Raw genomic sequence first — 72,089 nt, forward strand, 5'->3', positions numbered from 1 at the left:
CTGCTTGTGCGCTGACAGTGCTGCTAGCGTGCAGTTAGATGCGTGGTGCGCTGCTTCAGTTGCTATTGTTGTTGTTAAAATTAAAGCAGTGCGTCTATGATTTTGCCGCATTGAATGTAGGTAGTTGTTGTGCCTGCTCACAACCACTGTGTTGTTTTTTATTGCTTTGCGGTTTTTGATCGCTTTGTTTCCCAACATTAAGTTGAAAGCTGTTTTTGGAAACAGCGTTGAAGATAGTATCTTGCGAAGTGGGAGTTTAGTTTTATGGAAAACTTTTGTACGCTTCTACACCTGCGGTTGGAAAAAACACAAGATTTGGATTTTCTGAAACATTGAATGTCTAAGCATAGATGACATAAACAGAGATGCCAATAGGTTAACGGAGACCGTAGCAAAGTCATTCGAGAGAGGAAATCTGCCTACGAAAAATACATGACAAGGGAAATTCGTAACAAAGAAAAGGAGGTCCGAACGCTTTATAATAGATCTCGACGCAAAAAACTAGCAGTATTCTGAGACAGCTACCGTAACAAACTAACAGAATACAACAATGTATTAAGATCAGCAAAACGCAACTCCTGGAAGCTTTTCTGCGAACAGGTTGACAGCGTAAATGATATATCAAAAACAAAATAGTTTCTTTCAATACCCATGCACAAGCCGAGACAATGTTGGATGATATGGCTAACAAGATGGAAACAATAGAAGAGACCTTAGGGCTTTTGATGAATACACACTTCACTCCGAACATCACGACACACTTAGATGTATCGGAAAATAGAGGGAATGTGACTGTGAATCGATGATAAAAGATGCCATCAAAAGCTTCAAATCGTTGAAGGCAGAGGGACCAGATATGGTTTTCCCGGCTCTGCTTCAAAAGGAAGCGGACTATATTTCGTCCAAGAAGTCCAGAAGCGGGGCAGGAAGCGAGGGTAGTTTTTATAGTCAAACCTGGGAAGGCAAGATACGCAATACCTAAGTCTTATCGACTGATAAGTCTAACATCGTTCTTACTCAAAACCATGGAGCGCATAATCGACACCATGATTAAGAGCAAGATTGCAAACGATTATGTATAGGTCCACGTTTTGTTATAGCCCTTATACAACGGTACCTCCCGATATTCGGTATCATGACGGGTTCTTGCTCCGCTGGCGAAAGATTTTATGTATTGGTCCTCGTCTTGGTATAACCGACATATAAAGGTAGCTCCAGATATTCGGAGTTTTGATAATTTTTTGTCACATTTTTCGTGGATTCGTCTAAAAATTGGAATTTATTGGTCATGATGGGTTCTTGCTCCGGTGGTGAAAAATTGTAAGTACAGGTCCACGTTTTGATATAGCCCCTATATAAGGGTACTTGCCAATATTCGGTATTTTGATGATTTTTACCACTTTTTTCACGGATTTGTCTAAAAATTGGCCTTTGCAGTAATAATGGGCTCGTGTGGCGAAACATTTTATGTATAGGTCCAAGTTTTGGTATAGCCCCATATAATGGTACCTCCCGATATTTGGCATTTTTATGATTTATGCAAAATTTTAATACGAATTTTTCTAAAATTTGTTATTTGCTCGTATGGCGAAACATTCTATAACGGTACCTCCCAATATTCGATATTTTCATAAAATTGGTATTTGCAGTTCATAATGGGATTTTGTTCGGTGGCAGAACATTGAATATTTAGTTCCACGTTTTCCTAAACCGCACATGTAACTATACCCTCCGATATTCGGTACTTTGATAATACTCGTAACATTTACCTACATAATTGTTTCAAATTTTGTATTTTGGAGATATGATAGATGACAAACCTTGAAGTATAAAATTAAAGAGGTTCCCGTTTTCGTATGGCCCCATATAATGACCTCACACACTTTACGGTTTTTTTACTGCATTGTGCAAACGGTCTTTTTGGTATATGAAGTTTAAGGTGAAACACACTTGAATTCAGATACTTTTATATAAAAATGTTTCTCCATGGCTCAATAAGAAAGTTTGCTCAATTTCAAAGAAACCAGAAAAATGCAACTCTGTGCTGGAGTCTTATGGTGTCAATTAGACTTTTAAATATACAGCAGTTGGGTTTGTTTATTTTTAACTTTTTTTTAACAAAATTCTTATATTGGGAAAACTTACGAAAGAAGAATAGAATTTTGGGGTTATTCCACAAGATTGTATCTTAAATTGTAGGAAAATGCAGTTTTATCCCAATTTCCCAAATTGTACAATGTGTTGCTCATTAACGTTGAAAATATGCATTTATTTTGCAACCGAATTTGAAATAATTTCAAATTATTGTATTTTTTTTATTCATAACAATACTCACACATACACATAATTTTGCTATGCTGTACCCTAAGGTGGATGGTATTGAAAGTTCGGCCCGACCGAATATAATGTTTTTTTATTTGTTTTAATCTATTGATATGGCGAATTACGCTACGAATGCTACAGGAATCGAGGAATGTATTAGCCAACAGACAAATACATTCACATGTTTTGGTCATTTTCACATTCACAAATCAACGTCAAGTTTTCAAGTAAGCGAACTGGTTCAGCCAACTGTCAGTCAACATAACTAAATTGATCATGCTACGAGTGATATTTGGTAACCACTCTTTCTAATCATGCCATAACTAAAAGAAGATATTATTCTGGGATTGGAATTCCATATGCGTGAGTTTAATTGGTCAAACCAACGCATCAAGTAGAGCATTGTGCCATGGCTGTTGAAGATCAGGCTAAGGTAAGAAAATCAGTTGTATGTGTACCGGACACATTACCAACTTACAAAGAGAGTGATGAGCTTAGTACAGCTTAAGAAGGAATCGTTATTAGTGTCATATCACGAGAGTTTCCTATTTTCAAAAGAATTCAGAATCTCTCCAAAATAACGGTAAGGTGACCGTAAAATTAAATTAGGGTATGCACCAAGACATCCAGCAATGCAAGCTATCATAGATGCAGAGGTGAATAAACTTGTAAAGCGAGGATGTATAGTCCCTATAGCTTCTCAATAACGCTTGTCGCAGTCGCAGGTAAAGGACTCTACCAGTGGAAAGCCATGTGCTTTGACTTACAGTCGGCACCTGATGCCTTCCAAAGGGCACTGGATAGAGTTTGTTTATGCAAGAAACGCCAAGAAACGGGGAGTGAAAAACGCATTTGCAAGTGTTGCATTTTGCAAATGCGTTTTCCACTCCCCTATAATTACGACGATGGATTATGTTGACTTTGTTTTGTTGTCTCTGACTCTCCCTCCCTCTTTGTGGCTTCTGTGCGGTTATGCAAATCATAAGAAAATATTCTAGGCTTAGTTCAGTCTACAGCCGCATTGGCATCTTCACTGTTATACAACCACCAGGAAGAGGAAGAGCTCAGTGTAATTTTATTTTCTTTTGTTGACCCACTAAGTGAAATAGGCATGTGTCAAAAATATTTTATAATCTAGTTGAAATAATAAAACATTAAAAATGGATTTAAATTGAACTTTTGTGTCAAGTTATTGTTGTTCAAAGGTGGTTCGTGCTCAGTGACAAGGAAAACACACACTTCGGTTGCCTCAAAACGTGAAAGCCAGCGCAGACAAACAAGATAATTATTACAGAGGAGATGAGTGTGGGCAGACCGAGCTGACCAGGGAAGTGTCTTTTGTGGTGGTCAGCTTTTGTAAGTTGGGTGAGTGACCCGAACATTGGTCCTTCAAAAGCCATCGCTGAAGTAACAGTGAATATACAAATTATCTTTGAAAAACTGTTTCGTATAAATTGGCTCGGCTGGTTGAATTTTTTGAAGAAACTTTTGTAATCAATTTACGACAATTTTGTGTGACAACACAAAGTATCACCATCCGATTTACCGTTGATACATTGTTTTTTTTTGCTGAATGTTGGTTCACCGCTTGTACGCTGACAATGCTGCTAGAGTGCAGTTAGATGCGTGATGCGCTGCTTCAGTTGTTATTGTTTTTTTTTTAACATTAAAGCAGTGCGTTTATGATTTTGCCGCATTGAATGTAGGTAGTTGTTGTGCCTGCTCACAACCACTGTGTTTTTTTTTGTTATTGCTTTGCGGTTTTCTATTCCTCGTGCGAGGTTGACAGTTCTCTTGTTCGAATAGAAAGACAAGTAAAGGCAAAGTTAACATTTTTGAATTTGGTTTTTGGACATAACCGCTATTGAAGATAGGGGTTGATGTAGACAAATTCTAATTGTACCGTTGGCTCTATGTCTCCTTGGAATCTGCTACGAAAAACCAATGACAGGGGAAATTCGTAACAAAGGTAAAAAGGTCCGAACGCTTTATAATAGATCCCGACGCAAAAAACTAGCAGTATTCTGGGACAGCTAACAGAATATACTAACAGAATACAACAATGTAGTAGGATCAGCAAAACGCAACTCCTGGAAGCTTTTCTGCGAAAAGGATGACAGCGTAAATGATATATCAAAAACAAAATAGTTTCTTTCAATACCCACGCACAAGGCGAGATAATGTGGCTAACAAGATGGAGACAATAGAAGAGACATTAGGGCTTTTTATGAATACACTCTTCACTCCGAACATCACGACACACTTAGATGTATCGGAAAATAGAGGGAATGTGACTGTGATTCGATGATAAAAGATGCCATCAAAAGTTTCCAATCGTTGAAGGCAGAGGGACCAGATATGGTATTCCCAGCTCTGCTCCAAAAGGAAGCGGACTATATTTCGTCCATCTTACCCGGAACTTTCAACGGGTGCCTAACGTTTGCGTATTTCCCAGAAGCCTGGCAGGAAGCGAGGTAGTTTTTATAGCCAAAGCTGGGTAAGCAAGATACGCAATACCTAAGTCTTATTGACTGATAAGTCTAACATCGTTCTTACTCAAAACCATGGAGCGCACAATCGACACCATGATTAAGAGCAAGATTGCAAACGATTATGTATAGGTCCACGTTTTGGTATAGCCCTTATACAACGGTACCTCCCGATATTCGGTATTTTGACGATTTTGACACATTTTTTCGCGGATTTGTCAAAAAATTGGAATTTGTTGGTCATAACGGGTTCTTGCTCCGCTGGCGAAAGATTTTATGTATTGGTCCTCGTCTTGGTATAACCGACATATAACGGTACCTCCAGATATTCGGAGTTTTGATAATTTTTTGTCACATTTTTCGTGGATTCGTCTAAAAATTGGAATTTATTGGTCATGATGGGTTCTTGCTCCGGTGGTGAAAAATTGTAAGTACAGGTCTACGTTTTGATATAGCCCCCATATAAGGGTACTTGCCGATATTCGGTATTTTGATGATTTTTACCACTATTTTCACGGATTTGTCTAAAAATTGGCCTTTGTAGCCATAATGGGTTTTAGCTCGTGTGGCGAAACATTTTATGTATAGGTCCAAGTTTTGGTATAGCCCCATATAATGGTGCCTCCCGATATTTGGCATTTTGATGATTTATGCAAAATTTTAATACGAATTTTTCTAAACATTGTTATTTGCACGTAATGCGAAACATTGTATAACGGTACCTCCCGATATTCGATATTTTCATAAAATTGGTTTTTGCAGTTCATAATGGGATTTTGCTCGGTGGCAGAACATTGAATATTTATTTCCACGTTTTCCTAAACCGCACATATAACTATACCCACCGATATTCGGTATTTTGATAATCCCCGTCACATTTACATACATAATTGTTTCAAATTTGGTATTTTAGAAGATATGATAGATAACAATCCTTGAAGTATAAAATTGCTTAAAGAGGTTCCCGTTTTGGTATGGCCCCATATAATGACCTCACACACTTTACGGTTTTTGATAAAATTTACTGCATTGTGCAAAAGGTCTTATTGGTATATGAAGTTTAAGGTGAATTCAGATACTTTTATATAAAAATGTTTCCTTCACCCCATGGCTCAATAAGAAAGGTTGTTCAATTTCAAAGAAACCAGAAAAATGCAACTCTGTGCTGGAGTCTTATGGTGTCAATTAGACTTTTAAATATACAGCAGTTGGGTGTGTTTATTTTTAACTTTTTTTTTAACAAAATTCTTATGTTGGGAAAACCCACGAAAGAAGAATAGTATTTTGGGGTTATTCCACAAGATTGGATCTTAAATTGTAGGAAAATGCAGTTTTATCCAAATTTCCCAAATTGTACAATGTGTTGCTCATTAACGTCGAAAAAATGCACTTACTTTGCAACCGAATTTGAAATAATTTAAAATTATTGTATTTTTTTATTCGAAACAATTCTCACACATACACAAAATCTATATATGTGTTGACAGAATAAGGGCACCAAAGGAAAAAAATTGTATTTAGGTGGTAGCTTTGTTCTACCTTCTGTAATTTTGCTATGCTTTACATTACCCTAAAGTGGATGGTATTGAAAGTTCGGCCCGACCGAATATAATGTTTTTTTATTTGTTTTAATCTATTGATATGGCGAATTACGCTACGAATGCTACAGGAATCGAGGAATGTATTAGCCAACAGACAAATACATTCACATGTTTTGGTCATTTTCACATTCACAAATCAACGTCAAGATTTCAAGTAAGCGAACTGGTTCAGCATAACCAAATTGATCATGCTACGAGTGATATTTGGAAACCACTCTTTCTAATCATGTCATAACTAAAAGAAGAGATTATTCTGGGATTGGAATTCCATATGCGTGAGTTTAATTGGTCAAACCAACGCATCAGGTAGAGCATTGTGCCATGGCTGTTGAAGATCAGGTTGTATGTGTACCGGACACATTACCAACTTACAAAGTGAGTGATGAGCTTAGTACAGCTTAAAAGGGACTCGTTGTTAATGTCATATCACGAGAGTTTCCTATTTTCAAAAGAATTCAGGATCTCTCCACAATAACGGTAAGGTGACCGTTAAATTAAATTGGGGTATGCACCAAGACATCCAGCAATGCAAGCTATCATAGATGCAGAGGTGAATAAACTTGTAAAGCGAGTATGTATAGTCCCTATAGCTTCCCAATCACGCTTGTCGCAGTCGCAGGTAAAGAACTCTACCAGTGGAAAGCGATGCGCTTTGATTTACAGTCGGCACCTGATGCCTTCCAAAGGGCACTGGATAGAGTTTATTTATGCAAGAAACGCCACAATGCTACACTTGCAAATGCGTTTTCCACTCCCCAATAATTATGACGATGGATTATCTTGATTTTGTTTTGTTGCCTCTGACTCTCCCTCCCTCTTTGTTGCTTCTTTGCGGGTATGCAAATCATAAGAAAATATTCCAGGCTTAGTTCAGTCTACAGCCACATTGACAGATTCATTGTTATAGCAACCACCAGAGAGAGGAGAGCTCAGTGTAACTTTATTTTCTTTTGTTGACCCACTAAGTGAAATAGGCATGTGTCAAAAATATTTTATAATCTAGTTGAAATAATAAAACATTAAATGTGGATTTAAATTGAACTTTTGTGTCAAGTTATTGTTGGGCAAAGGTGGTTCGTGCTCAGTGAAAAGGAAAACACACACTTCGGTTGCCTCAAAACGTGAACGCCAGCGCAGACAAACAAGATAATTATTACAGAGGAGATGAGTGTGGGCAGACCGAGCTGACCAGGGAAGTGTCTTTTGTGGTGGTCAGCTTTTGTAAGTTGGGTGAGTGGTCATTCAAAAGCCATCGTTGAAGTAACAGTGAGTACACAAATTGTCTTTGAAATACTGTTTGGTATAAATTGGCTAGGCTGGATGTATTTTTTGTAAATTGATTACTACAAATTTGTGTGACAACACAGATTATCTCCATCCGATATACCGGTTAACTGCTTGTGCGCTGACAGTGCTGCTAGCGTGCAGTTAGATGCGTGGTGCGCTGCTTCAGTTGCTATTGTTGTTGTTAACATTAAAGCAGTGCGTTTATGATTTTGCCGCATTGAATGTAGGTAGTTGTTGTGCCTGCTCACAACCAGTGTGTTGTTTTTTTTTTTATTGCTTTGCGGTTTTGGATCGCTTTGTTTCCCAACATTAAGTTGAAAGCTGTTTTTGGAAACAGTGTTGAAGATAGTATCTTGCGAAGTGGGAGTTTAGTTTTATGGAAAACTTTTGTACGCTTCTACACCTGCGTTTGGAAAACACACAAGGTTTGGATTTTCTGAAACATTGAATGTCTAAGCATAGATGAAATAAACAGAGATGCCAATAGGTTAACGGGGACCGTAGCAAAGTCATTCGAGAGAGGAAATCTGCAACGAAAAACCCATGACAAGGGAAATTCGTAACAAAGGAAAGGAGGTCCGAAGGCTTTATAATAGATCTCGACGCAAAGAACTAGCAGTATTCTGAGACAGCTACCGTAACAAACTAAAAGAATACAACAATGTATTAAGATCAGCAAAATGCAACTCTTGGAAGCTTTTCTGCGAACAGGTTGACAGCGTAAATGATATATCAAAAACAAAATAGTTTCTTTCAATACCCATGCACAAGCCGAGACAATGGTGGATGAAATGGCTAACAAGATGGAAACAATAGAAGAGACCTTAGGCTTTTGATGCATACACACTTCCCACCGAATAGAACAAGATTGCAAACGATTATGTATAAGTCCACGTTTTGGTATAGCCCTTATAAAACGGTACCTCCCGATATTCGGTATTTTGACGATTTTGACACATTTTTTCGTGGATTTGTCTAAAAATTGGAATTTATTGATCATGATGGGTTCTTGCTCCGGTGGTGAAAAATTGTAAGTACAGGTCTACGTTTTGATATAGCCCCCGTATAAGGGTACTTGCCGATATTCGGTATTTTGATGATTTTTACCACTATTTTCACGGATTTGTCTAAAAATTGGCCTTGTAGCCATAATGGGTTTTAGCTCGTGGGTGAAACATTTTATGTATAGGTCCAAGTTGTATAACGGTACCTCCCGATATTCGATATTTTCATAAAATTGGTATTTGCAGTTCATAATGGGATTTTGCTCGGTGGCAGAACATTGAATATTTAGTTCCACGTTTTCCTAAACCGCACATGTAACTATACCCTCCAATATTCGGTACTTTGATAATACTCGTATCATTTACCTACATAATTGTTTCAAATTTGGTATTTTGGAAGATATGATGAAGTATAAAATTAAAGAGGTTCCCGTTTTCGTATGGCCCCATATAATGACCTCACACACTTTACGGTTTTTTTACTGCATTGTGCAAACGGTCTTTTTGGTATATGAAGTTTAAGGTGAAACACACTTGAATTCAGATACTTTTATATAAAAATGTTTCCTTCACCCCATGGCTCAATAAGAAAGGTTGCTCAATTTCAAAGAAACCAGAAAAATGCAACTCTGTGCTGGAGTCTTATGGTGTCAATTAGACCTTTAAATATACAGCAGTTGGGTTTGTTTATTTTTAACTTTTTTTAACAAAATTCTTATATTGGGAAAACTTACGAAAGAAGAATAGAATTTTGGGGTTATTCCACAAGATTGAATCTTAAATTGTAGGAAAATGCAGTTTTGTCCCAATTTCCCAATTGTACAATGTGTTGCTCATTAACGTTGAAAATATGCATTTATTTTGCAACCGAATTTGAAATAATTTCAAATTATTGTATTTTTGTATTCAAAACAATACTCACACATACACATAATTTTTCTATGCTTTACCCTAAGGTGGATGGCCCGACCGAACATAATGTTTTTTTATTTGTTTTTAATCTATATGGCGAATTACGAGGAATGTATTAGCCAACAGACAAATACATTCACATGTTTTGGTCATTTTCACATTCACAAATCAACGTCAAGTTTTTAAGTAACGAACTGGTTCAGTCAACTGTCAGTCAACATAACTAAATTGATCATGCTACGAGTGATATTTGGAAACCACTCTTTCTAATTATGCCATAACTAAAAAAAGAGATTATTCTGGGATTGGAATTCCATATGCGTGAGTTTAATTGGTCAAACCAACGCATCAAGTAGAGCATTGTGCCATGGCTGTTGAAGATCAGGCTAAGGTAAGAAAATCGGTTGTATGTGTACCGGACACATTACCAACTTACAAAGAGAGTGATGTGCTTAGTACACCTTAAGAAGGACTCGTTATTGATGTCATATCACGAGAGTTTCCTATTTTCAAAAGAATTCAGAATCTCTCCACAATAACAGTAAGGTGACCGTAAAATTAAATTAGGTTATGCACCAAGACATCCAGCAATGCAAGCTATCATAGATGCAGAGGTGAATGAACTTGTATAGCGAGTATGTATAGTCCCTATAGCTTGCCAATCACGCTTGTCGCAGTCACAGGTAAAGGACTCAACCAGTGGAAAGCCATGCGCTTTGACTTACATTCGGAACCTAATGCCTTCCAAAGGGCACTGGATAGAGTTTGTTTATGCAAGAAACGCCGCAATGCAACACTTGCAATAGCGTTTTCCACTCCCCAATAATTATGACGATGGATTATGTTGACTTTGTTTTGTTGCCTCTGACTCTCCCTCCCTCTTTGTGGCTTCTTTGCGGGTATGCAAATCATAAGAAAATATTCTAGGCTTAGTTCAGTCTACAGCCGCATTGGAATCTTCATTGTTATAGCAACCACCAGAAAGAGGAAGAGCTCAGTATAATTTTATTTTCTTTTGTTGACCCACTAAATGAAATAGGCATGTGTCAAAAATATTTTATAATCTAGTTGAAATAATAAAACAAACAAGATAATTATTACAGAGGAGATGAGTGTGGGCAGACCGAGCTGACCAGGGAAGTGTCTTTTGTGGTGGTCAGCTTTTGTAAGTTGGGTGAGTGACCGGAACATTTGTCCTTCAAAAGCCATCGTTGAAGTAACAGTGAGTACACAAATTGTCTTTGAAATACTGTTTGGTATAAATTGGCTAGGCTGATTGAATTTTTTGAAGAAACTTTTGTAAATTGATTACTACAAATTTGTGTGACAACACAGATTATCACCATCCGATATACCGTTATTACATTGTTGTTTTTGCTGAATATTGGTTCACTGTTTGGGCGCTGCTTCAGTTGCTATTGTTGTTGTTTAACATTAAAGCAGTGCGTTTATGATTTTGCCACATTGAATGTAGGTAGTTGTTGCGCCTGCTCACAACCACTGTGTTGTTTTTGTTATTGCTTTGCGGTTTTCTATTCGTCGTACGAGGTTGACAGTTCTCTTGTTCGAATAGAAAGACAAGTAAAGGCAAAGTTAACATTTTTGAGTTTTGGCTCTTGGGCATAACCGCTATTGAGGAAAGGGGTTGATGTAGACAAATTCTAATTGTATCGTTGGCTCTATGTCTCCTTGGAAACATATTATTTTGGATCGTTTTGTTTCCCAACATTAAGTTGAAAGCTGTTTTTGGAAACAGTGTTGAAGATAGTATCTTGCGAAGTGGGAGTTTAGTTTTATGGAAAACTGTTGTACGCTTCTACACCTGCGGTTGGAAAAAACAGAAGGTTTGAATTTTCTGAAACATTGAATGTCTAAGCATAGATGACATAAACAGAGATGCCAATAGGTTAACGGAGACCGTAGCAAAGTCATTCGAGAGAGGAAATCTGCTACGAAAAACCCATGACAAGGGAAATTCGTAACAAAGAAAAGGAGGTCCGAAAGCTTTATAATAGATCTCGACGGCAAACACTAGCAGTATTCTGAGACAGCTACCGTAAAAAACTAACAGAATACAACAATGTAGTAAGATCAGCAAAACGCAACTCCTGGAAGCTTTTCTGCGAACAGATTGACAGCGTAAATGATGTATCAAAAACAAAATAGTTTCTTTCAATACCCACGCACAAGCCAATACAATGGTGGATAAAATTGCTAACAAGATGGAAACAATAGAAGAGACCTTAGGGCTTTTGATGAATACACACTTCACTCCGAACATCACGACACACTTAGATGTATCGGAAAATAGAGGGAATGTGACTGTGAATCGATGATAAAAGATGCCATCAAAAGCTTATTTTTTCGATTTTGAAACATTTTTTCGCGGAATTGTCAAAAAATTGGAATTTGCTTGTCATGACGGGTTCTTGTTCCGCTGGCGAAAGATTTTATGTTTTGGTCCACGTCTTGGTATAACCGATATATAAAGGTACCTCCAGATATTCGGAGTTTTGATAATTTTTTGTCACATTTTTCGTGGATTCGTCTAAAAATTGGAATTTATTGATCATGATGGGTTCTTGCTCCGGTGGTGAAAAATTGTAAGTACAGGTCCACGTTTTGGTATAGCCCCCATATAAGGGTACTTGCCGATATTCGGTATTTTGATGATTTTTACCACTTTTTTCACGGAAACATTTTATGTATAGGTCCAAGTTTTGGTATAGCCCCATATAATGGTGCCTCCTGATATTTGGCATTTTGATGATTTATGCAAAATTTTAATACGAATTTTTCTAAAAATTGTACACAAAATCTGTATATGTGTTGACAGAATAAGGGCACCAAAGAAAAAAAATTGTATTTGTTCTACCTTCTGTAATTTTGCTATGCTTTACCCTAAGGTGGATGGTATTGAAAGTTCAGCCCGACCGAACATAATGTTTTTTTATTTGTTTTTAATCTATTAATATGGCGAATTAGCCAAAAGACAAATACATTCACATGTTTTGGTCATTTTCACATTCACAAATCAACGTCAAGTTTTCAAGTAAGCGAACTGGTTCAGCCAACTGTCAGTCAACATAACTAAATTGATCATGCTACGAGTGATATTTGGAAACCACTCTTTCTAATCATGCCATAACTAAAAGATGAGATTATTCTGGGATTGGAATTCCATATGCGTGAGTTTAATTGGTCAAACCAAAGCATCAAGTAGAGCATTATGCTATCGCTGTTGAAGATCAGGCTAAGGTAAGAAAATCGGTTGTATGTGTACCGGACACATTACCAACTTACAAAGAGAGTGATGAGCTTAGTACACCTTAAGAAGGACTCGTTATTGATGTCATATCACGAGAGTTTCCTATTTTTAAAAGAATTCAGAGTCTCTCCAAAATAACGGTAAGGTGAACTTAAAATTAAATTAGGGTATGCACCAAGACATCCAGCAATGCAAGCTATCATAGATGCAGAGGTGAATAAACTTGAAAAGCGAGGATGTATAGTCCCTATAGCTTCAAAATCACTATTGTCGCAGTCGCAGGTAAAGGACTCTACCAGTGGAAAGCCATGCGCTTTGACTTGCAGTCGGCACCTGATGCCTTCCAAAGGGCACTGGATAGAGTTCGTTTATGCAAGAAACGCCAAGAAACGGGGAGTGAAAAAGGCATTTGCAAGTGTTGCATTTTGCAAATGCATTTTCCACTCGCCAATAATTACGACGATGGATTATGTTGACTTTGTTTTGTTGTCTCTGACTCTGGGAATTTAGTTTTATGGAAAACTGTTGTACGCTTCTACACCTGCAATAGGTTAACCGAGACCCTAGTAAAGTCATTCGAGAGAGGAAATCTGCCTACGAAAAACCCATGACAGGGGAAATTCGTAACAAAGGAAAGGAGGTCCGAACGCTTTATAATAGATTTCGACGCAAAAAGCTAGCAGTCTTCTGGGACAGCTACCGTAACAAACTAAAAGAATACAACAATGTATTATTATATGTATTAAATGATATATCAAAAACAATGGTGGATGATATGGCTAACAAGATGGAAACAATAGAAGAGACATTAGGCTTTTGATGCATACACACTTCCCACCGAATAGAGCAAGATTGCAAACGATTATGTATAAGTCCACGTTTTGGTATAGCCCTTATACAACGGTACCTCCCGATATTCGGTCTTTTGTCGATTTTGACATATTTTTTCGCGGATTTCTCAAAAAATTGGAATTTGTTGGTCATGACGGGTTCTTGTTCCGCTGGCGAAAGATTTTATGTATTGGTCCTCGTCTTGGTATAACCGACATATAACGGTACCTCCAGATATTCGGAGTTTTGATAATTTTTTGTCACATTTTTCGTGGATTTGTCTAAAAATTGGAATTTATTGGTCATGATGGGTTCTTGCTCCGGTGGTGAAAAATTGTAAGTACAGGTCCACGTTTTGATATAGCCCCTATATAAGAGTACTTGCCGATATTCGGTATTTTGATGATTTTTACCACTTTTTTCACGGATTTGTCTAAAAATTGGTCTTTGCAGCAATAATGGGTTTTAGCTCGTGTGGCGAAACAATTTATGTATATGTCCAAGTTTTGGTATAGCCCCATATAATGGTACCTCCCGATATTTGGCATTTTTATGATTTATGCAAAATTTTAATACGAATTTTTCTAAAAATTGTTATTTGCTCGTATGACGAAACATTGTATAACGGTACCTCCCGATATTCGATATGTTCATAAAATTGGTCTTTGTAGTTCATAATGGGATTTTGCTCGTTGGCAGAACATTGAATATTTAGTTCCACGTTTTCCTAAACCGCACATGTAAGTATACCCGCCGATATTCGGTATTTTGATAATCCCCGTCACATTTACATACATAATTGTTTCAAATTTTGTATTTTAGAAGATATGATAGATGACAATCCTTGAAGTATAGAATTACTTAAAGAGGTTCCGTTTTGGTATGGCCACATATAATGACTTCAGACACTTTACGGTTTTTTGATAAAATTTACTGCATTGTGCAAACGGTCTTATTGGTATATGAAGTTTAAGATGAATTCAGATACTTTTATATAAAAATGTTTCCTTCACCCCATGGCTCAATAAGAAAGGTTGCTCAACTTCAAAGAAACCAGAAAAATGCAACTCTGTACTGGAGTCTTATGGTGTCAATTAGACTTTTAAATATACAGCAGTTGGGTTTGTTTATTTTTAACTTTTTTAACAAAATTCTTATATTGGGAAAACCCGCGAAAGAAGAATAGAATGTTGGGCTTATTCCACAAGATAGAATCTTAAATTGTAGGAAAATGCAGTTTTATCCCAAAATTGTACAATGTGTTGCTCATTAACGTCAAAAATATGCATTTATTTTGGAACCGAATATGAAATAATTTCAAAGTATTATATTTTTTTTATTCAAACCAATACTCACACATAAACAAAATCTATATATGTGTTGATAAAATAAGGGCACCAAAAGAAAAAAAAATTGTATTTAGGGGTAACTTTGTTCTACCTTCTGTAATTTTGCTTTGCTTTACTTTAAGGTGGATGGTATTGAAAGTTCGGCCTGGCCGAACTTAATGTTTTTTATTTTGTTTTTAATCTATTGATATGGCTAATTACGCTACGAATGTTACTGGAATCGAGGAATGTATTAGCCAACAGACAAATACATTCACATGTTTTGGTCATTTTCACGTTTACAAATCAACGTCAAGTTTTCAAGTAAGCGAACTGGTTCAGCCAACTGTCAGTCAACATAATCAAATTGACCATGCTTCTAATCATGCCATAACTAAAAGAAGAGATTATTCTGGGATTGGAATTCCATATGCGTGAGTTTAATTGGTCAAACCAACGCATCAGGTAGAGCATTGTGCCATGGCTTTTGAAGATCAGGTTGTATGTGTAACGGACACATTACCAACTTACAAAGAGAGTGATGAGCTTAGTACAGCTTAAGAAGGACTCGTTATTGATGTCATATCACGAGAGTTTCCTATTTTCAAAAGAATTTAGGATCTCTCCAAAATAACGGTCAGGTGACCGTAAAATTAAATTAGGGTATGCACCAAGACATCCAGCAATGCAAGCTATCATAGATGCAGAGGTGAATAAACGTGTAAAGCGAGGATGTATAGTCCCTATAGATTCCCAATCACGTTTGTCGCAGTCGCAGGTAAAGGACTCTACCAGTGGAAAGCCATGCGCTTTGACTTACATTCGGAACCTAATGCCTTCCAAAGAGCACTGGATAGAGTTTGTTTATGCAAGAAACGCCACAATGCTACACTTGCAAATGCGTTTTCCACTCCCCAATAATTATGACGATGGATTATGTTGACTTTGTTTTGTTGTCTCTGACTCTCCCTCCCTCTTTGTGGCTTCTTTGCGGGCAAGTCATAAGAAAATATTCTAGGCTTAGTTCAGTCTACAGCCGCATTGGAATCTTCACTGTTATAGCAACCACCAGAGAGACGAAGAGCTCAGTGTAATTTTATTTTCTTTTGTTGACCCACTAAATGAAATAGGCATGTGTCAAAAATATTTTGTAATCTAGTTGAAATAATAAAACATTAAATGTGGATTTAAATTGAACTTTTGTGTCAAGTTATTGTTGGGCAAAGGTGGTTCGTGCTCAGTGACAAGGAAAACACACACTTCGGTTGCCTCAAAACGTGAACGCCAGCGCAGACAAACAAGATAATTATTACAGAGGAGATGAGTGTGGGCAGACCGAGCTGACCAGGGAAGTGTCTTTTGTGGTGGTCAGCTTTTGTAAGTTGGGTGAGTGACCCGAACATTGGTCATTCAAAAACCATCGTTGAAGTAACAGTGAGTATACAAATTATCTTTGAAATACTGTTTGGTATAAATTGGCTAGGCTGGATGTATTTTTTGTAAATTGATTACTACAAATTTGTGTGACAACACAGATTATCTCCATCCGATATACCGGTTAACTGCTTGTGCGCTGACAGTGCTGCTAGCGTGCAGTTAGATGCGTGGTGCGCTGCTTCAGTTGCTATTGTTGTTGTTAAAATTAAAGCAGTGCGTCTATGATTTTGCCGCATTGAATGTAGGTAGTTGTTGTGCCTGCTCACAACCACTGTGTTGTTTTTTATTGCTTTGCGGTTTTTGATCGCTTTGTTTCCCAACATTAAGTTGAAAGCTGTTTTTGGAAACAGCGTTGAAGATAGTATCTTGCGAAGTGGGAGTTTAGTTTTATGGAAAACTTTTGTACGCTTCTACACCTGCGGTTGGAAAAAACACAAGATTTGGATTTTCTGAAACATTGAATGTCTAAGCATAGATGACATAAACAGAGATGGCAATAGGTTAACGGAGACCGTAGCAAAGTTATTCGAGAGAGGAAATCTGCCTACGAAAAATACATGACAAGGGAAATTCGTAACAAAGAAAAGGAGGTCCGAACGCTTTATAATAGATCTCGACGCAAAAAACTAGCAGTATTCTGAGACAGCTACCGTAACAAACTAACAGAATACAACAATGTATTAAGATCAGCAAAACGCAACTCCTGGAAGCTTTTCTGCGAACAGGTTGACAGCGTAAATGATATATCAAAAACAAAATAGTTTCTTTCAATACCCATGCACAAGCCGAGACAATGTTGGATGATATGGCTAACAAGATGGAAACAATAGAAGAGACCTTAGGGCTTTTGATGAATACACACTTCACTCCGAACATCACGACACACTTAGATGTATCGGAAAATAGAGGGAATGTGACTGTGAATCGATGATAAAAGATGCCATCAAAAGCTTCAAATCGTTGAAGGCAGAGGGACCAGATATGGTTTTCCCGGCTCTGCTTCAAAAGGAAGCGGACTATATTTCGTCCAAGAAGTCCAGAAGCGGGGCAGGAAGCGAGGGTAGTTTTTATAGTCAAACCTGGGAAGGCAAGATACGCAATACCTAAGTCTTATCGACTGATAAGTCTAACATCGTTCTTACTCAAAACCATGGAGCGCATAATCGACACCATGATTAAGAGCAAGATTGCAAACGATTATGTATAGGTCCACGTTTTGTTATAGCCCTTATACAACGGTACCTCCCGATATTCGGTATCATGACGGGTTCTTGCTCCGCTGGCGAAAGATTTTATGTATTGGTCCTCGTCTTGGTATAACCGACATATAAAGGTAGCTCCAGATATTCGGAGTTTTGATAATTTTTTGTCACATTTTTCGTGGATTCGTCTAAAAATTGGAATTTATTGGTCATGATGGGTTCTTGCTCCGGTGGTGAAAAATTGTAAGTACAGGTCCACGTTTTGATATAGCCCCTATATAAGGGTACTTGCCAATATTCGGTATTTTGATGATTTTTACCACTTTTTTCACGGATTTGTCTAAAAATTGGCCTTTGCAGTAATAATGGGCTCGTGTGGCGAAACATTTTATGTATAGGTCCAAGTTTTGGTATAGCCCCATATAATGGTACCTCCCGATATTTGGCATTTTTATGATTTATGCAAAATTTTAATACGAATTTTTCTAAAATTTGTTATTTGCTCGTATGGCGAAACATTCTATAACGGTACCTCCCGATATTCGATATTTTCATAAAATTGGTATTTGCAGTTCATAATGGGATTTTGTTCGGTGGCAGAACATTGAATATTTAGTTCCACGTTTTCCTAAACCGCACATGTAACTATACCCTCCGATATTCGGTACTTTGATAATACTCGTAACATTTACCTACATAATTGTTTCAAATTTTGTATTTTGGAAGATATGATAGATGACAAACCTTGAAGTATAAAATTAAAGAGGTTCCCGTTTTCGTATGGCCCCATATAATGACCTCACACACTTTACGGTTTTTTTACTGCATTGTGCAAACGGTCTTTTTGGTATATGAAGTTTAAGGTGAAACACACTTGAATTCAGATACTTTTATATAAAAATGTTTCTCCATGGCTCAATAAGAAAGTTTGCTCAATTTCAAAGAAACCAGAAAAATGCAACTCTGTACTGGAGTCTTATGGTGTCAATTAGACTTTTAAATATACAGCAGTTGGGTTTGTTTATTTTTAACTTTTTTTTAACAAAATTCTTATATTGGGAAAACTTACGAAAGAAGAATAGAATTTTGGGGTTATTCCACAAGATTGAATCTTAAATTGTAGGAAAATGCAGTTTTATCCCAATTTCCCAAATTGTACAATGTGTTGCTCATTAACGTTGAAAATATGCATTTATTTTGCAACCGAATTTGAAATAATTTCAAATTATTGTATTTTTTTTATTCATAACAATACTCACACATACACATAATTTTGCTATGCTGTACCCTAAGGTGGATGGTATTGAAAGTTCGGCCCGACCGAATATAATGTTTTTTTATTTGTTTTAATCTATTGATATGGCGAATTACGCTACGAATGCTACAGGAATCGAGGAATGTATTAGCCAACAGACAAATACATTCACATGTTTTGGTCATTTTCACATTCACAAATCAACGTCAAGTTTTCAAGTAAGCGAACTGGTTCAGCCAACTGTCAGTCAACATAACTAAATTGATCATGCTACGAGTGATATTTGGAAACCACTCTTTCTAATCATGCCATAACTAAAAGAAGATATTATTCTGGGATTGGAATTCCATATGCGTGAGTTTAATTGGTCAAACCAACGCATCAAGTAGAGCATTGTGCCATGGCTGTTGAAGATCAGGCTAAGGTAAGAAAATCAGTTGTATGTGTACCGGACACATTACCAACTTACAAAGAGAGTGATGAGCTTAGTACAGCTTAGGAAGGAATCGTTATTAGTGTCATATCACGAGAGTTTCCTATTTTCAAAAGAATTCAGAATCTCTCCAAAATAACGGTAAGGTGACCGTAAAATTAAATTAGGGTATGCACCAAGACATCCAGCAATGCAAGCTATCATAGATGCAGAGGTGAATAAACTTGTAAAGCGAGGATGTATAGTCCCTATAGCTTTTCAATAACGCTTGTCGCAGTCGCAGGTAAAGGACTCTACCAGTGGAAAGCCATGTGCTTTGACTTACAGTCGGCACCTGATGCCTTCCAAAGGGCACTGGATAGAGTTTGTTTATGCAAGAAACGCCAAGAAACGGGGAGTGAAAAACGCATTTGCAAGTGTTGCATTTTGCAAATGCGTTTTCCACTCCCCTATAATTACGACGATGGATTATGTTGACTTTGTTTTGTTGTCTCTGACTCTCCCTCCCTCTTTGTGGCTTCTGTGCGGTTATGCAAATCATAAGAAAATATTCTAGGCTTAGTTCAGTCTACAGCCGCATTGGCATCTTCACTGTTATACAACCACCAGGAAGAGGAAGAGCTCAGTGTAATTTTATTTTCTTTTGTTGACCCACTAAGTGAAATAGGCATGTGTCAAAAATATTTTATAATCTAGTTGAAATAATAAAACATTAAAAGTGGATTTAAATTGAACTTTTGTGTCAAGTTATTGTTCTGCAAAGGTGGTTCGTGCTCAGTGACAAGGAAAACACACACTTCGGTTGCCTCAAAACGTGAAAGCCAGCGCAGACAAACAAGATAATTATTACAGAGGAGATGAGTGTGGGCAGACCGAGCTGACCAGGGAAGTGTCTTTTGTGGTGGTCAGCTTTTGTAAGTTGGGTGAGTGACCCGAACATTGGTCCTTCAAAAGCCATCGCTGAAGTAACAGTGAATATACAAATTATCTTTGAAAAACTGTTTCGTATAAATTGGCTCGGCTGGTTGAATTTTTTGAAGAAACTTTTGTAATCAATTTACGACAATTTTGTGTGACAACACAAAGTATCACCATCCGATTTACCGTTGATACATTGTTTTTTTTGCTGAATGTTGGTTCACCGCTTGTACGCTGACAATGCTGCTAGAGTGCAGTTAGATGCGTGATGCGCTGCTTCAGTTGTTATTGTTCTTTTTTAACATTAAAGCAGTGCGTTTATGATTTTGCCGCATTGAATGTAGGTAGTTGTTGTGCCTGCTCACAACCACTGTGTTTTTTTTTTTTGTTATTGCTTTGCGGTTTTCTATTCCTCGTGCGAGGTTGACAGTTCTCTTGTTCGAATAGAAAGACAAGTAAAGGCAAAGTTAACATTTTTGAATTTGGTTTTTGGACATAACCGCTATTGAAGATAGGGGTTGATGTAGACAAATTCTAATTGTACCGTTGGCTCTATGTCTCCTTGGAAGAATATTATTTTGGATCGCTTTGTTTCCCAGCATTAGGTTGAAAGCTGTTTATGGAAACAGTGTTGAATATAGTATTTTGCGAAGTGGGATTTTAGTTTTATGGGAAACTGTTGTACGCTTCTACACCTGCGGTTGGAAAAACAGAAGGTTTGGATTTTCTGAAACATTGAATGTCTAAGCATAGATGACATAAACAGAGATGTCAATAGGTTAACGGAGACCCTAGTAAAGTCATTCGAGAGAGGAAATCTGCTACGAAAAACCAATGACAGGGGAAATTCGTAACAAAGGTAAAAAGGTCCGAACGCTTTATAATAGATCCCGACGCAAAAAACTAGCAGTATTCTGGGACAGCTAACAGAATATACTAACAGAATACAACAATGTAGTAGGATCAGCAAAACGCAACTCCTGGAAGCTTTTCTGCGAAAAGGATGACAGCGTAAATGATATATCAAAAACAAAATAGTTTCTTTCAATACCCACGTACAAGGCGAGATGATGTGGCTAACAAGATGGAGACAATAGAAGAGACATTAGGGCTTTTGAGGAATACACAATTCCCTCCGAACGGCAGGTCACACGTAGATATATCGGAAGATAGAGGGAATGTGAGAGTGAATCGATGATAAAAGATGCCATCAAAAGTTTTAAATCGTTGAAGGCAGAGGGACCAGATATGGTCTTCCCGGCTTTGCTACAAAAGGAAGCAGACTATATTTCGTCCAACTTAGCCGGAACTTTCAACGGGTGCCTAACGTTTGCGTATTTCCCAGAAGCCTGGCAGGAAGCGAGGGTAGTTTTTATAGCCAAACCTGGGAAGGCAAGATACGCAATACTTAAGTCTTTTCGACTGATAAGTCTAACATCGTTCTAACTCAAAACCATGGAGCGCACAATCGACACCATGATTAAGAGCAAGATTGCAAACGACTATGTATAGGTCCACGTTTTGGTAAAGCCATTATACAACGGTATCTCCCGATATTTGGTATTTAGTAATTCATCTTAAAATTGAATTTGTCATGACGGGTTCTTGCTCCGGTGGCGAAAAATTGTAAGTACAGGTCCACGTTTTGAACAGAACATTGAATATTTAGTTCCGTGTTTCCCTAAACCGCACATATAACTATACCCACCTATATTCAGTGTTTTGATAATCCTCGTCACATTTACCTATATAATTGTTTCAAATTTGGTATTTTAGAAAATATGATATATGACAATCCTTGAAGTATAAAATTACTTAAAGAGGTTCCCGTTTTGGTATGGCCCCATATAATGACCTCACACACTTTACGGTTTTTTGATAAAATTTACTGCATTGTGCAAACGGTCACGATTGAATTAAGATACTTTTATATAAAAATGTTTCCTTCACCCCATGGCTTAATAAGAAAGGTTGCTCAACTTCAAATGGATTCAATTAGACTTTTCAATATACAGCAGGTTTTGTTTATTTTTAACTTTCTTAACAAAATTCTTATATTGGGAAAACCCACGAAAGACGAATAGGATTTTGAGGTTACTCCACAAGATTGAATCTTAAATTGTAGGAAAATGCAGTTTTATCCCAATTTCCCAAATTGTACAATGTGTTGCTCATTAACGTTGAAAATATGCATTTATTTTGCACCCGAATTTGAAATAATTTCAAATTATTGTATTTTTTTTATTCGAAACAATACTCACACATACACAAAATCTGTATATGTGTTGACAGAATAAGGGCACCAAAGGAAAAAAATTGTATTTAGGGGGTAGCATTGTTCAACCTTCTGTAATTTTGCTATGCTTTACCCTAAGGTGGATGGTATTGAAAGTTCGGTCCGGCCGAACTTCATGTTTTTTTATTTGTTTCTAATATATTGATATGGCGAACTACGCTACGAATGCTACAGGAATCGAGGAATGTATTAGCCAACAGACAAATACATTCACATGTTTTGGTCATTTTCACATTCACAAATCAACGTCAAGATTTCAAGTAAGCGAACTGGTTCAGCCAGCTGTCAGCCAACATGACCATGCTGATCATGCTACGAGTTATATTTGGAAACCACTCTTTCTAATTGTTTAGTTTTGTAGAAACTGTACTTGTTGTATAAATAGTTTGTATGTTTAATATACTTCTTTAGATTCTTATCTCATTCTTATTTGTCTTTTCCGAAGAATGTAAATTAGTTAAATAAAGAAAACACTTAAGATGCATGTGCTTTCTATATGCTATGTTTATGGTCGGTAATAAATAATGTAATTAATGGCACGCCCACAAAAAGAAGATAAGAAAGGGTGGATCACACAGTAGGTATGTTTCGTTTCTCCCGCAACGTATTGTGTGAGTGGAGTGCATTATGTATTTTGGGACAGCGTGCATTAGTAAATAAGCTCATGTGTATTTTTATGTTAGATGTTAAGGCAAGATTTAGTTTTTCTATTAAATAAAGAATCAGTTCTCGTCAAACACTCAACAACATCGATTCATTCCCTCTCCCCCTAAACATTGGTGACCAATAGTATTTTGAACGCGTGCCTGTGTGAAAGTGAAAAATTGTTGAAATTTTGGAATTTAATGAAAAATTATAATAATAACAAAAAAAAAACAAGTTGTGAAAATTCCAAAATTAATAATTGTAAAAAAAAGTAATAAAAAATATATTTTTTAATATTTTTATATATATACATATAAATCTTAAAAAAAAATAATAATAAATAGATAATAACAAACCGAACTCGCGCCGCGTATATCAAAAAAAAAAATAAATTATAATAATATAAAAGTTAAAGATTCAAAAATCGGTAAGTCTTTATTTATATTTTTATTTTCGACTCATTGATTATTTTTATATAAGAAAAATAAAATATATTTATATATATTTACATTTTCGACGTTCACTTGTAAACAAAAATAAAATGGATTTTTCAAAAACAATTGAAAAACAATTTGAGTTAGGACAGGCTATGTGTAATATATACAATGATTTACACAAAATTGTAAAAACGGCCTTATGGGGGGAATTAGTTATAGAACAAGTGAACGCAATGTGTGAGTCCTTCACTTACTATCAAGCCAAGTTTGAGGAAAACGATGGGAAACTCCAATCACCATCCCATGTGTTAAGCAAAAACAGATACTACACGAGTAAATTCGTATCTGACGTAAGGGATGTGATTGAAAAGTTTGCCATTTTGAAAAAGGAAATTGGTGGCAAACTAGAAGAGTCCAAAAGAGTTTCTACTCTGACTCTAAACGAATTTCCTGGAGCAAATGCTTCTCTTGCATATTCGGGATATCCAATTCCCTCAACATCAAAAAAATTAGTTGAAAACAAAAATATGATAGGTGAAGAAAATAGGTCGTCGTCAGAGAGACAAACAGGGAAGGATTCGTCTTATTTGATTTCAATATCAACGAGGCAAACGAAAAGAAAATTTCTCGTGAAGAGATACGAGATCGGTTTAACACAGCCGAAAGATTCTATTTCGAATATTCTAAGGAATTCGGGGAAGATGAGCTAACCGGTCTCTTCTTCAATTTAAAAGATAGGTACGTAATGATTCCTAGGACAGAGGCAAAGGCGACGTCTTTTCCATTTAAACTTCCATCCATTGAAATCCCAGTGTTCAATGGAAAGATGGAAGAATGGGAATCATTTCGGGAACTATTCGAGCAGCTTGTACTCGATCAGCCAATAACAAAAACACAAAAAATGTGTATGTTAAAGGCAAAGTTAAGTGGCGAGGCGTGTAGGAAAATTTTTAAATTGACATCCACTGAGTAATATTTAGAGTATATTGAAAGAGCACTACTCAAATAAGAGGGCTACGACGTCAATATACTTCAGGTCGATTTTAGATGCCACAAATGTATACTACAATTCACAAAATGTGAAAAAAATTTGTAGATACTGTAGGGGAAAGCTTACAAGCCTTAGAAGCAACACGAATTGATACAGAAGAAATGTATCAAGGATTCGTGTGCTATTTACTGCAAAGAAAACTGGATGAACAGTTAAGAATCCAGTTTGAGCAGTCTGTAGGAGCTCAGAAAAAGCTTCCGAAAGTTGACGACCTCATGAAATTCCTAAAGCAAATGCAATTTTCATTAGAGGCGAGTCAACAATTTTCAGGGTATAACGGTAAGCAAAACTCCATTGGCCCATGCTCACGGGGGGTCAGTCAAGATCGCAATCACAAGATGTGAAAGAATGGCGATCTGATAGAAATACAAAAGGAAAAATGTCCCCTTGGTTGCTCTATTGGTCATCATTTAAATAGATGTACCAAATTTCGTATCCTTCCCGTGGATAAGAAATGGAACATAGTAGTAGAAAATAACATATGTTCTAGGTGGCTAGCTAGTGGGCACTATAAAAAAATGTGCACTAGTGCCGTAAGTTGTAGAACTTGTCAAGGCGAGCACAACTCTTTGTTACACAAAGAAAAAGGTTGCTCAAAAATTACAGTTATAAACAATAGGCAGAGTGAGAAAGCATGCGGATTGTTATCAACAGCCATTGTTTTAGTTAAGAACAGGGAGAATAAATGGACTAGTTGCAGAGCCTTGCTAGATAGCGGCACTCAGGTTTGTCTAATGACAAAAATGTTCATGGACAAATTGAAATTGACTGGGACGAAATCTGAAGTAGAAATTGAGGGTTTGTCCAGAAATAAGTCCCTTTGCCAAGAAATGGTAGAGGTAAAGATGAAGTCAACAACTTCAAAATATAATACGAATATGGAAGTGTTAGTAATACCAACCATATTATCAAATGTGCCAGAGACAAAAGTCATAGCGGAAAAAGTTCCACAAGAAATGGCACTAGCGGACCCCAGGTACAATATTCCAACCGGAATAGATATGCTGTTGGGGGCTGAAATTTTTTATGACATATTGGTAGATGGGAAAATCAAATCAGGGACTACGATTATACAGAATACAAAACTGGGATGGATAGTCAGCGGTCCTGCGATTATTGATACATCTACCAATGACAGAAAAGTTGTAGCAACAGTGCAAACTCCGTGCGATGAGTTGTTGCAAAAGTTTTGGGAGATTGAAGAGATCCCTAAAAAAGTAAAGCTCACATTAGATGAAAAAAGATGTGAGGATTTGTTTGAAGAAGGTATAAAAAGGACACCTGATGGTAAATTCGAACAAAATGTGGAAACCTTACGCGACTCTAAAGTAGTAGCAAGGTGAAGGTTCATGGCATTGGAGAGGAAGCTTAATAAAAATAGTGACCTAAAAATGCAATACGATGAGTTTCTTAGTCAGTATTTAAAGTTGGGACACATGAGTCTGGTGAGGAATCTACAAGATGGAGAAGGTGGGTATTATTTACCTCATCATTGCGTCCTCAGACCAGACAACTCAACAACAAAATTGAGGGTAGTATTTGACGCATCGTGTAGGACGTCAACAGGTTCGTCATTAAACGACATACTAGGCCTACATACTAGGCCTAGGATCCAAGATGAGCTGTTTAGTATTTTGCTCAGATTTAGGAAGCACAGGTATGTATTCTCTGTCGATATTGAAAAATTGTATCGGCAAATATGGGTGGCAGATGCTGACAGGAAGTTCCAGTTGATTTACTGGAGGTTTAATACAAATAGTGAAATTAAAACGTATGCATTAAACACAGTTACATACGGAACTGCATCTGCTCCATATTTAGCAGTAAAATGTCTGCAAAGAATAGCAGATATAGAGGAAATGTCGTATCCATTGGAGTCACTGGCGATAAGAAGTGACTTCTACATGGATGATCTAATGACGGGTGGAGATACTCTGCAGCATGTCATACAAATGAGGAGAAATATTGAAAGAATATTGGACGAGTTTGGCATGCCACTAAGAAAGTGGTGTGCAAATAATAGTATAATTTTAGAAGGTGTGGAGAAGGAAAATATAGAAGAGAGCCTTGATATTGAAAATGAAGAAGTTTCGGTGAAAACACTAGGGGTTGTATGGTATCCACGGAAGGATGTGTTTTCTCTTAGGTACAAAGCCACAAAGGATACAAGAATTTCGAAACGATCAATATTGAGCGAGATCGCGAAGTTATTTGATCCTTTAGGGTTCGTTGGTCCAGTCACAGTGACTGCAAAAATGTTGCTTCAGGATCTATGGAAACAGAAGATAGACGGGGATGACGAAGTTCCCCAGGATATATGTTCCACCTGGACAAGAATACGGCAAGAGTTAGGTAAGCTCAACGACGGAAAGTAGATCGTTATATCATCTGTAACGATCCAACGCGAGTGGAACTAGTAGGTTTCGCTGACGCCTCAATGAGAGCATATGGAGCGGTGGTATATTTGCGATCGAAGAATGTAACAGGGGAAATTACAGTACGGTTAGTGTGTTCCAAGTCAAGGGTAGCACCAACCAAGATAGTCACACTTCCAAGATTAGAGTTGTGTGCAGCGGTGCTGTTGGTTGACCTAATGGAAAAAGATAGGGAAGGTTTAAAGATGGAAGTTGACGTAGTGCATTGTTATACCGATTCTGCAATTGTGCTGAGTTGGATAAAAATGGATCCGGGTAGACTGCAGATATTTGTCTCGAATCGAGTAAATGAAATACAAACCAAGAGTATAATAGAGAACTGGAAACATGTGCCCTCAAGCCAGAATCCCGCAGACTTGTTGTCTAGAGGTGTACTTCCCCAAGAAATAATAAAAAATCAGCATTGGTTTGAAGGACCAGACTTCTTAAGAGAGAATTCTCTAATGGTGATGGAAGCGGAACCTTTGGTTTTTATACCAGAAATTAAAAAGTTAGTAAAAGTGAGCGTCGGGGTAAAACTAACATCTGTATGGGAAAAAATAAATCACCGAAATAAATTTAGATTTTTACAAAATGTTATGGCTTGGTTGTTGAAGTTTGTCAATATAACAAGGAAAGGTCCTTCTAAGTCATTAATGACTTACAGAAAAGAAGCTCTGATAGTATCAGTGCAAGACATTCAAAGAGATAATTTTGCAGAGGAGATCTCACTTCTGAGAAAAGGTGGGAATGTAACGAAATCTTCACAAATCAGAACGTTGTGCCCATTTGTGGACGAAAAGGGAACTTTAAGAGTAGGTGGAAGACTGAAAAAAACATCCTATTTTACTACCATACAAAAATAAAATAGTCAAGTTAATGATGGAACAAATACATCAAGAAAAACTACATATCGGAGCTCAAAGATTGCTAGCGATATTCAGGCAGCAATTCTGGCCTCTTCGCGGTAGGCAACTCGCCAAGAAAGTAATCAGTAAGTGTTACAGATGTTTCAGAGCGGAGCCCAGAAATTTGTATCAACAAATGGGTGATCTTCCACAGAATAGAGTAATAAGGACTCGTCCTTTCTTAAATACAGGTGTTGATTTTCTGGGACCGCTTATGATTCATCACAAAATCGGGGGAAAACGAACGGACAAAGCTTACGTCTGCTTTTTTGTATGCTTTGCGACAAAAGCTGTTCATTTGGAAGTTGTCGCAGACTTAACAGCAGCAGCATTTATTGGGGCTTTGAAACGATTTGTGGCCAGAAGGGGTTGTCCACTGAAAATTTATTCTGATAACGGCACAAATTTTGTCGGAGCTGCCAATAGTTTGCTTGAGGTGTATGAGTTATTTCGCAGCAGAGATCTAACAAAAGAACTAGACAGCTATTGCACACAACGAGACATTGAGTGGATTAATATTCCGACTAGGTCTCCCCATGTAGGAGGATTATGGGAAAGCTGTGTGAAATCTGTAAACGGCATATAAATAGGGTCGCAAGTGGGATCATGACGTTTGAGGAAATGTGCACACTCATGGCGCAAATAGAGTCCGTTTTGAATTCACGTCCGTTAACGCCATTGTCAGACGATCCAAATGATTTCAGTGTTCTGACGCCAGCTCATTTTCTGATAGGGGAATGCTTTTCTACGTTTACTGATACCGAGAAAAATAAAAGTTATGTAGGGCTGCGGGGACATTGGAAAGATGTGCAGACAATAACGAAAGAATTTTGGGAAAGATAGTCTAACGAATATTTGTCCGAACTTCAAAAGAGGTATAAGTGGGCTAAAAAATGTGCTAATATTAAACCAGGCACTCTGGTTTTATTAAAAGAAGACAACCTTCCTCCGCTTTGCTAGAGGCGGGGGAGGGTTAACTATAATGGGTTCGGATGGATTATGTCGGATGATAGACGTAAGGACAAGCAATGGGGAAACCAAAAGATCGGTCCACAATGTTTGTCCCTTTCCTATCGACGATAATGAGGATGATGAAAATCACGATGAGGGGTCGGTCCAATCGACTCCAATAGTAAAAAAAGATATAATGATTAAGGATAATGTGAAAAGTAGATTTAAGTCAAAAAATGTATTTTCCATATATTATTTATGCTTATAATAAGCAGACCTGGGAAAGTCCAGGTAAATGTAATAAAATTTGAAGATAGGGCTGGCGTGTTTTTCGAAGAAGTGGCTGCTGTTGGGCTGACTAAGACATCATGGAATATTGTGGCGTAAAGATGGTGGAATATGTGTCGGCGATGAAGGCGCTTGATGAAGCCGTGGAGAAATTCAACATGGATGTAGCAACGGTGCCCGAGATGAAAGAATTGAGGTTAATTCAGCGGTTGCAAGAAGCCCATGACCGCATGAGGAATCAACATGAACTGATAATGTCATCAGCTCCAGCTGCAAGGGTGAGAAGGTCTGCATTGCCGTTCGTCGGTGGTCTGTTTCGTTCTCTATTTGGTTTAATGGACGAGGAGCACGCTGAAGAGTTAGTGAAGAGGTTGAAGAAAACCAGGATTCCTTGGTAGAGTTGCGCAATAACCAGACATCTCTCCAGGACATTACCGCGCAAGTAATCAAGGAACAAAACAAAGCGGTATTTAAAAGCATTGCCAATCTAAGCGATGCCTTAGGCGTGGTGCAGTCTGAGATTAACGCAATGAAAGATCGAGGCGCGATGACGTTAAAAAGTTCAGAGCTTCTTGCTACAGTACAAGAGGCGGAAGTAGTCCAAAGAGATTTAATTGGCGCAATGGTCAACCTTCGGGGTAGCTTCCTTCACGAAATTCTTCCCGCGAAGGTCTTCAAGAAGCAGATCCAGATGATAGATGCTGCAGTGGCATAAAGATTGCATCTACCAGCAGAATCTCCAATAGAACTCGCCAAGATTACTGAGGTAACGACCCGAACAACGGAAGAATATATGTTATTTAACATTCGCATACCTCTGATTAATACTGACCTGTTTGCTGCCTATGCAATCCAGTCTTATCCAATCAAACAGGATGGATTGTCAGTGCAGTTGAAAGCAAAAAGCGAGTATCTTCTGATAGATGAGGGAAAGACGTCATTCTACACCCTCAAGGAAGATGAATTTACTAGATGTCAGAAAATGGAGAAACTATTGATATGCCAGCAGATGCACCCCATTTACAACACTAGAGAACCGGCTGACTGTAAAGTAAGGCTATACCTGAAACCTAATACGATACCAGATAGTTGCGAATTCGCCATTTCAAACTTCCGCAACGTCTGGAAGCAAATTCACACACCGAATACATGGGTATTTTCGGTAGAAAAAGGTACTGTCACTGAAGTCAAATGTGATGGTAAACATCAAAACGTCAGAATCCGAGATCAAGGAATATTACGCATGCAGCCGGGTTGTACGCTAGAAACTGAAGAGATGAAGTTATGGGTGCACGAGAACTACAACAGCGGGATAAGCTACAAATTCCCATTTCAACATTTCCGCATCCCTGCTACCTCTCACCCATCTAAATCTGAAGAACGAAGTCGAAGTCTACAAGTTGCCAGATATCCCGCAAGCTAAACGATTTCTGGGTTTTCCTATTCACCTAGACACGCATCACCTTACGCATTACAGCCTGAGCCTTACGACTTGTGTTTTCATCGTTGGTATAATCACAGTGTTATACTTGGTTCTCCGAAGACTCTACCATCTGTCCAGCCGCTACCTGCCGATAGCCATCGCACCTCCTCGACTTTAGTTAGGGTATTTTTAAGGTATGTATGTAAATCCGTAACAATAGAATACGTTAATTATATTTCAAGATGAATTAGTGTAATTTGAGAAATGATTTCAGAATGAATTCAGATTTGTACCATTTACTTTAAATAAATAACAATGAAATTTATGAAGCACGCAATTGAAATGTTAAAAGGTGATCGATCTCAGTTTGTTAAAAGATTAGGATCTTTTAAGGCCGGGAGTATGTTTAGTTTTGTAGAAACTGTACTTGTTGTATTAATAGTTTGTATGTTTAATATACTTCTTTAGATTCTTATCTCATTCTTATTTGTCTTTTCCGAAGAATGTAAATTAGTTAAATAAAGAAAACACTTAAGATGCATGTGCTTTCTATATGCTATGTTTATGGCCGGTAATAAATAATGTAATTAATGGCACTCCCACAAATAGAAGATAAGAAAGGGTCGATCACACAGTAGGTATGTTTCGTTTCTCCCGCAACGTATTGTGTGCGTGGAGTGCATTACGTATTTTGGGACAGCGTGCATTAGTAAATAAGCTCATGTGTATTTTTATGTTAGATGTTAAGGCTAGATTTAGTTTTTCTATTAAATAAAAAATCAGATCTCGTCAAACACTCAACAACATCGATTCATTCACTCTCCCCCTAAACACTAATCATGTCATAAATTAAAGATGATATTATTCTGGGATTGGAATTCCATATGCGTGAGTTTAATTGGTCAAACCAACGCATCAAGTAGAGCATTGTGCCATGGCTGTTGAAAATCAGGCAAAGGTAAGAAAATCGGTTGTATGTGTATCGGACACATTACCAACTTACAAAGTGAGTACAGCTTAAAAAGGACTCGTTGTTGATCTCACATCACGAGAGTTTCCGATTTTCAAAAGAATTCAGAATCTCTCCACAATAACGGTCAGGTGACCGTAAAATTAAATTAGGGTATGCACCAAGACATCCAGCAATGCAAGCTATCATAGATGCAGAGGTGAATAAACTTGTAAAGCGAGGATGTATAGTCCCTATAGCTTCCCAATCACGCTTGTCGCAGTCGCATGCGCTTTGACTTACATTCGGAACCTAATGCCTTCCAAAGGGCACTGGATAGAGTTTGTTTATGCAAGAAACTCCACAATGTAACATTTGCAAATGCGTTTTCCACTCCCCAATAATTATGACGATGGATTATGTTGATTTTTTTTTTGTCTCTGACTCTCCCTCCCTCTTGGTGGCGGGTATGCATGCGGGTATGCAAATCATAAGAAAATATTCTAGGCTTAGTTCAGTCTACAGCCGCATTGGCATCTTCACTGTTATACAACCACCAGGAAGAGGAAGAGCTCAGTGTAATTTTATTTTCTTTTGTTGACCCACTAAGTGAAATAGGCATGTGTCAAAAATATTTTATAATCTAGTTGAAATAATAAAACATTAAAAGTGGATTTAAATTGAACTTTTGTGTCAAGTTATTGTTGGGCAAAGGTGGTTCGTGCTCAGTGACAAGGAAAACACACACTTCGGTTGCCCAAAAACGTGAAAGCCAGCGCAGACAAACAAGATAATTATTACAGAGGAGATGAGTGTGGGCAGACCGAGCTGACCAGGGAAGTGTCTTTTGTGGCGGTCAGCTTTTGTAAGTTGGGTGAGTGACCGGAACATTTGTCCTTCAAAAGCCATCGTTGAAGTAACAGTGAGTACACAAATTGTCTTTGAAATACTGTTTGGTATAAATTGGCTAGGCTGATTGAATTTTTTGAAGAAACTTTTGTAAATTGATTACTACAAATTTGTGTGACAACACAGATTATCACCATCCGATATACCGTTATTACATTGTTGTTTTTGCTGAATGTTGTTTCACTGTTTGGGCGCTGCTTCAGTTGCTATTGTTGTTGTTTAACATTAAAGCAGTGCGTTTATGATTTTGCCACATTGAATGTAGGTAGTTGTTGCGCCTGCTCACAACCACTGTGTTGTTTTTGTTATTGCTTTGCGGTTTTCTATTCGTCGTGCAAGGTTAACAGTTCTCTTGTTCGAATAGAAAGACAAGTAAAGGCCAAGTTAACATTTTTGAGTTTTGGTTCTTGGGCATAACCGCTATTGAGGAAAGGGGTTGATGTAGACAAATTCTAATTGTATCGTTGGCTCTATGTCTCCTTGGAAGTATTTTATTTTGGATCGCTTTGTTTCCCAACATTAAGTTGAAAGCTGTTTTTGGAAACAGTGTTGAAGATAGTATCTTGCGAAGTGGGAGTTTAGTTTTATGGAATACTGTTGGAAGCTTCTACACCTGCGGTTGGAAAAAACACAAGGTTTGGATTTTCTGAAACATTGAATGTCTAAGCATAGATGACATAAACAGAGATGCCAATAGGTTAACGGAGACCGTAGCAAAGTCATTCGAGAGAGGAAATCTGCTACGAAAAACCCATGACAAGGGAAATTCGTAACAAAGGAAAGGAGGTCCGAAGGCTTTATAATAGATCTCGACGCAAAAAACTAGCAGTATTCTGAGACAGCTACCGTAACAAACTAACAGAATACAACAATGTAGTAAGATCAGCAAAACGCAACTCCTGTAAGCTTTTCTGCGAACAGATTGACAGCGTAAATGATGTATCAAAAAGAAAATAGTTTCTTTCAATACCCACGAACAAGCCAATACAATGGTGGAAGATATTGCTAACAAGAGGGAAACAATAGAAGAGACCTTAGGGCTTTTGATGAATACACACTTCACTCCGAACATCACGACACACTTAGATGTATCGGAAAATAGAGGGAATGTGACTGTGAATCGATGATAAAAGATGCCATCAAAAGCTTCAAATCTTTGAAGGCAGAGGAACCAGATATGGTTTTCCCGGCTCTGCTTCAAAAGGAAGCGGACTATATTTCGTCCAAGAAGAAGTCCAGAAGCCTGGCAAAAAACGAGGGTAGTTTTTATAGTCAAACCTGGGAAGGCAAGATACGCAATACCTAAGTCTTATCGACTGATAAGTCTAACATCGTTCTTACTCAAAACCATGGAGCGCATAATCGACACCATGATTAAGAGCCAGATTGCAAACGATTATGTATAGGTCCACGTTTTGGTATAGCCCTTATACAACGGTACCTCCCGATATTTGGTATTTTGTCGATTTTGAAACATTTTTTCGCGGATTTGTCAAAAAATTGGAATTTGCCTGTCATGACGGGTTCTTGCTCCGCTGGCGAAAGATTTTATGTTTTGGTCCACGTCTTGGTATAATCGACATATAAAGGTACCTCCAGATATTCGGAGTTTTAATAATTTTTTGTCACATTTTTCGTGGATTCGTCTAAAAATTGGAATTTATTGATCATGATGGGTTCTTGCTCCGGTGGTGAAAAATTGTAAGTACAGGTCCACGTTTTGATATAGCCCCCATATATGGGTACTTGCCGATATTCGGTATTTTGATGATTTTTACCACTTTTTTCACGGATTTGTCTAAAAATTGGCCTTTGTAGCCATAATGGGTTTTAGCTCGTGTGGCGAAACATTTTATGTATAGGTCCAAGTTTTGGTATAGCCCCATATAATGGTGCCTCCCGATATTTGGCATTTTGATGATTTATGCAAAATTTTAATACGAATTTTTCTAAACATTGTTATTTGCTCGTATGGCGAAACATTGTATAACGGTACCTCCCGATTTTCGATATTTTCATAAAATTGGTATTTGCAGTTCATAATGGGTTTTTGCTCGGTGGCGGAACATTGAATATTTAGTTCCACGTTTTCCTAAACCGCACGTGTAACTATACCCACCGATATTCGGTACTTTGATAATACTCATAACATTTACCTACATAATTGTTTTAAATTTGGTATTTTAGAAAATAAGATATGTGACAATCCTTGAAGTATAAAATTACTTAAAGAGGTTCCCGTTTTGGTATGGCCCCATATAATGACCTCACACACTTTACGGTTTTTTTTATAAGATTTACTGCATTGTGCAAACGGTCTTATTGGTATATGAAGTTTAAAGTGAAACACGCTTGAATTTAGATACTTTTATATAAAAATGTTTCCTTCACCCCATGGCTCAATAAGAAGGGTTGCTCAATTTCAAAGAAACCAGATAAATATACAGCAGTTGGGTTTGTTTATTTTTAACTTTTTTTTTAACAAAATTCTTATATTGGGAAAACCCACGAAAGAAGAATAGAATTTTGGGGTTATTGCACAAGACTGAATCTTAAATTGTAGGAAAATGCAGTTTTATCCCAATTTCCCAAATTGTACAATGTGTTGCTCATTAACGTTGAAAATATGCATTTATTTTGCAACCCAATTTGAAATAATTTCAAATTATTGTATTTTTTTATTCAAAACAATACTCACACATACACAAAATCTGTATATGTGTTGACAGAATAAGGGCACCAAAGAAAAAAAATTGTATTTGTTCCACCTTCTGTAATTTTGCTATGCTTTACCCTAAGGTGGATGGTATTGAAAGTTCGGCCCGACCAAACATAATGTTTTTTTATTTGTTTTTAATCTATTAATATGGCGAATTACGCTACGAATGCTACAGGAATCGAGGAATGTATTAGCCAACAGACAAATACATTCAAATGTTTTGGTAATTTTCACATTCACAAATCAACGTCAAGTTTTCAAGTAAGCAAACTGGTTCAGCCAACTGTCAGTCAACATAACTAAATTGATCATGCTTCGAGTGATATTTGGAAACCACTCTTTCTAATCATGCCATAACTAAAAGAAGAGATTATTCTGGGATTGGAATTCCATATGCGTGAGTTTAATTGGTCAAACCAACGCATCAAGTAGAGCATTATGCCATGGCTGTTTAAGATCAGGCTAAGGTAAGAAAATCGGTTGTATGTGTACCGGACACATTACCAACTTACAAAGAGAGTGATGAGCTTAGTACAGCTTAAGAAGGAATCGTTATTAGTGTCATATCACGAGAGTTTCCTATTTTCAAAAGAATTCAGAATCTCTCCACAATAACGGTAAGGTGACCGTAAAATTAAATTAGGGTATGCACCAAGACATCCAGCAATGCAAGCTATCATAGATGCAGAGGTGAATAAACTTGTAAAGCGAGGATGTATAGTCCCTATAGCTTCCCAATCACGCTTGTCGCAGTCGCAGGTAAAGGACTCTGCCAGTGGATAGCCATGCGCTTTGACTTACAGTCGGCACCTGATGCCTTCCAAAGGGCACTGGATAGAGTTTGTTTATGCAAGAAACGTCAAGAAACGGGGAGTGGAAAACGCATTTGCAAGTGTTGCATTTTGCAAATGCGTTTTCCACTCCCCAATAATTACGACGATGGATTATGTTGACTTTGTTTTGTTGTCTCTGACTCTCCCTCCCTCTTTGTGGCTTCTGTGCGGGTATGCAAATCATAAGAAAATATTCTAGGCTTAGTTCAGTCTACAGCCGCATTGCAATCTTCACTGTTATACAACCACCAGGAAGAGGAAGAGCTCAGTGTAATTTTATTTTCTTTTGTTGGCCCACTAAGTGAAATAGGCATGTGTCAAAAATATTTTATAATCTAGTTGAAATCATAAAACATTAAAAGTGGATTTAAATTGAACTTTTGTGTCAAGTTATTGTTGGGCAAAGGTGGTTCGTGCTCAGTGACAAGGAAAACACACACTTCGGTTGCCTCAAAACGTGAAAGCCAGCGCAGACAAACAAGATAATTATTACAGAGGAGATGAGTGTAGGCAGACCGAGCTGACCAGGGAAGTGTCTTTTGTGGTGGTCAGCTTTTGTAAGTTGGGTGAGTGACCCGAACATTGGTCCTTCAAAAGCCATCGCTGAAGTAACAAATTATCTTTGAAAAACTGTTTCGTATAAATTGGCTCGGCTGGTTGAATTTTTTGAAGAAACTTTTGTAAATTGATTACAACAATTTTGTGTGATAACACAAAGTATTACCATCCGATATACCGTTGATACATTGTTTTTTTGCTGAATGTTGGTTCACCGCTTGTGCGCTGACAATGCTGCTAGCGTGCAGTTAGATGCATGGTGCGCTGCTTCAGTTGCTATTGTTGTTTAACATTAAAGCAGTGTGTTTAAGTTGGCCTTCAACTTCCCGAGTCCAGTCAATCACGGATGCTGATTGACACAACGGGCATCTCCTCGGCGGAGACCGTAGAGCGCAGATGCCACCGGGCGGTGGTTGTTGTTGGTTACTTTGATACATACGAAACTCTGCTCTCATTGGAAATAATTGTAGATGTAGTAGTAGTAATCGACAATGATCCTCGGCGATCACTGCGATCCTCTGCGATTGCAAGAACCTCAGCGTTCACTTGTCGTTTAGTAGTTGACACGTAAACACAAAGGTCTCTGCGCCACCCCAAATTACACAAGGTAATTTTGTTTGTTGTTAAGAAAAGAATCTCGCAATAAACCACCAAACTTATTTGAATTTAAAACTAATCACTACTTGTGTGTTTTTATTTTCCTCCTTTCACCTCCTCACAATTCCCCGCCTAAACATTTGGTCGCATCGAGCCGAATAGAAGCCTGTTGCCTTGCGTTTGTCGTTGCTCCCTTTATTTGCATGGAGATTACTTGGATCATCTCTCATCATCATAATTACCAACTAACATTCAGGTACGTAAATTCAGATTCGTGTTCAAGTGAGCTACCTGCGGTTGTTAGTGCATACGAGTTTTAATTTTTTCCAAGTAACAGCACTGGTCGATTTTTAATAACCCTTCGCGTGTGTTCTGGCCTATAATTACATACAGTCCACTCTTGTCGTGCATTAATTTATTCGTTGTACTGATCACCCTACGTTGCGTTGATCATATAAACATATTTTGTGCTTTGTACCGTTTTTTCTTTTCTAATTCTCGCCAACCAAACATACTCGGTGTTGTTATTCCCCATTCTCATTTTTGCAATAACAACACACTTGACAGTTCGTCTATTCGCCGTCCTCACTACAAAGTCTAATTCGCTGTTGTTGTAATTCTTCCTCATTTATTTCTCTACGTTGATCTATTCTCACTGAGAATTTGCATTACCAAATATTACAACAACACTTTCACATCATTCCACGCGCCCTTTTAAGCGTCGGTTTGATTTTTAGTAAAATAACAACAAAGTGTTTTGATCTCCAACATTAACTGTTGGATCGTTTGTGGCGTCGCTTGGTGTGTGGGTGCGTAGCTGCTTACGCATGGTCATTTCTCTGCCGACGTCGCTTGTGTTTTATTCCTCTTTGTGCGATATCCGTTGTTGGTTACGGCACAGTGGGGTAAAACAGCAAAAATTGTGAATGGTTGTAATTTGTTGAAGAAATTAATTTTCGATATTTTGAAAGATAAGTAACTGGCAGTAGGGTTTTTGGAATTTTTTGGACAGATTCACCCTACATTTAGCATTCATTGTACATATCCTAAAACCATTTATTAGTTGAAACTGTTCGTCTTTTGCAATTAATTAATAATTGTTTGTACTATTTGTGAGTCTTCGTAGGGTGTGGGTATTTTTTTGGAAGAATACACCCTACATTCGGTATCAATGAAACATATTTCCCATCTAAATAATAATAAAAAATTGGTGAATTTACTGCATTTGCTATACTTCTTAGTGATTCCATCACATATTAGAACAATTTGCTTGCTCTGTTTAAATTTTGTGGCCTATGTAACATAGTATAACTCACCCAGAAGGCGTTTTTCTTAAATTTACTTCTATTCAGTTGCGGTTTAATTAGAATATCTTAGCGCCTTGCTCACTTCCTACCATATTTTCACCATAATAGTCAATTTTAAAAGAAATTTGCTGCGAATATTCTCTTTATTCTTGAGCTATAGCAACGTTTGTTGATTTTATCATATCTACTTCCCTAATTCTAATTAGTTACATGATGTCGATCACTCCACTTACTCGCTTTGTTAGAGCTTCTAGTTTAGTTCTCAAATCCGTTGAATCATTCGAGCATTTGAATGAATCTCAATTTACTGTTTTCAATCTTGAAATTCGTCTTTAGAAATTCGTTAAATGTGGGACAAGGTCAAGTGCACATATGATGAGTGCAAAGCTTACCTCAAGACATCCGAGACTGCACAGCTGGATAAATTGGATGTCGTTGAGGACCAATGAGGACCAATATAATAATTCATTTATTGCATACCATTGGTATTTGACCACTATTAATCGTCACCTTGATCGACTCAAATCATCTGTCTCCGTAAATGCGCCACTAGCTATAGCTCCTTCACCCACCTCAACTCCTCCACAATGTAGTAATCGAATTGCACCTAGTGCACCGTTTAATAGTCCTTCGTTTTCGCCACCTTCTCGGCTACTTTCGGACAATTCCGTCCACCCGGTTGCTGTGCAGTCTACTGTTCCAATTGTTAATGCTTCCCCAGAATCTCTCGCCACTAATAATTGTTTGAATCCTCCCTTCGATAAACATAGTCTTCCTTTGCAACCTATTAATATCGAAGTCTTTGCTGGCGATTTTGTATCTTGGCCCACGTTTCGGGATCTTTTCACCACCCTATTTGTCAATAACTCGCGCCTTTCATATATTGAACATCTCTGTCATTTTATGCAGAAGACCACCGGCGAAGCTAGGGAAATTGTTTCGAGATTACCGCTCACCAGCCGTAGTTTCCCTTTAGCATGGAAAGCATTGGCGAATGCTTATGACAACAAGCGCATTCTAGTGAACAAGCATCTTCAGAATTTGTTCAATCTCCCCTTTTTAGCTAAGGAAAGTGTTTCGGGTTTGAAAGGTATTCACCACGGTATTAATAGTTGTCTAGCTGCAATGACCGTCTTTGACGTCCTCACGGATCATTGGGATCCAACTGTCGTGTTTATTTGTTTGCAGCGGTTGCCAGACCTAACTTTAACTTTGTGGGAACAAAGTGTTAAAGACAAGTCGTGTTTGTCTTCATGGAACGACTTAGATTCTTTCCTCACAGAAAGAATACAAACTTTGCAGTGTATTCAGAGTATGCGTAAAAATCCTTCCGCAGAAAAGTCGTTGCCAATTAATTAATTGCATTAATTGTTTATCTACTGGTCATGTCGTTAAAAATTGTAATAGTAAACATTTTTGCAATTTGTGCAAACAAAGGCATCACAGCCTCCTCCCTCGGCCACAAATTAGTAGAGTAGTTAAAGCATCCTGCTCAAAACCATCTCCGGTTCCTGCCAAATCTACAAATCTGAAATCTTCACTATCCTGTATTGCTTCCAAAAAACTTGTTTGTAATTCTAAGAAATCTCCTCCGGCTTTTACTACCGTCAAAAGTCGAGATTCGAAGTCGAAATCACACCCACCTACATTGAAAGCAGTGCGTTTATGATTTTGCCACATTGAATGTAGGTAGTTGTTGCGCCTGCTCACAACCACTGTGTTGTTTTTGTTATTGCTTTGCGGTTTTCTATTCGTCGTGCGAGGTTAACAGTTCTCTTGTTCGAATAGAAAGACAAGTAAAGGCCAAGTTAACATTTTTGAGTTTTGGTTCTTGGGCATAACCGCTATTGAGGAAAGGGGTTGATGTAGACAAATTCTAATTGTATCGTTGGCTCTATGTCTCCTTGGAAGTATATTATTTCGGATCGCTTTGTTTCCCAACATTAAGTTGAAAGCTGTTTTTGGAAACAGTGTTGAAGATAGTATCTTGCGAAGTGGGAGTTTAGTTTTATGGAAAACTGTTGTAAGCTTCTACACCTGCGGTTGGAAAAAACACAAGGTTTGGATTTTCTGAAACATTGAATGTCTAAGCATAGATGACATAAACAGAGATGCCAATAGGTTAACGGAGACCGTAGCAAAGTCATTCGAGAGAGGAAATCTGCTACGAAAAACCCATGACAAGGGAAATTCGTAACAAAGGAAAGGAGGTCCGAAGGCTTTATAATAGATCTCGACGCAAAAAACTAGCAGTATTCTGAGACAGCTACCGTAACAAACTAACAGAATACAACAATGTAGTAAGATCAGCAAAACGCAACTCCTGGAAGCTTTTCTGCGAACAGATTGACAGCGTAAATGATGTATCAAAAAGAAAATAGTTTCTTTCAATACCCACGAACAAGCCAATACAATGGTGGAAGATATTGCTAACAAGATGGAAACAATAGAAGAGACCTTAGGGCTTTTGATGAATACACACTTCACTCCGAACATCACGACACACTTAGATGTATCGGAAAATAGAGGGAATGTGACTGTGAATCGATGATAAAAGATGCCATCAAAAGCTTCAAATCTTTGAAGGCAGAGGAACCAGATATGGTTTTCCCGGCTCTGCTTCAAAAGGAAGCGGACTATATTTCGTCCAAGAAGAAGTCTAGAAGCCTGGCAGGAAGCGAGGGTAGTTTTTATAGTCAAACCTGGGAAGGCAAGATACGCAATACCTATGTCTTATCGACTGATAAGTCTAACATCGTTCTTACTCAAAACCATGGAGCGCATAATCGACACCATGATTAAGAGCAAGATTGCAAACGATTATGTATAGGTCCACGTTTTGGTATAGCCCTTATACAACGGTACCTCCCGATATTTGGTATTTTGTCGATTTTGAAACATTTTTTCGCGGATTTGTCAAAAAATTGGAATTTGCTTGTCATGACGGGTTCTTGCTCCGCTGGCGAAAGATTTTATGTTTTGGTCCACGTCTTGGTATAATCGACATATAAAGGTACCTCCAGATATTCGGAGTTTTGATAATTTTTTGTCACATTTTTCGTGGATTCGTCTAAAAATTGGAATTTATTGATCATGATGGGTTCTTGCTCCGGTGGTGAAAAATTGTAAGTACAGGTCCACGTTTTGATATAGCCCCCATATATGGGTACTTGCCGATATTCGGTATTTTGATGATTTTTACCACTTTTTTCACGGATTTGTCTAAAAATTGGCCTTTGTAGCCATAATGGGTTTTAGCTCGTGTGGCGAAACATTTTATGTATAGGTCCAAGTTTTGGTATAGCCCCATATAATGGTGCCTCCCGATATTTGGCATTTTGATGATTTATGCAAAATTTTAATACGAATTTTTCTAAACATTGTTATTTGCTCGTATGGCGAAACATTGTATAACGGTACCTCCCGATTTTCGATATTTTCATAAAATTGGTATTTGCAGTTCATAATGGGTTTTTGCTCGGTGGCGGAACATTGAATATTTAGTTCCACGTTTTCCTAAACCGCACGTGTAACTATACCCACCGATATTCGGTACTTTGATAATACTGGTAACATTTACCTACATAATTGTTTCAAATTTGGTATTTTAGAAAATATGATATATGACAATCCTTGAAGTATAAAATTACTTAAAGAGGTTCCCGTTTTGGTATGGCCCCATATAATGACCTCACACACTTTACGGTTTTTTTTTTATAAGATTTACTGCATTGTGCAAACGGTCTTATTGGTATATGAAGTTTAAAGTGAAACACGCTTGAATTTAGATACTTTTATATAAAAATGTTTCCTTCACCCCATGGCTCAATAAGAAGGGTTGCTCAATTTCAAAGAAACCAGAAAAATGCAACTCTGTGCTGGAGTCTTATGGTGTCAATTAGACTTTTAAATATACAGCAGTTGGGTTTGTTTATTTTTAACTTTTTTTTAACAAAATTCTTATATTGGGAAAACCCACGAAAGAAGAATAGAATTTTGGGGTTATTGCACAAGACTGAATCTTAAATTGTAGGAAAATGCAGTTTTATCCCAATTTCCCAAATTGTACAATGTGTTGCTCATTAACGTTGAAAATATGCATTTATTTTGCAACCCAATTTGAAATAATTTCAAATTATTGTATTTTTTTATTCAAAACAATACTCACACATACACAAAATCTGTATATGTGTTGACAGAATAAGGGCACCAAAGAAAAAAAATTGTATTTGTTCCACCTTCTGTAATTTTGCTATGCTTTACCCTAAGGTGGATGGTATTGAAAGTTCGGCCCGACCAAACATAATGTTTTTTTATTTGTTTTTAATCTATTAATATGGCGAATTACGCTACGAATGCTACAGGAATCGAGGAATGTATTAGCCAACAGACAAATACATTCAAATGTTTTGGTCATTTTCACATTCACAAATCAACGTCAAGTTTTCAAGTAAGCAAACTGGTTCAGCCAACTGTCAGTCAACATAACTAAATTGATCAGGCTTCGAGTGATATTTGGAAACCACTCTTTCTAATCATGCCATAACTAAAAGAAGAGATTATTCTGGGATTGGAATTCCATATGCGTGAGTTTAATTGGTCAAACCAACGCATCAAGTAGAGCATTATGCCATGGCTGTTTAAGATCAGGCTAAGGTAAGAAAATCGGTTGTATGTGTACCGGACACATTACCAACTTACAAAGAGAGTGATGAGCTTAGTACAGCTTATGAAGGAATCGTTATTGATGTCATATCACGAGAGTTTCCTATTTTCAAAAGAATTCAGAATCTCTCCACAATAACGGTAAGGTGACCGTAAAATTAAATTAGGGTATGCACCAAGACATCCAGCAATGCAAGCTATCATAGATGCAGAGGTGAATAAACTTGTAAAGCGAGGATGTATAGTCCCTATAGCTTCCCAATCACGCTTGTCGCAGTCGCAGGTAAGGGACTCTGCCAGTGGAAAGCCATGCGCTTTGACTTACAGTCGGCACCTGATGCCTTCCAAAGGGCACTGGATAGAGTTTGTTTATGCAAGAAACGTCAAGAAACGGGGAGTGGAAAACGCATTTGCAAGTGTTGCATTTTGCAAATGCGTTTTCCACTCCCCAATAATTACGACGATGGATTATGTTGACTGTGTTTTGTTGTCTCTGACTCCCCCTCCCTCTTTGTGGCTTCTGTGCGGGTATGCAAATCATAAGAAAATATTCTAGGCTTAGTTCAGTCTACAGCCGCATTAGAATCTTCACTGTTATACAACCACCAGGAAGAGGAAGAGCTCAGTGTAATTTTATTTTCTTTTGTTGGCCCACTAAGTGAAATAGGCATGTGTCAAAAATATTTTATAATCTAGTTGAAATCATAAAACATTAAAAGTGGATTTAAACTGAACTTTTGTGTCAAGTTATTGTTGGGCAAAGGTGGTTCGTGCTCAGTGACAAGGAAAACACACACTTCGGTTGCCTCAAAACGTGAAAGCCAGCGCAGACAAACAAGATAATTATTACAGAGGAGATGAGTGTAGGCAGACCGAGCTGACCAGGGAAGTGTCTTTTGTGGTGGTCAGCTTTTGTAAGTTGGGTGAGTGACCCGAACATTGGTCCTTCAAAAGCCATCGCTGAAGTAACAGTGAATACACAAATTATCTTTGAAAAACTGTTTCGTATAAATTGGCTCGGCTGGTTGAATTTTTTGAAGAAACTTTTGTAAATTGATTACAACAATTTTGTGTGATAACACAAAGTATTACCATCCGATATACCGTTGATACATTGTTTTTTTGCTGAATGTTGGTTCACCGCTTGTGCGCTGACAATGCTGCTAGCGTGCAGTTAGATGCATGGTGCGCTGCTTCAGTTGCTATTGTTGTTTAACATTAAAGCAGTGTGTTTAAGTTGGCCTTCAACTTCCCGAGTCCAGTCAATCACGGATGCTGATTGACACAACGGGCATCTCCTCGGCGGAGACCGTAGAGCGCAGATGCCACCGGGCGGTGGTTGTTGTTGGTTACTTTGATACATACGAAACTCTGCTCTCATTGGAAATAATTGTAGATGTAGTAGTAGTAATCGACAATGATCCTCGGCGATCACTGCGATCCTCTGCGATTGCAAGAACCTCAGCGTTCACTTGTCGTTTAGTAGTTGACACGTAAACACAAAGGTCTCTGCGCCACCCCAAATTACACAAGGTAATTTTGTTTGTTGTTAAGAAAAGAATCTCGCAATAAACCACCAAACTTATTTGAATTTAAAACTAATCACTACTTGTGTGTTTTTATTTTCCTCCTTTCACCTCCTCACAATTCCCCGCCTAAACATTTGGTCGCATCGAGCCGAATAGAAGCCTGTTGCCTTGCGTTTGTCGTTGCTCCCTTTATTTGCATGGAGATTACTTGGATCATCTCTCATCATCATAATTACCAACTAACATTCAGGTACGTAAATTCAGATTCTTGTTCAAGTGAGCTACCTGCGGTTGTTAGTGCATACGAGTTTTAATTTTTTCCAAGTAACAGCACTGGTCGATTTTTAATAACCCTTCGCGTGTGTTCTGGCCTATAATTACATACAGTCCACTCTTGTCGTGCATTAATTTATTCGTTGTACTGATCACCCTACGTTGCGTTGATCATATAAACATATTTTGTGCTTTGTACCGTTTTTTCTTTTCTAATTCTCGCCAACCAAACATACTCGGTGTTGTTATTCCCCATTCTCATTTTTGCAATAACAACACACTTGACAGTTCGTCTATTCGCCGTCCTCACTAACAAAGTCTAATTCGCTGTTGTTGTAATTCTTCCTCATTTATTTCTCTACGTTGATCTATTCTCACTGAGAATTTGCATTACCAAATATTACAACAACACTTTCACATCATTCCACGCGCCCTTTTAAGCGTCGGTTTGATTTTTAGTAAAATAACAACAAAGTGTTTTGATCTCCAACATTAACTGTTGGATCGTTTGTGGCGTCGCTTGGTGTGTGGGTGCGTAGCTGCTTACGCATGGTCATTTCTCTGCCGACGTCGCTTGTGTTTTATTCCTCTTTGTGCGATATCCGTTGTTGGTTACGGCACAGTGGGGTAAAACAGCAAAAATTGTGAATGGTTGTAATTTGTTGAAGAAATTAATTTTCGATATTTTGAAAGATAAGTAACTGGCAGTAGGGTTTTTGGAATTTTTTGGACAGATTCACCCTACATTTAGCATTCATTGTACATATCCTTAAACCATTTATTAGTTGAAACTGTTCGTCTTTTGCAATTAATTAATAATTGTTTGTACTATTTGTGAGTCTTCGTAGGGTGTGGGTATTTTTTTTTTGAAAGAATACACCTTACATTCGGTATCAATGAAACATATTTCCCATCTAAATAATAATAAAAAATTGGTGAATTTACTGCATTTGCTATACTTCTTAGTGATTCCATCACATATTAGAACAATTTGCTTGCTCTGTTTAAATTTTGTGGCCTATGTAACATAGTATAACTCACCCAGAAGGCGTTTTTCTTAAATTTACTTCTATTCAGTTGCGGTTTAATTAGAATATCTTAACGCCTTGCTCACTTCCTACCATATTTTCACCATAATAGTCAATTTTAAAAGAAATTTGCTGCGAATATTCTCTTTATTCTTGAGCTATAGCAACGTTTGTTGATTTTATCATATCTACTTCCCTAATTCTAATTAGTTACATGATGTCGATCACTCCACTTACTCGCTTTGTTAGAGCTTCTAGTTTAGTTCTCAAATCCGTTGAATCATTCGAGCATTTGAATGAATCTCAATTTACTGTTTTCAATCTTGAAATTCGTCTTTAGAAATTCGTTAAATGTGGGACAAGGTCAAGTGCACATATGATGAGTGCAAAGCTTACCTCAAGACATCCGAGACTGCACAGCTGGATAAATTGGATGTCGTTGAGGACCAATGAGGACCAATATAATAATTCATTTATTGCATACCATTGGTATTTGACCACTATTAATCGTCACCTTGATCGACTCAAATCATCTGTCTCCGTAAATGCGCCACTAGCTATAGCTCCTTCACCCACCTCAACTCCTCCACAATGTAGTAATCGAATTGCACCTAGTGCACCGTTTAATAGTCCTTCGTTTTCGCCACCTTCTCGGCTACTTTCGGACAATTCCGTCCACCCGGTTGCTGTGCAGTCTACTGCTCCAATTGTTAATGCTTCCCCAGAATCTCTCGCCACTAATAATTGTTTGAATCCTCCCTTCGATAAACATAGTCTTCCTTTGCAACCTATTAATATCGAAGTCTTTGCTGGCGATTTTGTATCTTGGCCCACGTTTCGGGATCTTTTCACCACCCTATTTGTCAATAACTCGCGCCTTTCAGATATTGAACGTCTCTGTCATTTTATGCAGAAGACCACCGGCGAAGCTAGGGAAATTGTTTCGAGATTACCGCTCACCAGCCGTAGTTTCCCTTTAGCATGGAAAGCATTGGCGAATGCTTATGACAACAAGCGCATTCTAGTGAACAAGCATCTTAAGAATTTGTTCAATCTCCCCTTTTTAGCTAAGGAAAGTGTTTCGGGTTTGAAAGGTATTCACCACGGTATTAATAGTTGTCTAGCTGCAATGACCGTCTTTGACGTCCTCACGGATCATTGGGATCCAACTGTCGTGTTTATTTGTTTGCAGCGGTTGCCAGACCTAACTTTAACTTTGTGGGAACAAAGTGTTAAAGACAAGTCGTGTTTGTCTTCATGGAACGACTTAGATTCTTTCCTCACAGAAAGAATACAAACTTTGCAGTGTATTCAGAGTATGCGTAAAAATCCTTCCGCAGAAAAGTCGTTGCCAATTAATTAATTGCATTAATTGTTTATCTACTGGTCATGTCGTTAAAAATTGTAATAGTAAACATTTTTGCAATTTGTGCAAACAAAGGCATCACAGCCTCCTCCCTCGGCCACAAATTAGTAGAGTAGTTAAAGCATCCTGCTCAAAACCATCTCCGGTTCCTGCCAAATCTACAAATCTGAAATCTTCACTATCCTGTATTGCTTCCAAAAAACTTGTTTGTAATTCTAAGAAATCTCCTCCGGCTTTTACTACCGTCAAAAGTCGAGATTCGAAGTCGAAATCACACCCACCTACATTGAAAGCAGTGCGTTTATGATTTTGCCACATTGAATGTAGGTAGTTGTTGCGCCTGCTCACAACCACTGTGTTGTTTTTGTTATTGCTTTGCGGTTTTCTATTCGTCGTGCGAGGTTAACAGTTCTCTTGTTCGAATAGAAAGACAAGTAAAGGCCAAGTTAACATTTTTGAGTTTTGGTTCTTGGGCATAACCGCTATTGAGGAAAGGGGTTGATGTTGACAAATTCTAATTGTATCGTTGGCTCTATGTCTCCTTGGAAGTATATTATTTTGGATCGCTTTGTTTCCCAACATTAAGTTGAAAGCTGTTTTTGGAAACAGTGTTGAAGATAGTATCTTGCGAAGTGGGAGTTTAGTTTTATGGAAAACTGTTGTAAGCTTCTACACCTGCGGTTGGAAAAAACACAAGGTTTGGATTTTCTGAAACATTGAATGTCTAAGCATAGACGACATAAACAGAGATGCCAATAGGTTAACGGAGACCGTAGCAAAGTCATTCGAGAGAGGAAATCTGCTACGAAAAACCCATGACAAGGGAAATTCGTAACAAAGGAAAGGAGGTCCGAAGGCTTTATAATAGATCTCGACGCAAAAAACTAGCAGTATTCTGAGACAGCTACCGTAACAAACTAACAGAATACAACAATGTAGTAAGATCAGCAAAACGCAACTCCTGGAAGCTTTTCTGCGAACAGATTGACAGCGTAAATGATGTATCAAAAACAAAATAGTTTCTTTCAATACCCACGAACAAGCCAATACAATGGTGGAAGATATTGCTAACAAGATGGAAACAATAGAAGAGACCTTAGGGCTTTTGATGAATACACACTTCACTCCGAACATCACGACACACTTAGATGTATCGGAAAATAGAGGGAATGTGACTGTGAATCGATGATAAAAGATGCCATCAAAAGCTTCAAATCTTTGAAGGCAGAGGAACCAGATATGGTTTTCCCGGCTCTGCTTCAAAAGGAATCGGACTATATTTCGTCCAAGAAGAAGTCCAGAAGCCTGGCAGGAAGCGAGGGTAGTTTTTATAGTCAAACCTGGGAAGGCAAGATACGCAATACCTAAGTCTTATCGACTGATAAGTCTAACATCGTTCTTACTCAAAACCATGGAGCGCATAATCGACACCATGATTAAGAGCAAGATTGCAAACGATTATGTATAGGTCCACGTTTTGGTATAGCCCTTATACAACGGTACCTCCCGATATTTGGTATTTTGTCGATTTTGAAACATTTTTTCGCGGATTTGTCAAAAAATTGGAATTTGCTTGTCATGACGGGTTCTTGCTCCGCTGGCGAAAGATTTTATGTTTTGGTCCACGTCTTGGTATAATCGACATATAAAGGTACCTCCAGATATTCGGAGTTTTGATAATTTTTTGTCACATTTTTCGTGGATTCGTCTAAAAATTGGAATTTATTGATCATGATGGGTTCTTGCTCCGGTGGTGAAAAATTGTAAGTACAGGTCCACGTTTTGATATAGCCCCATATAATGGTGCCTCCCGATATTTGGCATTTTGATGATTTATGCAAAATTTCATAAAATTTCATAAAATTGGTATTTGCAGTTCATAATGGGTTTTTGCTCGGTGGCGGAACATTGAATATTTAGTTCCACGTTTTCCTAAACCGCACGTGTAACTATACCCACCGATATTCGGTACTTTGATAATACTGGTAACATTTACCTACATAATTGTTTCAAATTTGGTATTTTAGAAAATATGATATATGACAATCCTTGAAGTATAAAATTACTTAAAGAGGTTCCCGTTTTGGTATGGCCCCATATAATGACCTCACACACTTTACGGTTTTTTTTTATAAGATTTACTGCATTGTGCAAACGGTCTTATTGGTATATGAAGTTTAAAGTGAAACACGCTTGAATTTAGATACTTTTATATAAAAATGTTTCCTTCACCCCATGGCTCAATAAGAAGGGTTGCTCAATTTCAAAGAAACCAGAAAAATGCAACTCTGTGCTGGAGTCTTATGGTGTCAATTAGACTTTTAAATATACAGCAGTTGGGTTTGTTTATTTTTAACTTTTTTTTAACAAAATTCTTATATTGGGAAAACCCACGAAAGAAGAATAGAATTTTGGGGTTATTGCACAAGACTGAATCTTAAATTGTAGGAAAATGCAGTTTTATCCCAATTTCCCAAATTGTACAATGTGTTGCTCATTAACGTTGAAAATATGCATTTATTTTGCAACCCAATTTGAAATAATTTCAAATTATTGTATTTTTTTATTCAAAACAATACTCACACATACACAAAATCTGTATATGTGTTGACAGAATAAGGGCACCAAAGAAAAAAAAATTGTATTTGTTCCACCTTCTGTAATTTTGCTATGCTTTACCCTAAGGTGGATGGTATTGAAAGTTCGGCCCGACCAAACATAATGTTTTTTTATTTGTTTTTAATCTATTAATATGGCGAATTACGCTACGAATGCTACAGGAATCGAGGAATGTATTAGCCAACAGACAAATACATTCAAATGTTTTGGTCATTTTCACATTCACAAATCAACGTCAAGTTTTCAAGTAAGCAAACTGGTTAAGCCAACTGTCAGTCAACATAACTAAATTGATCATGCTTCGAGTGATATTTGGAAACCACTCTTTCTAATCATGCCATAACTAAAAGAAGAGATTATTCTGGGATTGGAATTCCATATGCGTGAGTTTAATTGGTCAAACCAACGCATCAAGTAGAGCATTATGCCATGGCTGTTTAAGATCAGGCTAAGGTAAGAAAATCGGTTGTATGTGTACCGGACACATTACCAACTTACAAAGAGAGTGATGAGCTTAGTACAGCTTAAGAAGGAATCGTTATTGATGTCATATCACGAGAGTTTCCTATTTTCAAAAGAATTCAGAATCTCTCCACAATAACGGTAAGGTGACCGTAAAACTAAATTAGGGTATGCACCAAGACATCCAGCAATGCAAGCTATCATAGATGCAGAGGTGAATAAACTTGTAAAGCGAGGATGTATAGTCCCTATAGCTTCCCAATCACGCTTGTCGCAGTCGCAGGTAAAGGACTCTGCCAGTGGATAGTCATGCGCTTTGACTTACAGTCGGCACCTGATGCCTTCCAAAGGGCACTGGATAGAGTTTGTTTATGCAAGAAACGTCAAGAAACGGGGAGTGGAAAACGCATTTGCAAGTGTTGCATTTTGCAAATGCGTTTTCCACTCCCCAATAATTACGACGATGGATTATGTTGACTTTGTTTTGTTGTCTCTGACTCTCCCTCCCTCTTTGTGGCTTCTGTGCGGGTATGCAAATCATAAGAAAATATTCTAGGCTTAGTTCAGTCTACAGCCGCATTGGAATCTTCACTGTTATACAACCACCAGGAAGAGGAAGAGCTCAGTGTAATTTTATTTTCTTTTGTTGGCCCACTAAGTGAAATAGGCATGTGTCAAAAATATTTTATAATCTAGTTGAAATCATAAAACATTAAAAGTGGATTTAAATTGAACTTTTGTGTCAAGTTATTGTTCGGCAAAGGTAGTTCGTGCTCAGTGACAAGGAAAACAAACACTACGGTTGCCTCAAAACGTGAAAGCCAGCTCAGACAAACAAGATAATTATTACAGAGGAGATGAGTGTAGGCAGACCGAGCTGACCAGGGAAGTGTCTTTTGTGGTGGTCAGCTTTTGTAAGTTGGGTGAGTGACCCGAACATTGGTCATTCAAAAGCCATCGCTGAAGTAACAGTGAATTCACAAATTATCTTTGAAAAACTGTTTCATATAAATTGGCTCGGCTGGTTGAATTTTTTGAAGAAACTTTTGTAAATTGATTACAACAATTTTGTGTGATAACACAAAGTATTACCATCCGATATACCGTTGATACATTGTTTTTTTTTGCTGAATGTTGGTTCACCGCTTGTGCGCTGACAATGCTGCTAGCGTGCAGTTAGATGCATGGTGCGCTGCTTCAGTTGCTATTGTTGTTTAACATTAAAGCAGTGTGTTTAAGTTGGCCTTCAACTTCCCGAGTCCAGTCAATCACGAATGCTGATTGACACAACGGGCATCTCCTCGGCGGAGACCGTAGAGCGCAGATGCCACCGGGCGGTGGTTGTTGTTGGTTACTTTGATACATACGAAACTCTGCTCTCATTGGAAATAATTGTAGATGTAGTAGTAGTAATCGACAATGATCCTCGGCGATCACTGCGATCCTCTGCGATTGCAAGAACCTCAGCGTTCACTTGTCGTTTAGTAGTTGACACGTAAACACAAAGGTCTCTGCGCCACCCCAAATTGCACAAGGTAATTTTGTTTGTTGTTAAGAAAAGAATCTCGCAATAAACCACCAAACTTATTTGAATTTAAAACTAATCACTACTTGTGTGTTTTTATTTTCCTCCTTTCACCTCCTCACAATTCCCCGCCTAAACATTTGGTCGCATCGAGCCGAATAGAAGCCTGTTGCCTTGCGTTTGTCGTTGCTCCCTTTATTTGCATGGAGATTACTTGGATCATCTCTCATCATCATAATTACCAACTAACATTCAGGTACGTAAATTCAGATTCTTGTTCAAGTGAGCTACCTGCGGTTGTTAGTGCATACGAGTTTTAATTTTTTCCAAGTAACAGCACTGGTCGATTCTCAATAACCCTTCGCGTGTGTTCTGGCCTATAATTACATACAGTCCACTCTTGTTGTGCATTAATTTATTCGTTGTACTGATCACCCTACGTTGCGTTGATCATATAAACATATTTTGTGCTTTGTGCCGTTTTTTCTTTTCTAATTCTCGCCAACCAAACATACTCGGTGTTGTTATTCCCCATTCTCATTTTTGCAATAACAACACACTTGACAGTTCGTCTATTCGCCGTCCTCACTAACAAAGTCTAATTCGCTGTTGTTGTAATTCTTCCTCATTTATTTCTCTACGTTGATCTATTCTCACTGAGAATTTGCATTACCAAATATTACAACAACACTTTCACATCATTACACGTGCCCTTTTAAGCGTCGGTTTGATTTTTAGTAAAATAACAACAAAGTGTTTTGATCTCCAACATTAACTGTTGGATCGTTTGTGGCGTCGCTTGGTGTGTGGGTGCGTAGCTGCTTACGCATGGTCATTTCTCTGCCGACGTCGCTTGTGTTTTATTCCTCTTTGTGCGATATCCGTTGTTGGTTACGGCACAGTGGGGTAAAACAGCAAAAATTGTGAATGGTTGTAATTTGTTGAAGAAATTAATTTTCGATATTTTGAAAGATAAGTAACTGGCAGTAGGGTTTTTGGAATTTTTTGGACAGATTCACCCTACATTTAGCATTCATTGTACATATCCTAAAACCATTTATTAGTTGAAACTGTTCGTCTTTTGCAATTAATTAATAATTGTTTGTACTATTTGTGAGTCTTCGTAGGGTGTGGGTATTTTTTTTGGAAGAATACACCCTACATTCGGTATCAATGAAACATATTTCCCATCTAAATAATAATAAAAAATTGGTGAATTTACTGCATTTGCTATACTTCTTAGTGATTCCATCACATATTAGAACAATTTGCTTGCTCTGTTTAAATTTTGTGGCCTATGTAACATAGTATAACTCACCCAGAAGGCGTTTTTCTTAAATTTACTTCTATTCAGTTGCGGTTTAATTAGAATATCTTAACGCCTTGCTCACTTCCTACCATATTTTCACCATAATAGTCAATTTTAAAAGAAATTTGCTGCGAATATTCTCTTTATTCTTGAGCTATAGCAACGTTTGTTGATTTTATCATATCTACTTCCCTAATTCTAATTAGTTACATGATGTCGATCACTCCACTTACTCGCTTTGTTAGAGCTTCTAGTTTAGTTCTCAAATCCGTTGAATCATTCGAGCATTTGAATGAATCTCAATTTACTGTTTTCAATCTTGAATTTCGTCTTTAGAAATTCGTTAAATGTGGGACAAGGTCAAGTGCACATATGATGAGTGCAAAGCTTACCTCAAGACATCCGAGACTGCACAGCTGGATAAATTGGATGTCGTTGAGGACCAATATAATAATTCATTTATTGCATACCATTGGTATTTGACCACTATTAATCGTCACCTTGATCGACTCAAATCATCTGTCTCCGTAAATGCGCCACTAGCTATAGCTCCTTCACCCACCTCAACTCCTCCACAATGTAGTGATCGAATTGCACCTAGTGCACCGTTTAATAGTCCTTCGTTTTCGCCACCTTCTCGGCTACTTTCGGACAATTCCGTCCACCCGGTTGCTGTGCAGTCTACTGTTCCAATTGTTAATGCTTCCCCAGAATCTCTCGCCACTAATAATTGTTTGAATCCTCCCTTCGATAAACATGGTCTTCCTTTGCAACCTATTAATATCGAAGTCTTTGCTGGCGATTTTGTATCTTGGCCCACGTTTCGGGATCTTTTCACCACCCTATTTGTCAATAACTCGCGCCTTTCATATATCGAACGTCTCTGTCATTTTATGCAGAAGACCACCGGCGAAGCTAGGGAAATTGTTTCGAGATTACCGCTCACCAGCCGTAGTTTCCCTTTAGCATGGAAAGCATTGGCGAATGCTTATGACAACAAGCGCATTCTAGTGAACAAGCATCTTCAGAATTTGTTCAATCTCCCCTTTTTAGCTAAGGAAAGTGTTTCGTGTTTGAAGGGTATTCACCACGGTATTAATAGTTGTCTAGCTGCAATGACCGTCTTTGACGTCCTCACGGATCATTGGGATCCAACTGTCGTGTTTATTTGTTTGCAGCGGTTGCCAGACCTAACTTTAACTTTGTGGGAACAAAGTGTTAAAGACAAGTCGTGTTTGTCTTCATGGAACGACTTAGATTCTTTCCTCACAGAAAGAATACAAACTTTGCAGTGTATTCAGAGTATGCGTAAAAATCCTTCCGCAGAAAAGTCGTTGCCAATTAATTAATTGCATTAATTGTTTATCTACTGGTCATGTCGTTAAAAATTGTAATAGTAAACATTTTTGCAATTTGTGCAAACAAAGGCATCACAGCCTCCTCCCTCGGCCACAAATTAGTAGAGTAGTTAAAGCATCCTGCTCAAAACCATCTCCGGTTCCTGCCAAATCTACAAATCTGAAATCTTCACTATCCTGTATTGCTTCCAAAAAACTTGTTTGTAATTCTAAGAAATCTCCTCCGGCTTTTACTACCGTCAAAAGTCGAGATTCGAAGTCGAAATCACACCCACCTTCTACTAGAAATAAATGGTATATCCAGTCTCCCAACACCAATCAAAATAATATGCTATTGGGAACAGCTATTGTGAACATTGTTCATAATGGGAAAAGTTATCCCGCTCGTGCTATAGTCGATCTTTCATCTAAGGTAACTATAATTTCTGAAAAACTTAAAAATGCAATTGGCATTTTAACTCGTTCCGTTAATGCTGTTAAAACAGATCCGAATGAATTGAAATCGGTTAAGCCAAGAGATATGTGTTCTCTCAAGTTGTCTTCCCCTAAAAATTCGTCTAGAATTATAGAAACGAATGCATCAGTCCTGTCTAAGGTTAAGGGAAAATTTTTGTCGCATTCACCAATACCTAATTTGAAAACACGGATTCCTAACTTAGATTTAGCAGATTCTTTTGATAACAGCCCAATAGACTTGCTACTTGGCGCTGATCTGTATCCTCAGATTTTAGAAGCTGAACCACCTAAAATCGTTTTAGATTCGTTGCTGGCCCAAAAGTCTATTTTCGGGTATATTCTCACAGGCAAGGTTCCTCCCACCTAATCTCGCACCAAAAATAAATAATAGATAGTACTATAAAATTGAAATTCGTTGAAATAATCACTTGCGCTAAATATTGAAAATGTTAATTGAATCTATCGGTCTTTCGCCTAAGTACAAATTAAATAGCTATGATTATAATTTGAAAATCTGCAAAGCACTATCGCTCACTAGGAATCTGAATTTACGTTCTTTCCTATACTCTATTACAGCTAAAATTTAATTGTTGGAATATCACTGATATCCACTTGCTAATGTTAATACATTGAAATGTATCAAGGTGGGCGGCAATGTTTAAGTTGGCCATCAACTTCCCGAGTCCAGTCAATCACGGATGCTGATTGACACAACGGGCATCTCCTCGGCATACTTCCCTCGGCGGAGACCGTAGAGCGCAGATGCCACCGGGCGGTGGTTGTTGTTGGTTAGCTCACTTTGATACATACGAGACTCTGCTCTAATTAGAAATAATTGTAGATGTAGTAGTAGTAATCGACAATGATCCTCGGCGATCACTGCGATCCTCTGCGATTGCAAGAACCTCAGCGTTCACTTGTCGTTTAGTAGTTGACACGTAAACACAAAGGTCTCTGCGCCACCCCAAATTACACAAGGTAATTTTGTTTGTTGTTAAGAAAAAAATCTCTCAATAAACCATCAAACTTATTTGCATTTAAAACTAATCACTACTTGTGTGTTTTTATTTTTCTCCTTTCACCTCCTCACAATTCCCCGCCTAAAACAGTGCGTTTATGATTTTGCGCATTGAATGTAGGTAGTTGTTGTGCCTGCTCACAACCACTGTGTTGTTTTTGTTATTGCTTTGCGGTTTTCTATTCGTCGTGCGATGTTGACAGTTCTCTTGTTCGAATAGAAAGACAAGTAAAGGCAAAGTTAACATTTTTGAATTTGGTTTTTGGACATAACCGCTATTGAAGATAGGGGTAGATGTAGAGGAATTCTAATTGTACCGTTGGCTCTATGTCTCCTTTGAAATATATTATTTTGGATCGCTTTGTTTCCCAGCATTAGGTTGAAAGCTGTTTATGGAAACAGTGTTGAATATAGTATTTTGCGAAGTGGGATTTTAGTTTTATGGGAAACTGTTGTACGCTTCTACACCTGCGGTTGGAAAAAAAAAGAAGGTTTGGATTTTCTGAAACATTGAATGTCTAAGCATAGATCACATAAACAGAGATGTCAATAGGTTAACGGAGACCCTGGTAAAGTCATTCGAGAGAGGAAATCTGCTACGAAAAACCAATGACAGGGGAAATTCGTAACAAAGGAAAGGAGGTCCGAACGCTTTATAATAAATACCAACGCAAAATACTAGCAGTATTCTGGGACAGCTATCGTAACAAACTAAAAGAATACAACAGTGCGAACAGGTTGACAGCGTAAATGATGTATCAAAAACAAAATAGTTTCTTTCAATACCTACGCACAAGGCGAGATGATGTGGCTAACAAGATGGAAACAATAGAAGAGACCTTAGGGCTTTGGATCAATACACACTTCCCTCCGAACATCAGGTCACACGTAGATATATCGGAAGATAGAGGGAATGTGACTGTGAATCGATGATAAAAGATGCCATCAAAAGTTTCAAATCGTTGAAGGCAGAGGGACCAGATATGGTTTTCCCGGCTCTGCTCCAAAAGGAAGCGGACTATATTTCGTCCAACTTACCCGGAGCTTTCAACGGGTGCCTAACGTTTGCGTATTTCCCGGAAGCCTGGCAGGAAGCGAGGCAGTTTTTATAGGCAAACCTGGGTAGGCAAGATACGCAATACCTAAGTCTTATCGAATAATAAGTCTAACATCGTTCTTACTTAAAACCATGGAGCGCACAATCGACACCATGATTAAGAGCAAGATTGCAAACGATTATGTATAGGTCCACGTTTTGGTATAGCCCTTATACAACGGTACCTCCCGATATTCGGTATTTTGACGATTTTGACACATTTTTTCGCGGATTTGTCAAAAAATTGGAATTTGTTGGTCATGACGGGTTCTTGCTCCGCTGACGAAACATTTTATGTATTGGTCCACGTCTTGGTATAGCCCACATATAATGGTAGTTCCCGATATTCGGAGTTTTGATCATTTTTTGCCACATTTTTTCGCAGATTTGTCTAAAAATCGGCCTTGTAGTCATAATGGGTTCTAGTTCGTGTGGCGAAACATTGAAGGCATAGGTCCACGTTTTGGTATAGACCCCATACAACGGTACCTCCTGATATTATTAATTTTGATGATTTTTGCCACATTTTTTCACGGATTTCTATAAAAATTGGTATTTGTCATAATGGGTCATAATGGGTTCTAGCTCATGTGGAGAAACATTTTATGTATATATCCACGTTTTGGTATAGCCCCCATACATCGGTACCTCCCGATATTCTGTGTTTTGATGATTTTTGACACATTTTTTCACGGATTTTTTTAAAAATTGGTATTTGTTGGGTGTAATGAGTTCTAGCACCGGTGGCTAAACATTGTATGTATAAGTCCACGTTTTTGTATAGTCCCCATATATATTGGTACCTCCCGATAGTAGGTATTTTCATTTTCTGCCACATTCTTTCACAAATTTCTATAAAATCTGGTATTTGTAGGTCATAATGGGTTCTAGCTCGTGTGGCGAAACATTTTATGTATAGGTCCACGATTTGGTATAGCCCCATATAACGCTACTTCCCTATATTCGGTATTTTGATGATTTATGCAACATTTTCCCACGAATTTTTCTAAAAATTGTTATTTGTGAGTCAAAATTGGTTCTATCTCGTATGGCGAAACATTGTATAACGGTACCCCTCGATATTCGATATTTTCATAAAAATTCGTATTTGCATTTCATAATGCGATTTTGCTCGGTGGCAGAACATTGAATATTTAGCTTCACGTTTTCCTTAAGCGCACATATAACTATACCCACCAATATTCGGTATTTTGATAATCCTCGTCACATTTACCTACATATTTGTTTCAAATTTGGTATTTTAGAAGATATGATAGATGAAAATCCTTGAAGTATAAAGTTACTTATAGAGTATCCCGTTTTGGAATAGCCCCATATAATGACCTCACACATTTTATGGTTTTTTGATAAATTTTACTGCATTATGCAAACGGTCTTTTTGGTATTTGAAGTTTAAGGTGAAACACGCTTGAATTCAGTTACTTTTATATAAAAATGTTTCCTTCACCCCATGGCTCAATAAGAAAGGTTGCTCAATTTCAAAGAAACCAGAAAAATGCAACTCTGTGCTGGAGTCTTATGGTGTCAATTAGACTTTTAAATATACAGCAGTTGGGTTTGTTTATTTTTAACTTTTTTTAACAAAATTCTTATATTGGGAAAACCCACGAAAGAAGAATAGAATTTTGGGGTTATTGCACAAGACTGAATCTTAAATTGTAGGAAAATGCAGTTTTATCCCAATTTCCCAAATTGTACAATGTGTTGCTCATTAACGTTGAAAATATGCATTTATTTTGCAACCCAATTTGAAATAATTTCAAATTATTGTATTTTTTATTCAAAACAATACTCACACATACACAAAATCTGTATATGTGTTGACAGAATAAGGGCACCAAAGGAAAAAAATGAATTTAGGGGGTAGCTTTGTTCTACCTTCTGTAATTTTGCTATGCTTTACCCTAAGGTGGATGGTATTGAAAGTTCGGCCCGGCCGAACTTAATTATTTTTTTATTTGTTTTTAATCTATTGACATGGCGAACTACGCTACGAATGCTACAGGAATCGAGGAAAGTATTAGCCAACAGACAAATACATTCACATGTTTTGGTCATTTTCACATTCACAAATCAACGTCAAGATTTCAAGTAAGCGAACTGCTTCACCGTAACCAAATTGATCATGCTACGAGTGATATTTGGAAACCACTCTTTCTAATCATGCCATAACTAAAAGAAGAGATTATTCTGGGATTGGAATTCCATATGCGTGAGTTTAATTGGTCAAACCAACGCATCAAGTAGAGCATTGTGCCATGGCTTTTGAAGATCAGGCTAAGGTAAGAAAATCGATTGTATGGGTACCGGACACATTACCAACTTACAAAGAGAGTGATGAGCTTAGTACAGCTTAAGAAGGACTCGTTATTGATGTCATATCACGAGAGTTTCCTATTTTCAAAAGAATTCAGAATCTCTCCACAATAACGGTAAGGTGACCGTAAAATTAAATTAGGTTATGCACCAAGACATCCAGCAATGCAAGCTATCATAGATGCAGAGGTGAATGAACTTGTATAGCGAGTATGTATAGTCCCTATAGCTTGCCAATCACGCTTGTCGCAGTCACAGGTAAAGGACTCAACCAGTGGAAAGCCATGCGCTTTGACTTACATTCGGAACCTAATGCCTTCCAAAGGGCACTGGATAGAGTTTGTTTATGCAAGAAACGCCGCAATGCAACACTTGCAATAGCGTTTTCCACTCCCCAATAATTATGACGATGGATTATGTTGACTTTGTTTTGTTGCCTCTGACTCTCCCTCCCTCTTTGTGGCTTCTTTGCGGGTATGCAAATCATAAGAAAATATTCTAGGCTTAGTTCAGTCTACAGCCGCATTGGAATCTTCATTGTTATAGCAACCACCAGAAAGAGGAAGAGCTCAGTATAATTTTATTTTCTTTTGTTGACCCACTAAATGAAATAGGCATGTGTCAAAAATATTTTATAATCTAGTTGAAATAATAAAACAAACAAGATAATTATTACAGAGGAGATGAGTGTGGGCAGACCGAGCTGACCAGGGAAGTGTCTTTTGTGGTGGTCAGCTTTTGTAAGTTGGGTGAGTGACCGGAACATTTGTCCTTCAAAAGCCATCGTTGAAGTAACAGTGAGTACACAAATTGTCTTTGAAATACTGTTTGGTATAAATTGGCTAGGCTGATTGAATTTTTTGAAGAAACTTTTGTAAATTGATTACTACAAATTTGTGTGACAACACAGATTATCACCATCCGATATACCGTTATTACATTGTTGTTTTTGCTGAATATTGGTTCACTGTTTGGGCGCTGCTTCAGTTGCTATTGTTGTTGTTTAACATTAAAGCAGTGCGTTTATGATTTTGCCACATTGAATGTAGGTAGTTGTTGCGCCTGCTCACAACCACTGTGTTGTTTTTGTTATTGCTTTGCGGTTTTCTATTCGTCGTACGAGGTTGACAGTTCTCTTGTTCGAATAGAAAGACAAGTAAAGCCAAAGTTAACATTTTTGAGTTTTGGTTCTTGGGCATAACCGCTATTGAGGAAAGGGGTTGATGTAGACAAATTCTAATTGTATCGTTGGCTCTATGTCTCCTTGGAAACATATTATTTTGGATCGTTTTGTTTCCCAACATTAAGTTGAAAGCTGTTTTTGGAAACAGTGTTGAAGATAGTATCTTGCGAAGTGGGAGTTTAGTTTTATGGAAAACTGTTGTACGCTTCTACACCTGCGGTTGGAAAAAACAGAAGGTTTGGATTTTCTGAAACATTGAATGTCTAAGCATAGATGACATAAACAGAGATGCCAATAGGTTAACGGAGACCGTAGCAAAGTCATTCGAGAGAGGAAATCTGCTACGAAAAACCCATGACAAGGGAAATTCGTAACAAAGGAAAGGAGGTCCGAAGGCTTTATAATAGATCTCGACGGCAAACACTAGCAGTATTCTGAGACAGCTACCGTAACAAACTAACAGAATACAACAATGTAGTAAGATCAGCAAAACGCAACTCCTGGAAGCTTTTCTGCGAACAGATTGACAGCGTAAATGATGTATCAAAAACAAAATAGTTTCTTTCAATACCCACGAACAAGCCAATACAATGGTGGAAGATATTGCTAACAAGATGGAAACAATAGAAGAGACCTTAGGGCTTTTGATGAATACACACTTCACTCCGAACATCACGAAACACTTAGATGTATCGGAAAATAGAGGGAATGTGACTGTGAATCGATGATAAAAGATGCCATCAAAAGCTTCAAATCGTTGAAGGCAGAGGGACCAGATATGGTTTTCCCGGCTCTGCTTCAAAAGGAAGCGGACTATATTTCGTCCAAGAAGAAGTCCAGAAGCCTGGCAGGAAGCGAGGGTAGTTTTTATAGTCAAACCTGGGAAGGCAAGTTACGCAATACCTAAGTCTTATCGACTGATAAGTCTAACATCGTTCTTACTCAAAACCATGGAGCGCATAATCGACACCATGATTAAGAGCAAGATTGCAAACGATTATGTGTAGGTCCACGTTTTGGTATAGCCCTTATACAACGGTACCTCCCGATATTTGGTATTTTTTCGATTTTGAAACATTTTTTCGCGGAATTGTCAAAAAATTGGAATTTGCTTGTCATGACGGGTTCTTGCTCCGCTGGCGAAAGATTTTATGTTTTGGTCCACGTCTTGGTATAACCGATATATAAAGGTACCTCCAGATATTCGGAGTTTTGATAATTTTTTGTCACATTTTTCGTGGATTCGTCTAAAAATTGGAATTTATTGATCATGATGGGTTCTTGCTCCGGTGGTGAAAAATTGTAAGTACAGGTCCACGTTTTGGTATAGCCCCCATATAAGGGTACTTGCCGATATTCGGCATTTTGATGATTTTTACCACTTTTTTCACGGAAACATTTTATGTATAGGTCCAAGTTTTGGTATAGCCCCATATAATGGTGCCTCCTGATATTTGGCATTTTGATGATTTATGCAAAATTTTAATACGAATTTTTCTAAAAATTGTACACAAAATCTGTATATGTGTTGACAGAATAAGGGCACCAAAGAAAAAAAATTGTATTTGTTCTACCTTCTGTAATTTTGCTATGCTTTACCCTAAGGTGGATGGTATTGAAAGTTCAGCCCGACCGAACATAATGTTTTTTTATTTGTTTTTAATCTATTAATATGGCGAATTAGCCAAAAGACAAATACATTCACATGTTTTGGTCATTTTCACATTCACAAATCAACGTCAAGTTTTCAAGTAAGCGAACTGGTTCAGCCAACTGTCAGTCAACATAACTAAATTGATCATGCTACGAGTGATATTTGGAAACCACTCTTTCTAATCATGCCATAACTAAAAGAAGAGATTATTCTGGGATTGGAATTCCATATGCGTGAGTTTAATTGGTCAAACCAACGCATCAAGTAGAGCATTATGCCATGGCTGTTGAAGATCAGGCTAAGGTAAGAAAATCGGTTGTATGTGTACCGGACACATTACCAACTTACAAAGAGAGTGATGAGCTTAGTACAGCTTAAGAAGGAATCGTTATTGATGTCATATCACGAGAGTTTCCTATTTTCAAAAGAATTCAGAATCTCTCCACAATAACGGTAAGGTGACCGTAAAATTAAATTAGGGTATGCACCAAGACATCCAGCAATGCAAGCTATCATAGATGCAGAGGTGAATAAACTTGTAAAGCGAGGTTGTATAGTCCCTATAGCTTCCCAATCACGCTTGTCGCAGTCGCAGGTAAAGGACTCTGCCAGTGGAAAGCCATGCGCTTTGACTTACAGTCGGCACCTGATGCCTTCCAAAGGGCACTGGATAGAGTTTGTTTATGCAAGAAACGCCAAGAAACGGGGAGTGGAAAACGCATTTGCAAGTGTTGCATTTTGCAAATGCGTTTTCCACTCCCCAATAATTACGACGATGGATTATGTTGACTTTGTTTTGTTGTCTCTGACTCTCCCTCCCTCTTTGTGGCTTCTGTGCGGGTATGCAAATCATAAGAAAATATTCTAGGCTTAGTTCAGTCTACAGCCGCATTGCCATCTTCATTGTTATAGCAACCACCAAAAAGAGGAAGAGCTCAGTGTAATTTTATTTTCTTTTGTTGGCCCACTAAGTGAAATAGGCATGTGTCAAAAATATTTTATAATCTAGTTGAAATCATAAAACATTAAAAGTGGATTTAAATTGAACTTTTGTGTCAAGTTATTGTTCTGCAAAGGTGGTTCGTGCTCAGTGACAAGGAAAACACACACTTCAGTTGCCTCAACACGTGAAAGCCAGCGCAGACAAACAAGATAATTATTACAGAGGAGATGAGTGTAGGCAGACCGAGCTGACCAGGGAAGTGTCTTTTGTGGTGGTCAGCTTTTGTAAGTTGGGTGAGTGACCGGAACATTGGTCCTTCAAAAGCCATCGCTGAAGTAACAGTGAATACACAAATTATCTTTGAAAAACTGTTTCGTATAAATTGGCTCTGCTGGTTGAATTTTTTGAAGAAACTTTTGTAAATTGATTACTACAAATTTGTGTGACAACACAGATTATCACCATCCGATATACCGTTGATACATTGTTTTTTTGCTGAATGTTGGTTCACCGCTTGTGCGCTGACAATGCTGCTAGCGTGCAGTTAGATGCATGGTGCGCTGCTTCAGTTGCTATTGTTGTTTAACATTAAAGCAGTGTGTTTAAGTTGGCCTTCAACTTCCCGAGTCCAGTCAATCACGGATGCTGATTGACACAACGGGCATCTCCTCCTCTGCGATTGCAAGAACCTCAGCGTTCACTTGTCGTTTAGTAGTTGACACGTAAACACAAAGGTCTCTGCGCCAAGAATCTCTCAATAAACCACCAAACTTATTTGAATTTAAAACTAATCACTACTTGTGGGTTTTTATTTTCCTCCTTTCACCTCCTCACAATTTCCCTCCTAAACATTTGGTCGCATCGAGCCGAATAGAAGCCTGTTGCCTTACGTTTGTCGTTGCTCCCTTTATTTGCATGGAGATTACTTGGATCATCTCTCATCATCATAATTACCAACTAACATTCAGGTACGTAAATTCAGATTCTTGTTCAAGTGAGGTACCTGCGGTTGTTAGTGCATACGAGTTTTAATTTTTTCCAAGTAACAGCACTGGTCGATTCTCAATCACCCTTCGCGTGTGTTCTGGCCTATAATTACATACAGTCCACTCTTGTTGTGCATTAATTTATTCGTTGTACTGATCACCCTACGTTGCGTTGATCATATAAACATATTTTGTGCTTTGTACCGTTTTTTCTTTTCTAATTCTCGCCAACCAAACATACTCGGTGTTGTTATTCCCCATTCTCATTTTTGCAATAACAACACACTTGACAGTTCGTCTATTCGCCGTTTGGTTATTTTGTCGTCCTCACTAACAAAGTCTAATTCGCTGTTGTTGTAATTCTTCCTCATTTATTTCTCTACGTTGATCTATTCTCACTGAGAATTTGCATTACCAAATATTACAACAACACTTTCACATCATTCCACGCGCCCTTTTATGCGTCGGTTTGATTTTTAGTAAAATAACAACAAAGTGTTTTGATCTCCAACATTAACTGTTGGATCGTTTGTGGCGTCGCTTGGTGTGTGGGTGCGTAGCTGCTTACGCATAGTCATTTCTCTGCCGACGTCGCTTGTGTTTTATTCCTCTTTGTGCGATATCCGTTGTTGGTTACGGCACAGTGGGGTAAAACGGCAAAAATTGTGAATGGTTGTAATTTGTTGAAGAAATTAATTTTCGATATTTTGAAAGATAAGTAACTGGCAGTAGGGTTTTTGGAATTTTTTGGACAGATTCACCCAACATTTAGCATTCATTGTACATATCCTTAAACCATATATTAGTTGAAACTGTTCGTCTTTTGCAATTAATTAATAATTGTTTGTACTATTTGTGAGTCTTCGTAGGGTGTGGGTATTTTTTTTTTTTTTTTTTTTTTGGAAGAATACACCCTACATTCGGTATCAATGAAACATATTTCCCATCTAAATAATAATAAAAAATTGGTGAATTTACTGCATTTGCTATACTTCTTAGTGATTCCATCACATATTAGAACAATTTGCTTGCTCTGTTTAAATTTTGTGGCCTATGTAACATAGTATAACTCACCCAGAAGGCGTTTTTCTTAAATTTACTTCTATTCAGTTGCGGTTTAATTAGAATATCTTAACGCCTTGCTCACTTCCTACCATATTTTCAAAGAAATTTGCTGCGAATATTCTCTTTATTCTTGAGCTATAGCAACGTTTGTTGATTTTATCATATCTACTTCCCTAATTCTAATTAGTTACATGATGTCGATCACTCCACTTACTCGCTTTGTTAGAGCTTCTAGTTTAGTTCTCAAATCCGTTGAATCATTCGAGCATTTGAATGAATCTCAATTTACTGTTTTCAATCTTGAAATTCGTCTTTAGAAATTCGTTAAATGTGGGACAAGGTCAAGTGCACATATGATGAGTGCAAAGCTTACCTCAAGACATCCGAGACTGCACAGCTGGATAAATTGGATGTCGTTGAGGACCAATATAATAATTCATTTATTGCATACCATTGGTATTTGACCACTATTAATCGTCACCTTGATCGACTCAAATCATCTGTCTCCGTAAATGCGCCACTAGCTATAGCTCCTTCACCCACCTCAACTCCTCCACAATGTAGTGATCGAATTGCACCTAGTGCACCGTTTAATAGTCCTTCGTTTTCGCCACCTTCTCGGCTACTTTCGGACAATTCCGTCCACCCGGTTGCTGTGCAGTCTACTGTTCCAATTGTTAATGCTTCCCCAGAATCTCTCGCCACTAATAATTGTTTGAATCCTCCCTCGATAAACATGGTCTTCCTTTGCAACCTATTAATATCGAAGTCTTTGCTGGCGATTTTGTATCTTGGCCCACGTTTCGGGATCTTTTCACCACCCTATTTGTCAATAACTCGGGCATTTCATATATCGAACGTCTCTGTCATTTTATGCAGAAGACCACCGGCGAAGCTAGGGAAATTGTTTCGAGATTACCGCTCACCAGCCGTAGTTTCCCTTTAGCATGGAAAGCATTGGCGAATGCTTATGACAACAAGCGCATTCTAGTGAACAAGCATCTTCAGAATTTGTTCAATCTCCCCTTTTTAGCTAAGGAAAGTGTTTCGGGTTTGAAGGGTATTCACCACGGTATTAATAGTTGTCTAGCTGCAATGACCGTCTTTGACGTCCTCACGCATCATTGGGATCCAACTGTCGTGTTTATTTGTTTGCAGCGGTTGCCAGACCTAACTTTAACTTTGTGGGAACAAAGTGTTAAAGACAAGTCGTGTTTGTCTTCATGGAACGACTTAAATTCTTTCCTCACAGAAAGAATACAAACTTTGCAGTGTATTCAGAGTATGCGTAAAAATCCGTCCGCAGAAAAGTCGTTCAAAAAATATAGTCGCTTCACCTAACTACTTGACTAAGTCGTTTTCGAGTGTTTCACCTACAAATTCTTTCAAATCTAAAGTGTTATCAACACCTACATCTAACTGTGTGCCTCCTCCTCGGTCTAACAATTCATTGCCGAACACCTCTTGTCCTGTGTGTCGAAATCGGAGCCATGTACTAAGACTCTGCCCTCGTTTTGTCAAACTTTCGTTTGAGGAAAAATTCTCCATAGTAAAAAAGAAAAGTCGTTGCATTAATTGTTTATCTACTGGTCATGTCGTTAAAAATTGTAATAGTAAAAATTTTTGCAATTTGTGCAAACAAAGGCATCACAGCCTCCTCCATCGGCCACAAATTAGTAGAGTAGTTGAAGCATCCTGCTCAAAACCATCTCCGGTTCCTGCCAAGTCTACAAATCTGAAATCTTCACTATCCTGTATTGCTTCCAAAAAACTTGTTTGTAATTCTAAGAAATCTCCTCCGGCTTTTACTACCGTCAAAAGTCGAGATTCGAAGTCGAAATCACACCCACCTTCTACTAGAAATAAATGGTATATCCAGTCTCCCAACACCAATCAAAATAATATGCTATTGGAAACAGCTATTGTGAACATTGTTCATAATGGGAAAAGTTATCCCGCTCGTGCTATAGTCGATCCTTCATCTAAGGTAACTATAATTTCTAAAAAACTTAAAAATGCAGTTGGCATTTTAACTCGTTCCGCTAATGCTGTTAAAACAGATCCGAATGAATTGAAATCGGTTAAGCCAAGAGATATGTCTTCTCTCAAGTTGTCTTCCCCTAAAAATTCGTCTAGAATTATAGAAACGAATGCATTAGTCCTGTCTAAGGTTAAGGGAAAATTGTTGTCGCATTCACCAATACCTAATTTGAAAACACGGATTCCTAACTTAGATTTAGCGGATTCTTTTGATAACAGCCCAATAGACTTGCTACTTGGCGCTGATCTGTATCCTCAGATTTTAGAAGCTGAACCACCTAAAATCGTTTTAGATTCGTTGCTGGCCCAAAAGTCTATTTTCGGGTATATTCTCACAGGTTCTCGCACCAAAAATAGATAATAGATAGTACTATAAAATTGAAATTCGTTGAAATAATCACTTGCGCTAAATATTGAAAATCTTAATTGAATCTATCGGTCTTTCGCCTAAGTACAAATTAAATAGGTATGATTATAATTTGAAAATCTGCAAAGCACTATCGCTCACTAGGAATCTGAATTTACGTTCTTTCCTATACTCTATTACAGCTAAAATTTAATTGTTGGAATATCACTGATATCCACTTGCTTATGTTAATACATTGAAATGTATCAAGGTGGGCGGCAATGTTTAAGTTGGCCATCAACTTCCCGAGTCCAGTCAATCACGGATGCTGATTGACACAACGGGCATCTCCTCGGCATACTTCCCTCGGCGGAGCCCGTAGAGCGCAGATGCCACCGGGCGGTGGTTGTTGTTGGTTAGCTCACTTTGATACATACGAGACTCTGCTCTCATTAGAAATAATTGTAGATGTAGTAGTAGTAATCGACAATGATCCTCGGCGATCACTGCGATCCTCTGCGATTGCAAGAACCTCAGCGTTCACTTGTCTTTTAGTAGTTGACACGTAAACACAAAGGTCTCTGCGCCACCCCAAATTACACAAGGTAATTTTGTTTGTTGTTAAGAAAAGAATCTCTCAATAAACTACCAAACTTATTTGAATTTAAAACTAATCACTACTTGTGTGTTTTTATTTTCCTCCTTTCACCTCCTCACAATTCCCCGCCTAAAAGAGTGCGTTTATGATTTTGCCGCATTGAATGTAGGTAGTTGTTGTGCCTGCTCAGAACCACTGTGTTGTTTTTGTTATTGCTTTGTGGTTTTCTATTCGTCGTGCGATGTTGACAGTTCTCTTGTTCGAATAGAAAGACAAGTAAAGGCAAAGTTAACATTTTTGAATTTGGTTTTTGGACATAACCGCTATTGAAGATAGGGGTAGATGTAGACAAATTCAAATTGTACCGTTGGCTCTATGTCTCCTTGGAAATATATTATTTTGGTCGCTTTGTTTCCCAACATTAAGTTGAAAGCTGTTTTTGGAAACAGTGTTGAAGATAGTATCTTGCGAAGTGGGAGTTTAGTTTTATGGAAAACTTTTGTACGCTTCTACACCTGCGGTTGGAAAAAACACAAGATTTGGATTTTCTGAAACATTGAATGTCTAAGCATAGATGACATAAACAGAGATGGCAATAGGTTAACGGAGACCGTAGCAAAGTCATTCGAGAGAGGAAATCTGCTACAAAAACCAATGACAGGGGAAATTCGTAACAAAGGAAAGGAGGTCCGAACGCTTTATAATAGATCCCGACGCAAAAAACTAGCAGTATTCTGGGACAGCTATCATAACAAACTAACAGAATACAACAGTGCGAACAGGTTGACAGCGTAAATGATGTATCAAAAACAAAATAGTTTCTTTCAATAGCCACGCACAAGGCGAGATGATGTGGCTAACAAGATGGAAACAATAGAAGAGACATTAGGGCTTTTGATCAATACACACTTCCCTCCGAACATCAGGTCACACGTAGATATATCGGAAGATAGAGGGAATGTGACTGTGAATCGATGATAAAAGATGCCATCAAAAGTTTCAAATCGTTGAAGGCAGAGGGACCAGATATGGTCTTCCCGGCGTCCAACTTAGCCGGAACTTTCAACGGGTGCCTAAATATTGCGTATATCCCAGAAGCCTGGCAGGAAGCGAGGGTATTTTTTATAGCCAAACCTGGGAAAGCAAGATACGCAATACCTAAGTCTTATCGACTGATAAGTCTTACATCGTTCTTACTCAAAACCGTGGAGCGCATAATCGACACCATGATTAAGAGTAAGATTGCAAACGATTATGTATAGGTCCACGTTTTCGTATAGCCCTTATACAACGGTACCTCCCGATATTTGGTATTTTGTCGATAATGACACATTTTTTCGCGGATTTGTCAAAAAATTGGAATTTGTTGGTCATGACGGGTTCTTGCTCCGCTGGCGAAAGATTTTATGTATTGGTCCACGTCTTGGTATAACCGACATATAAAGGTACCTCCAGGTATTCGAAGTTTTGATAATTTTTTGCCACAGTTTTTCGCGGATTCATCTTAAAATTGGAATTTGTTGGTCATGACGGGTTCTTGCTCCGGTGGCGAAAAATTTTAAGTACAGGTCCACGTTTTGAACAAAACATTAAATATTTAGTTCCGTGTTTCCCTAAACCGCACATATAACTATACCCACCTATATTCAGTGTTTTGATAATCCTCGTCACATTTACCTATATAATTGTTTCAAATTTGGTATTTTAGAAAATATGATACATGACAATCCTTGAAGTATAAAATTACTTAAAGAGGTTCCCGTTTTGGTATGGCCCCATATAATGACCTCACACACTTTACGGTTTTTTGATAAAATTTACTGCATTGTGCAAACGGTCACGCTTGAATTCAGATACTTTTATATAAAAATGTTTCCTTCACCCCATGGCTCAATAAGAAAGGTTGCTCAACTTCAAAGAAACCAGAAAAATGCAACTCTGTGCTGGAGTCTTATGGTGTCAATTAGACTTTTAAATATACAGCAGTTGGGTTTGTTTATTTTTAACCTTTTTTAACAAAATTCTTATATTGGAAAAACTTACGAAAGAAGAATAGAATTTTGGGGTTATTCCACAAGATTGAATCTTAAATTGTAGTTTTATCCCAATTTCCCAAATTGTACAATGTGTTGCTCATTAACGTTGAAAATATGCATTTATTTTGCAACCGAATTTGAAATAATTTCAAATTATTGTATTTTTTTATTCGAAACAATACTCACACTTACACAAAATCTGTATGTGTGTTGACAGAATAAGGACACCAAAAGAAAAAAATTGTATTTAGGGGGTAGCTTTATTCTACCTTCTGTAATTTTGCTATGCTTTACCCTAAGGTGGATGGTATTGAAAGTTCGGCCCGACCGAATATAATGTTTTTTTATTTGTTTTAATCTATTGATATTGCGAATTACGCTACGAATGCTACAGGAATCGAGGAATGTATTAGCCAAGAGACAAATACATTCACATGTTTTGGTCATTTTTACATTCACAAATCAACGTCAAGATTTCAAATAAGCGAACTGGTTCACCATAACCAAATTGATCATGCTAAGATTTGATATAACGCGGCCGTCGCCGAACCCAATACGTTTCCGGAACAAATCCAAGAGTGACTGGATGAAGTATGACAAACAGGTATAAGAATGGCTAGAGCAGGGAAACATTGAATGTCTAAGCATAGATGACATAAACAGAGATGTCAATAGGTTGACGGAGACCCTAGTAAAGTTATTCGAGAAAGGAAATCTGCCTACGAAAAACCCATGACAAGGGAAATTCGTAACAAAGGAAATGAGGTCCGAAGGCTTTATAATAGATCTCGATGCAAAAAACTAGCAGTATTCTGGGACAGCTACCGTAACAAACTAAAAGAATACAACAATATAGTAAGATCAGCAAAACGCAAATCCTGGAAGCTTTTCTTCGAACAGGTTGACAGCGTAAATGATGTATCAAAAACAAAATAGTTTCTTTCAATACCCACGCACAAGCCAATACAATGGTGGATAAAATTGCTAACAAGATGGAAACAATAGAAGAGACCTTAGGGCTTTTGATGAATACACACTTCACTCCGAACATCACGACACACTTAGATGTATCGCAAAATAGAGGGAATGTGACTGTGAATCGATGATAAAAGATGCCATCAAAAGCTTCAAATCGTTGAAGGCAGAGGGACCAGATATGGTTTTCCCGGCTCTGCTCCAAAAGGAAGCGGACTATATTTCGTCCAACTTACCCGGAACTTTCAACGGGTGCCTAACGTTTGCGTATTTCCCGGAAGCCTGGCAGGAAGCGAGGTAGTTTTTATAGGCAAACCTGGGTATGCAAGATACGCAATACCTAAGTCTTATCGAATAATAAGTCTAACATCGTTCTTACTCAAAACCATGGAGCGCACAATCGACACCATGATTAAGAGCCAGATTGCAAACGATTATGTATAGGTCCACGTTTTGGTATAGCCCTTATACAACGGTACCTCCCGATATTCGGTATTTTGACGATTTTGACACATTTTTTCGCGGATTTGTCAAAAAATTGGAATTTGTTGGTCATGACGGATTCTTGCTCCGCTGGCGAAACATTTTATGTATTGGTCCACGTCTTGGTATAGCCCACATATAATGGTAGTTCCCGATATTCGGAGTTT

This window comes from Musca domestica, unplaced genomic scaffold (assembly GCF_030504385.1).
Source record: "Musca domestica strain aabys unplaced genomic scaffold, Musca_domestica.polishedcontigs.V.1.1 21, whole genome shotgun sequence".
Classification (NCBI taxonomy): domain Eukaryota; kingdom Metazoa; phylum Arthropoda; class Insecta; order Diptera; family Muscidae; genus Musca; species Musca domestica.